The sequence below is a fragment of the Panthera leo genome, chromosome D2 (assembly GCF_018350215.1).
Source record: "Panthera leo isolate Ple1 chromosome D2, P.leo_Ple1_pat1.1, whole genome shotgun sequence".
Taxonomy (NCBI): domain Eukaryota; kingdom Metazoa; phylum Chordata; class Mammalia; order Carnivora; family Felidae; genus Panthera; species Panthera leo.
This window is the reverse complement of record NC_056689.1, coordinates 17,331,344-17,392,291: the sequence shown is the minus strand read 5'-3', so window position 1 is coordinate 17,392,291 and position 60,948 is coordinate 17,331,344. Positions and strand designations below refer to the sequence as shown.

General features: G+C 50.6%; 1 protein-coding gene across 3 annotated transcripts; it reads left to right on the top strand.

Moving 5' to 3' along the window:
* Nucleotides 1-11,670: 11,670 nt before the first annotated feature.
* CAPN9 (calpain 9) lies at nucleotides 11,671-55,784 on the top strand. 3 transcript variants are annotated; one of them, XM_042908336.1, is made up of 20 exons: nucleotides 11,671-11,883; nucleotides 18,388-18,457; nucleotides 22,519-22,637; nucleotides 24,108-24,241; nucleotides 28,179-28,347; nucleotides 29,237-29,320; nucleotides 34,297-34,382; nucleotides 36,712-36,789; nucleotides 38,771-38,931; nucleotides 39,952-40,109; nucleotides 40,266-40,474; nucleotides 43,400-43,436; nucleotides 44,549-44,629; nucleotides 46,352-46,409; nucleotides 47,912-47,976; nucleotides 48,452-48,520; nucleotides 48,841-48,919; nucleotides 50,048-50,164; nucleotides 52,799-52,857; nucleotides 55,424-55,784. In XM_042908336.1, the coding sequence occupies exons 1-20, from the start codon at nucleotides 11,671-11,673 to the stop codon at nucleotides 55,448-55,450; spliced, it is 2,073 nt and encodes a 690-aa protein (XP_042764270.1). In that variant the 3' UTR covers nucleotides 55,451-55,784. The 3 variants fall into 3 exon arrangements, with proteins under 3 accessions (XP_042764270.1, XP_042764271.1, XP_042764272.1); XM_042908337.1 differs by lacking the exon at nucleotides 36,712-36,789; XM_042908338.1 differs by lacking the exons at nucleotides 18,388-18,457; nucleotides 22,519-22,637.
* The last annotated feature ends 5,164 nt before the right edge of the window (nucleotides 55,785-60,948 follow it).

Below are 60,948 nucleotides of genomic sequence, written 5' to 3'. Positions count from 1 at the left end.
CGAGCATGAGGTCTCCGTGAGCACCCCAGAGAAGCACCCTGGCCCCATACGTCCCTCCCCACCTTATCCCACGACACCTCTTTCCCTCCTTTGTACCAATAAGCATCACATGAAACTATCTTGTTTGTGTATTGCTTTACGTATGATGAGCTCGCTGAGCATTGAATTTGTTTGTTGCAATATCTCCAACACCTAGAACAGTGTCTGGCCACAGGGAGGTCTTAAAAATCGGTGTGCTCACCAAGGGGGATCAGCCCTGGCTTTCTCGGTGGACAGAATGAGCACAAGGAATGCAGGGAGGTACCTAAAACCACCCCGGGCGTGGGTGGGCTCAAACAAATAGTTGGCTTATTAAAATTCAGCCCTTTTTTGTGAAAATTCCTTCTGATTGAAATGATAGGATATTTCTGCCAGCTCCTAAACCCAGGTCGTTACTAGTTGTTTCCAAGCACACTTTTACACGTTCACCTAGTTTAGTTTAGTTTTTAAAGTTTATTTATTTATTTTGAGAGAGAGAGTGAGAGCACGCCTGGGGCAGAGAGAGAGGGAGAGAGAGAATCCCAAGCAGGCCCTGCGCTGTCAGCACAGAGCCCGAGGTGGGGCTGGAGCTCGCAAACTGTGAGATCATGCCCTGAACCGAAACCAGGAGTCAGATCCTTAACCTACTGAGCCACCCAGGCGCCCTGTACGTGCTCACCCAGTTTAAAACAGACAAAAGATCTAAAGGCTAAAGCTTGTGAAAGCAAGTACCTGTGAAAAAATACCATCAGGAAACCCCACGAGCCCCTTTGGTCATAAGGCTGTTGTTCTTACCAGGAGATTTGTTTGCACCCGCACCCCCAAAAAGCTGTCTCGTTTGCTACAAGGTAATAAACCCGGTCATGCCAAAATGGCACCTTTACTATTCTGTGAAAATAGGAAGCATTTGAAGGACTGACTTCTCCTCTGGAAAACGTGGCAACAAGGAGAGACCGGGTGAACTCTTCTGATCACGTGGATTTCCACAACGGCGTCACCCCAGGCTCTGCCCGCTTGTGACATCTGGTTTGGTGGGGCCACTGGAGGGCCACTATGATGAAGACTGGAGTCTTCATCTTGGCTGGCCTCCCACTGGGTCACCCCCGTGCCCTGTCTTCTATCTTGTCTATCCGGAGTCCACCTTCTGAAGACTTACTCTACCAGGCATTCAGGGACACCACCCTCCCCCGCGAGGTGAGAGACAGGGCTCAGGCAGCAGCCTGGGATCCACTTCTATGGAGCTGAACTCAAATCCGTCGAAGCTTCTCATCCCGTCTCTTACACACGCGGCACACGATTTTTCTATTTCTCTCATACGGATGATCCTTCGTCGTCGTATGGATGACCCCTGGTGGGGTCACAGGCACACACTGGACTTTGTGTATGAGTGTGTTTGCATTATGTTTGTTTCCTTTATATTCCCTGTGCTTGGTTCACAACAGCCAGCAGGCGAAAGCAATCCAGGTTTCCACCGATGGATGGACGGATAGGCAAAGCGGGATGTATGCGCAATGGAAGATTCCTTGCTTTCAAAAAGGAAGGAAATTCTGACATAGGCTACGCATGGATGGACCTTGAAGACATCGTGCTGAGTGAAATACTGTCATTCACCAAAGGGCAAATACAGTGTGATTCCACTTATACGAGGTCAAGTTCGCAGTAACAGAAAGCGGGATGGTGGTTGTCAGGGCCTGGGGGAGGGGGAATGGGGAGCTGTTGTTTCATGGGCACAGAGTGTCAGTTTGGGACGATGAAAAAGCTCTGGAGGTGGATGGGGTGATGGCCAACACGACATTTTGGATGTACTTTAGTTTGTTTGTTTATTTTTGAGAGAGACAGAGAGAGCAAGCAGGATAGGGGCAGAGAGAGAGAGAGAGAGAGAATCCCAAGCAGGCTCCGCACTGCCGGCATAGCCCAAGCGGGGCTCGAACTCACCAACCACGAGATCACGACCCTCTGAGCTAAAACCAAGAGTCGGATGCTTAACCAGCTGAGCCCCGCAGGCGCCCCCTGGTGAATGTACTTTAAAGCCACCGAACTGTAAGCTCAAAAATGGTTAAGACGGTAACTTTTATGTTACACGTATTTTACCACAAAAAGTCTCCGGTGAAGAATGTAACTCGTACATTCTATAAACAATCGGCTAGGCTGTTTCTCCTTCGTAGAGCAGACCCAAGGCGTCATTGCTTACCTCTAACTAAATGATTTCTAAGCCGTGTTTACTATTTTTTAACTTTTTATTTTAAAATCATTGTCAGAATTCATCGACGGTCCTTTTGAAAACCTCAGTACAGAGGTTACGTGAGGGGAAATTGCCACCCTTGTCCCGCTCGGCCCCCCACCCAGGCCCTGCCCCACTGTCGGAGGCCCGAACCCCTTTGAGCCATTGGGTCTTGGGCTGGCTGATCCGGTTGTCCCTCTAGATGGACTTTCCAGCCTTTGCCACCCTGCTCTGTCCCCCGGGAGGCTGATCTACATGGATGGTATCACAGGGCTCCCTTGGCCAGGCTTCCAGTTGGTCGTTGCCAGCGGGGGAGATGATCATTATTTATCCTGCCCACCACCCCCATCCTGGAACTACCCCCCTACCAACCCCCCCCCAGATATGGAGGTTCCAAAGGTGCCCCCGCTGCTCCAAGGTTGAGCCCCAGCTCAACCTATTGTGTTTTCCCTGCCCACATCTTGGTAAATAGTTCATTGATTAAACTCTTCTCAGTTGCCCCATTGGGTGTATTGCCTATTCCTTCCCAGGACCCTGACTTTACCATTTAAAAGAAAAATGCCACAGGGCGTCTGAGTGGCTCAAGTCAGTTGAGCATCCCACTTCGGCTCAGGTCATGATCTCACGGTTCGTGGGTTCGAGCCCCGCGTCGGGCTCTGTGCTGACAGCTCGGAGCCTGGGGCCTGCTCCGGGTTCTGTGTCTCCCTCTGTCTCTGCCCCTCCCCTGCTCGTGCTCTGTCTCTCTCAAAACTAAATAAACATTAAAAAACATAAAAATAAAAATGAAATAAAAATGCCTCATGTACATGTAGGGGAGTTTGGAAAAGGGTATCAAAACTCAAAGAAAGACGATACCCTAAATCCAAAGGTTTTGCGTATCTTTCATCTATTGATGCAGCTGAGAAAACATGTGTGTTTAGCAATACTCAGCCCCTAAAATAGTTTTCTGCCTCCGAACTCTGAAACACATTCTTTATATGTAAAGTTTAACGCAAAGTTGTTGTTGTTGTTGTTTAACTTGATTGATTTCTCATTGTTTTGGTCTCGATCAGAAAAATTATTTCAAACATTTCTGTTTCCCCAGGATTTTCACCACATCTGGAGCATGAACACTGGTCCAAAATACAAACAGGGGCTGAGCAAGGAGGGAGTATGTTACTCGCATATTCAGGGTTTAATTAAATGTTTTCTCTGCTCCAGATTTATTTTTCCTAACTCAGCCACATGCCTCTACACTATCTAATGGGATTCTGCGAGCAGTACTTTGGGGCCAAATTGCAAACTCTGGAAGCTCTATTTCCTGATGGGGCCGCAAGTTTCACCCTGGACCGAACCAAAAATGTCCCTGGAGACTGCAGTGTGCTCCGGTCTCTTTTCGGCACCCGGACCCCTGTGGTTCTTTGGTAGCATCTGGAAGGGTCTTTAGTTGGAAACTCTGCCCTCCTTAGGCTAACAGGCAGTCATCTGAAGCCTGAATCCAAAGCACAGGGGTGTGAACGGTGGGGACAGCTGGGTCCCATTCACCCTGGCTTCCAACCCTGCTTTTAGAATGTTCCTGTTCCCTGCTCTTGGATCTACCCCACCTCCTGCTCACCTCTGTGTTCCGTTCTTAGTTTTGCCAGCCATTGTCCATTTTCTGGGCTTCCCGAGCTCTTCTGCTAAATGCTTTTCTGCCTGATTTACATGCATTGATCTGCATAACGTGAAGGAGAACGTACAGGACTGTGTGCAGGGGATGGCCAGGAATCCTACGTGCTGGTTATTGCTTGTACCGCTTTTACTGTTGTTAAAACCTAAATCACATTTGCAGCACATAACTTTATAAAACAGTATCAGGGGCAAAATGAAGCACAGAAGTCACACACACCTTTCACAAACGGCTTCATTGAGATACAATTCACACATTACACAATTCACCTACTTCAAGGACACAATTCAACAATGTTTATTAGGTATGTGCAACCATCACCACAGCCGGTTTCAGCACATTCTCATCACAGCAGAGAAACCCCGGATCCTATAGTTATCACCCCCACCCCCTGCTCTCCCCTAGCCCTGGGCACCCGGTAACCTATTTGCTGTCTCTACAGATTTTCCTATTCTGGTCATCCACGGGAACGGAATCCTAGAATATCTTGGTCCACTTGGGCTGGTAACAAAAATGCCGCAGACTGTGTGGCTTGAACAGCAAACGTTTCTTTGTCACAGATCTGGAAACTGAGAAAGTCCCAAGTTCAAAGCACCGCCAGATCGGGTGTCTGATGAGAACCCATTTCTTGGTTCGCAGATGACCGTCTTTTCACTGCGCCCCCAATGGTAAAGGGGACGAAGGAGCTTTCTGGAACCTCTTGCAGAGGGCAGTGATCCCATTCATGAGGGTTCCACCCTCATGACCTAACCATCCCCAAAGGCTCCACCACCAAATACCATCGCATCGGGGGTTAGGTTTCAACACATGAATTTGGCAGTGGGGGGGCGGGGGACACGCAGACGTTCGGTCTATAGTATATAATATGTGGATTTTTGTGACTGGCTTCTTTCAGTTGGCACAACACTTCCACGGTTTCTGCAGTTGAGCATGAAGTGTCCTCACTTCATTCTTTCTTATGACCTGCTCATATTCTACTGTGTGGCTATACCACATTTTGTTTATCCATTCAGCAGTTGATATGGATTGTTTCTACCTTTGGGCTATTGTGAATAATATGGCTATACCCACTCATGAACAAGGTTTCGTGTGGACATATATTTTCATTTTTTTTGGGGGGGGGAAGATGCCTAGGCGTGGGGTGGCTAGGTCCCACGGTAACCGTGTTTAACCGTTTGTGGAACTGCCGGACCATTTTCCGAAGTTTTACGTCCCCAGAAGCTCACGCATTTTTTAATTCCCTAAGTTAAGCAGGAACCTCTATTTATAAATCAGACATCGTAATCGAACTTGTTACCGTGGCAGCTCCTACCACAGTACTCTGATGACAAGAGCCCCATCAAAACGAAGCGATTATTACATTCTTTTCTGTCCTTATAGCTAGGACTGACAGTCAGCGACTTTATAAATTATCTTTCCAGGGGAGCCTGAGCTAATAAATCCCCTTTGCAAGTTGGAGCACAAGGATTGCTCTGAGATTTTATGAAGGCCGTTAGCTCAGAGGAGACAAATAGTCCTTCTCCTGAGCCATTCATCCTGCGCAAACGTGGCATGTGTTTGCTGCCTCATGGTGCCCTTCCCAACGTGGGAGAAGACAACTTACGAGAATCTGAACACGATGTGTCAAAAGACGAAACGAAAAGTGACGAAAGATGAGACGCAGGAAGATAAACCTCTACCACGGAAAGAGACGGGAATTAAATCAAATCCGTGCCAATTACTAAAGATGCAGCTGGGTGTGTGATGTAAGAGAGAGCGCAGATGGGGGTCTTTTCAATTAAATTATTTTAATAAACGCGGCAGCATTGTGGAAAATGTGCAAATGCCTACGATCAGAGGATTTTTCTTTTTTTTATTCCTTCCCTTTCAGCTACAGAAAAGCTACACGAGCTTTGACCTCTGGCAGCAAAGAACCTTGTTTGTCAGCAGTAATTCACAAGAATGATGCTGTGGTCACTATGCTCCTGCTTCTCTCGAGCCATGATTTCATCAGTGTTCCCTGTAAAACAATAAATGCCCAGTCATATGATATCGTTGATAATACTAAGATAGATGTGAGGCGAAAGTATCTTTTTGGTTCTGATTATTGTTTTGTGTTACTGAATCTCAAAAATCACAACAGCAGTAGATGTGGATGCCACATTGGAGATGAGTGGTTTTTAACTCCAGGGAAACAAGCTCATTGGGGAATCCGGTGAAAACTGTGGATTTTCTACCTAGAAAAATGAGCAGGGACCATAGATTATTTCGGGGTTTCCGGTTTGGCGTCCCTGGGCCAGCCTAGCCGGCAGGGTTGCGAATGACAACCAGAGAATCTTAGCTGTAGATTCTCACACAACAGATGTCTTTGGACTCTGCTGACTGGGCAGAAAAAAGTCCCAGGTGGCAGGAACCTGTAGGACAGGCACGAAAATCGCCTCCGGTGGTGGCTACGGGTGACTGTCCTTCCTCCTACACGATGGGAGATGCTTTAGGACATTCCCGACTCCCCATTATTCATGCCCAGAGCCATGTGACTTGTTCTCAAAGTCCCCTGGGGCTTCGGGCCTCCCTAATTCCAATCTCCCTAAAAGTGAGCTCAAAATAAAATCAAGGTTCATGATGTCTGATGTTCCAGTAAATCCAAGGGCTCCTCAAAGCTAAGCTGGATGCATCCCAGGACCCTGGGACAGGCTGTGTAAGTAATGGTGAGGCGTCCTGGATTTGGGACGATCGAGGACAGTTGAGTGTTCTGCCTGGATGTTCTGGGATAATTCCTCTGGTGCATCAGAGGGTGCCTGATGTGGTGCTTGGACTTAGGATAGAAGGATCCTTCAGATCCTTGCAGAGCAAATCCCCCATAGTATCTCTGGAAACGAAGGAAGGAATCTTCCAGACTCACCCCAATCCAGGTTTCCGGGGGGGCGGGGATTAACATCTGAGATAAGGGATTTTATGCAGAGGAATTAGGGTCAGGACAATTTACACCCTCACAGAGCCAAGGGGATCAATGCCACAGGGGAGAGTTTCTCTAGCTCTGGCGGTGACTGCCCTGAGAGACCCCCAGCCCTCCTGGGTCGACCTGTGGAGACCTTGTACAACCCTCAGCAGAGCCCTCCCCAAAACGAACTGAGCTGACCTTTCTCATCAGTTCTGCAGACTGGGAGCTCAGACCAAATTTATTTATTTATATAATGTTTATTAGAGAGAGAGAGAGAGTGAGCAGGGGAGGGGCAGAGAGAGAGGGAGACACAGAATCCGAAGCAGGCTCCAGGCTCCGAGCTGTCAGCACCACAGCCCGCTGCGGGGCTCGAACTCACGTGAGATCATGACCAGAGCTGAAGTCGGACGCTTAACCGGCTGAGCCACCCAGGCTCCCCAGACCAAATTTATCCGATTTAGAAAATGATGCGTAACAGGGATTTTTCAAAATTATTTATTTACTTGTTTTTTTTCTTTAGCTAGAGAAAGCGCATGAGTCAGGGGGCGGGGCAGAGGACGAGAGAGACGCGGGGCTCGATCCCACGCGCCTTGGGATCGTGACCTGAGCCAAAATCAAGAGTCCGATGCTCAATCCACTAAGCCACCCAGGCGCCCCCAGGGATCTTTTTTTCAACGCTAAATCCCAAACCAGTGGGTGTTTACCCACCCCCCCAGTCATGCTGAGCTCCTGGCTACCTCAGGATGACGGCCCCCATATTTATTGTTTACTGGGAGGTGTATCAGTTAGCTTTCGCTGCATAACAACCCACCTCCAGCTGAAGGGCTTTAAACAGCACATGGTCCTTCATGAGTCCGTGGTTGGTGTTTCACATCGGGCTCAGCCGGGCTTCCTGTTCTGGGCGGGCTCTGCTATCTCCACCAGAGCTGGCTCGGAAGGGCACGACGGAGCTGGGATGGCTCTGGACAGCCGAGATGGCTGGACCCTCTCTCCCCGCGGCCCCTCGCGCAGCAGCACACTGGCCAGGGCTTGTGGACACGGTGCCACAAGGGTTCTCAGGACCGGGCAGAAGTCCCAGGGTGTCCAGGGGCCCGGGGACTCACACGTCAGTGCATCTGCAACCGTGTCCCGGTGCAGACTAGCTCGCAGGCCGGGCCCGGACTCAGGCTGGGAACACAGACCCTCCTCTTACCAGAGCGGCTGCAAAACCTCCGTGGCCACACTGACAATCACCTGACAAGGACAGAAGCCAGCCAAGGGCCCAGCCCTGAGCTCCCAGACAGAGATTAAGTCCACAGTGAGGAAACAGTCTGAAGCTAAGCACATTTAGTCAGTTGAGAAAGCCTTTTCTCTAAACTTCCCGAGCTACCTTACATACCCAGAACCAAACCTGGCATATTAAGGTCATCGAACCCCCTCTCTAAGTCAAAAAGTCCAAGAGAAGGAGTGTAAGGGCATTAAGAAAAGTTCCCACAGGGCACGGAGAGGAAGTGGGAAATGTTCCTGGCAATGGGGTGGGGTGGGGGTGGGGGGGGGCGGTGGGGAGAAGTCAAAGGTGAGAATGAGTTCCACCTCTGAAGTCATTGCCTCCACCCACCCAACCCTCCTCTCGGTTCAACCTGCAGACGGAGAGCAGTAGAAAACCCCAAACGTTTGTAGGGGACTCTGCCAACAGTGCTCTCTGCGCCGGGTGCCGTTTGCTTCTGTGGGAGCAGACAGCTTCACAGGGGGCCTGTGTGGGTACCAGGCAAGAAGGGGCACCGAGGCTGTTCAGGCAGAGGGGAGCCTGCGAGCCCACCCAGGTTCCGGGACCCGGATACCACGTGCAGATAAGCCAAGGGTTTCCACCGGCCCCAGGATTCCTAGTTGCAAGCCACAGCGGCAAAAGTGGGGCTCCTGGTGGGCTCGGACGGTTAAGCATCCGACTTCGGCTCAGGTCATGATCTCGCGGTCCGGGAGTTCGAGCCCCGCGTCGGGCGCTGTGCCGACGGCCCGGCGCCTGGAGCCTGCGTGGGACTCTGTGCCTCCCTCTCTCTCTGCCCCTCTCTTGCGGACGCTCTGTCTCTTTCTCTCAAAAATAAACATTTTTTAAAAGTTTTTAAAGGAAAAAAAAAGCAAAAGAACGTTGGTGAAAGGGTACAGGGAAGCCAGAGGCCCAGAACAAAGCCGGATGCGATGGCCAGCGCCATCATGAGGCTTCTTTATAGAAATGTCACTGGCCGGCAGAGACCTGGTGTCGCAGGCCGACACGCTGGAGGCTGACACAGGATACCGAAAGCTTGCCGCACACAGGCCATCAGGCCCAGAATGCCTCCACCAGCGCCTTGCACCGACAACACCCATAAAACAAATTCCTTCTCTCCTGCTTCTCCACCTGTCGCTCGGAACCTGTCTCTCCCTTGGTGGGGGGGGGGGGGGCATCTGAGGTGCATCTGAGCTTGAGTTACGTAGCCTTGGGCAGCGAAGAAGACCTGGGAATCGGGTCCAGGAAATAGGGTTTCTAAGAGGGGAAACTCCCTAGTTGCCAGAAGGGGGTTCCAATGACGCTGGACAGCCCGGCCATGACCGTTTCCACGGCTGAGAAGGAAGGGTCACCTGTGCCACCGAGGCGTTGCCCTGACCAGGGGTGGAGGCGGCAGAGCCGAGAGACCGGCCAGGGTTCGAGCCCCGCAGACGGTTCCGTGCTGACACCGTGGAACCTGCTGGTCTCTAAAGTCAACAGTGTGGCGGTGAAATGAATAAGCGGGCACCGTCTTTCCCTTTGCATGGGTGTGGGTCTATCTGCTGGAGAAGTTGCTAGGAGGAAATGGCTGGCTCAGGGGGTCTGGGCGTTTGTAATTTTTTTTTAAATTTTTTAAATCTTTATTTATTTTCGAGAGAGAGAGAGAGAGAGAGAGAGAGAGCCAGAGCACGAGCCGGGGGGTGGAGGGCAGGGAGAGAGAGGGAGACACAACTGAACAGGGCTCCAGGCTCAGAGCTGTCAGCACAGAGCCCGACGCGGGGCTAGAACTCGGGAACCGGGAGATCATGACGTGAGCGGAAGTCGGCCGCTCAACTGACTGAGCCACCCAGGCGCCCCCTTTGATGGAGTTTAATAAGCCACAGTCCAAAGTGCTTATAACAGTTTACGCCCTGCACTCCCACCAGCAACGAGGAGGGCATTTTCCTCCCATCGTATCCAAAGTTTTGAACATCTAGGTCTACCCCTCATCCGTTCTTGTACTCGGGTCAGGGTCCCAGCACCCCACGAGGAAGGCCTGACACTACTAACCCTCCGAAAAGAACCTGTCCCTTCCCACCAGTCCCTCCCACCGCCCCTGGCTGGCGCAAGCCACGCCCCTCCCACCTGCACACTGGGCATGCGCCCCGGCTCACCTGCCGTCTGGTGTCTTCCTCCACCCTTCCCCACACAGCAGGTGGCCGGCCCTGAACGGCACCCATCGCCTGCTGAGCCAGGCGCGGAAAACAGGACAACCCCCGGTACAGGATCAAATCTGTTTTGTGCACTTGTGACGAGTTTGCCCTGCGGTAATGTCCGAGCCCACTGGAGTCCGAGGACCAAGTGGCTGCACCCGGGTGAGGGTTCAGACCATTGGTTCTTGAGTTTTGCCCAGAGGCGTCACAGACACCCCCCCCCCCCCCCCAGATATGATCCTTGCATCCCTCTGTCCCATGCACGAACACCCGGGCTTGCTCTGGAGAAAGGAGAGCAAAACGTATTCGTTGCAGGCCAAGTGTGCGGAGGGAAGGACTGGAAGGCCCCCCGAGGCCCCGCTAAGGATCAATTAATTTAGAATTCACTTCAGCAGATTGTTCTGCCAAGGGGAAGGAAATACAGCTAAAATGACGAATGGGCCCTGTGAGGCCTACGGGGCTCAGAGCCACCCGTGTCTCTGGGCTGGAGACCAGCAGGCAGAACTTATTACAAGAAACGTACAAAAAAACCAAAACAAAACAAGACAAAAAAAAAACCCAAAAGCAAAAAACTGGTTCTTTCAGTCCACGGGAGAGATCCAGGCGAAAAGACCCCTGTCCAGAGATCCACGTAATGGGAATGGAATAAGGACCCAAATTCCTGGCGCGTGGGGAAGGCCCCACATTAAATGGCGTGGTCGGTGTTGAATTTCACTTCCCCTGGGGCATTTGAAGGGGAAATTCTCAGAAACCTGGGCTGGTGATCATTTCCTTGACGGAGGTGCCACCAGAAATGGATGACCCTCATACTGTCACACCTGTCTGCCTGGCTGTTGTCCTGACTCCGAGGAAATAGGCACGGACTGTCCAAGGTCACCCTAGGCAAAACTGGAAGTTCAAGCCATGCGTCACAACTTTGAGGTCTACACATTCCCGGTACAGCAAGAGGCAGTGTCCACCCGACAGAAAGTGTGTGGAACTAAGCTGAAACTCCTGGGAACTGGGGGGTCCTGTAAAAACCCTCGTCCCAGGCTTTTAACGCAAGACCCTGTGACTCCAACGCCGACCGTGACTATATCGAGAATCGCAGAGAAATCCTTGTAAAGTGTTTAGAAGAAGAGCAGGGGCTTCACGCAGCGGCCCTCTTGCCCTCTTTCCCCATAACGCAATCCTGTCCCATGGGGTCTCCCCGGTGCATGAAGCAGAATCGGCCCAGGCTCACTGCTCCCCCTGGGTCTGCAGGCGCCCTGGGAGGGAGGGCAGAGAGCCCTCTCCACAGTTTGCCATCAGGGTGTGCCTCCTTTCCGTCGTGTCGGGGAGGTTCCCAGGCAAACAGGTGGAGGCCAAGGGCCACTCAGCCCAGGTGTCCCCGAGCTGGCTCCTTCCTGGCTGACACAGTCGCCTTGCTTCTTCCCACCTATCGGGAGCCCACCCGCCAGGGGAGCAGCCATGCCCTACCTCTATCGGGCCCCGGGGCCCCAGAAGAACCCGGTTCCCAAGGACGCCCGCACCACCCACTCCTCGGGCCAGAGCTTCGAGCAGCTGAGGCAGGAGTGTGTGCAGAAGGGCATCCTGTTTGAGGATGCAGACTTCCCAGCCGACAGCTCCTCTCTCTTCTACAGTGAGAGGCCCCAGATCCCCTTCGTGTGGAAACGGCCAGGGGTGAGTACAGCAGGAACGGGGGGTGCAGGCAGGGGTGGGGCTCAGCAGCCCAGGAGAGGGGGTCCTGGGAGGGGGGGCTGCACACACACACACACACACACCTGCCAGGCACATCGGCCGAGTCCACTGCTGAGATGCTGGGCGGTTTGCATGGGAAACGACACACAGGGGGCACATATGGGCAGGTCAGGGATGCTCCCGGGTGTCTGGCTACACCCCACCCCCAGCTCTCTGACTCCCACCCAGGGGAGCCCGGGACTGGGGCCTGGCTCCAGAGAGGGGCCTGTCAGCCGGCCGCAAGTGGGGATCAAAGCGTATCCAAACCAACTCTCCGGTGACACGTTTTCGCCGCATGGGCGCACGTGACGTGCCTGTAGCTTCTGGCCACAGCCGGGGTGCTCGGTGTGGATGGACAGTCGCTCAGCAAGCAAATGCTCAGTAAGGGGATGCACGGGACGCACGGAACACAGGGCTTCTCTCCCCGAACCACGCATCTGCCTTCCCGGAGGGGAGCCAGTGTCCGAGCTGCCCCACCCCCAACAGTCTGGAGGAGATGGTCCCCAGGGGCGCCAGCACGAGGAGTCAATATTTGCTGTGCTGGTTAGTCAGGCCTTGACCTCTGCCCGGGCGCCGCTGGCCGTCATTCCCTCCAGGCGGGGACTGGCCTGGGAGCGGCTCCCGTGGGGACGGGTCGCCACGGGCAGGGCGAGCACAGAAAGGGCTGGGCTGAGACGCTGGGTGGACCCCCGCACAAAGAGTGACCGCAGGACATTTGTCAGTTTATCATGGGTGCCCTTGGGGCCAACACCTGTGGAAAGATGAGCAGGGGTGGGCGGAAGGAGCCCCGGGGGGCTGGGATAGGGCCCCACGAAGGCCTCGGCCAGCCGCACGGGACGCTCTGGAGCTGGGATGGGCTCTCAGAGTCGCCTGGTGTGGGGGTGACCGGCCCACCTGGGTCTGTGCCCTTCACCGATGAGTCACGGGATGCGGTACCCCTGAAAGCCATGACCTTGGAAGAGGCAGCTTTTTCAGCACCCCCAACCGGGGGAACAAGACCCTCCTGGCTGCTGGGGGGTCTTTTGTCTTCCATAGAAGTGGGGGGGAGGGTAATGATGCTGCTTCCCATGCTGGGCTGTTGCAAGGATTCCTGTGCTAACGTGTAGGGCACGCAGAAAGGGGCCTGTAAATAAGTGTCACTGTGATCGCTGCCCTCTGTCACTGTACCCGGACACCATCACCTCCCGAGCCCGGGAGGCGCCCTGCCCCCGCAGTCTGCCCCTCCACCCTCTGGCATAACCTGTCATTCCGCTGCCTACAACTCCCCTTCTCTTGGCCAGAGCTGGACTTTCTCCAGCACGAAAGCTTGATGCGCACAGGCCAGGGCGGGGAGCACCTTTGTTCCCATTCCCGGAGGCGGGCCCCCCGCGGAACAAGGGCCACCGGGACCCCCGAGGGATCCCAGAGTCCCAGAGCTCAGCTCTAGGAGCTAGTCGTCTTCGCTACCGATCTCCCTTGGGATTGCCCCAAATGACGGGTGAGGCCGCCACCCACAGACCAGAGCCCCCGGCACACCCCAGCCCCTCTGCCCTCGGCCGAGGGCCCCAACGACGTCTTTATTTATCTTAACTCAGGTCGACTGGGTTGCTGTCCTTCCTGTGGACTCAATCTCAGAGTCTGTTCTGCCTTTCACTTCGCGTGCACCTGAGACAGACCTTCCCTTCTGTCCTCATTCCCAGAAACACACCTCTCTGCTTCCTCTCCGAGGGGTTTTGCAGACTTCTGTGAAATCGGGAGCAAGGGCCTGGGTGGGGGGTGAGGACTGATATTCCTCTTGCTGGACGGAGGTCCAGGGTCCCTGGCACAGGGCCGGGGGCCGGGGGGCAGCAGGGAAATGGCAGCAGTGTCCCTCCAGAAGGCCTGTGTGGCTGGGGTGCCGTTTGCATTTCCGCCCTGCACTTAGGTGGTGCCTGCTGGGGCTGCAAGTGCGGAGCTGCCCAGGGGGACCGTGGGGCGGGGTGCCCTCCCCAGCACCACCTTCTTGTCAAACACCGCTGTGCTTTGCAGGCCGGGCATGAGCACAGGAGCGGCCGGAATCAGAGAAGCCAGAGGGCGGTCCGCAGCCAGCCTTGCCCTCCAGGGAGCCCAGGGCAAGGGTGCACTGAAGGGGATCACCTGGGGGCCCGCAGTGGGGGGGGGGGGGGTGACACGTTCTGCTTGGGGAGAAGGTGAGATCACCTCCAGGGGGCCGCCTGGAAAGGGCCGTGGGTCTGAGTGGGGAGGGGCGGGTCTCCGGCACGGAGGGCCACGGTGCAGTCAACCAGGGGCCTGTCTTCCCGGGCCCCCGCAGCCCGACTTCCTTAGATGACAAGAGTCTCATCTGGCCTTTTTCTCCTCGATTCCCTGTCTGCCTGCGTCCATCTGCTTTCTTCTATGTGATCCCCTCCCTCACTTCGCAGCCTAAACCCCCGGCCGCACCTCCTTGTAAAGATGCCCACACCCCTCTAGCTTGGGTACACTGTGGCATGGGGCCATGACTGCCCCGCCCAGGTGGCTGGCCCCTACCCCTGTGCCTCCAGAGGCCGAGGGCTGTCCTGAGAACCACCCCCCCACCAACCCCGTGTCCCCACGTACCTCCGCGGCCCTGGGGAGCACACCCCTGTCAATCATAGGGCCCGGCCTCTCCGAATTTGTTAGAACTGTGACTTTGCCCCTTTTTAAATTGATTACTTGGTACAGAAAAGTCTATGCGTGGGGCTGAGCCCCTGATGACGTACCAAGTGAACGAAACAGGCCCCGAGCAAACATGCCTCCGGAACGAACCCCAGGCACACAGGCAGGGCACCCAGAGACACACAGAGCCAGCACGAGCCTGAGACATGCGCACGGGCCATCTGTGCCCCACGCCTACACGGGTCGCACACGTTTCACACGCGTGAAACTCACATCCGTCAACACGTGCGGTCACGTGGCACATGGCATCGAACACTTGGCCGCGCGGCGCCCCTTCTTTGGGCATGCGCATCCTCAGACCCTCCAGGACGGCGCCCGTACCGCCCGACCCCCGCCGCTCACGGGCACCCGGCAGGGACCGCTGCCCCGGCCGCGCATCCGGGGACCCCCGGGCTTGACACCGGCTGGCTGATGGGTGTTCACTTGGTGACAGTTTCTGAGTCTTCTCCCTTTGTATTTTCCTCCATCAAACCACAGTTTGGATGCAATTCGATAAAAGTCTCCTGGACAACAACAAGTGATTGCAAGATGCAGCCCAGAGGCCGCGGCAGCTGCGGGCGTAGTGGGTGCAGTGGGGGGGGGGGGGGGGGGGGGAAATGGGCCGGCGGGAGGCGGGGGAGGGGACGGTCGAGAGAGGGAGCAGGCGGGGCCCGTCGCCCACGTCCCATCTGGCCTCCAGGCGGCCCGGCACCTGCCACAGCCTGCTGGGCAGAATCTGCCAAGCTTCAGTCCATTTTGCATCCACTATGGGAGTGAGCCACCGCGGCAGTGGGGGTCCTGCTTGCTGGGGCCCTATAGCGCCCCCTGAGGGCGGCTGGCTGCGCAGGGAGCGCCGTGGGAGGCCCCCGGGTGCCCCTTCGGGGCAGGGGCTCCAATACACGTTCCGTACCTGGCGCCGAATGTCCAAGGTGGAGGAGGGCGGTCTGTGTGTCGCGCGACAGAGGCTGGAGAGGTTAGGTTAGATGGCCTGCGCCGAGCCCCTCTGCTGATCGGGGAGGGCTACCGCGGGGACCTCACCTTCCCACTGCCCGGCCCTGAGCCGCCTGCAAACCCCCTGGGGAACTGGGCTCACGGAGGGGACACAGCGCATGTGAGAGGGTCCCCACCGGCCTGGTTGAGGAGCTGTCCCCCACCACGTTGTGCTGCCCTTCCTGCCCTTCTGGAGATTAGGGTGATCCAGTGACAGCCCCCCCCCCCCCTTCAGCCCGCCTGGAGCTAAGGACGGGACTGGAGGGGACTGCATTCTGGATGTTGCTCAGACCTCTGCTAGGCCTGGCGAACCCATGGCATGGTGTTCAGAAGTTCTCCTGGCCCGAGTTTCCTGAAATATTGGAAAATGAGGCCAAGCGGCGCTCTCTGGGCAGATGTTCTGGGGGTCGTCACCGTGCCAGGCGGGCGCATCCTGCGGGCTATAGAGAGAGCACCATCATTGTATACTTTGGCTCTTTGCCTTAAGAAGTCCTCCTCCCCACAAAGAAATCGCCGTCCTCTGGTGATTGTTTGGGACACGGGCCAGAGGAGCAGCAGGGTCCCGGGGAGCTTGAGGAAACCCCTTCAGGGCAGAGCTGTCCCCTGAGGCATCCACCCCGGGACTGGTGAGGACCTCTCCTTCCAGTCCTGTTTCTGGAAATAAGCAGGAAAGCCCCTTACTCAGCCTGCACTCAGATCCAGTTAAAATGACCAAGCGTCTGCTGTATGCCAGAACTTTCCTCTCTGTCTCATGATTTGTTGTTTCCTCTCCCTGGACCTTCACCCGACTCCCCACTCAACTGCCTGCTTCTCGGAGATGCCCTCCCTGACTGTTCCAGCTAAAATAGCCTGCACCTCACGCCATCATTTTCCTTCCCGGTGCTTAGCGCTCCTGAACTTGTACATCTGCTCGCTTGTTTCCGGTCTGTCCCCCCTCACTGGGCAGGGGGCAGGGGGTTTCTCTGTCTTGGTCTTTGCCATAGTCCGTGCCAGGAATGGAGACTGGTGCCCCAGAAAACTGGAAAGAATATATGAGTTTTATACAATTGCTTTCAAATGCCTTTTTGTTAATGTTTTATGCGTATCTCTCTGTATATATATGTATAAATAACTATGTATACACAATAATATGATATGTGAACTATATAATAGAATATATATAATGCACTGAGGTAAAGTCACATGAGAGATATATGCACATATCTCCCACTATATAGTGTGTATATGCATGTGTATATGTGTGTGTGTGTGTGTGTATATATATATATATATATATATATATATGGTAAAACCTTGGACTGCAAGTAACTTGTTCTGTGAGTATTCCACAAGGTGAGCAAACATTTCTAATAAATTTTAACTTTATAAACCAGCAATGTCTTGCAATACAAGTAGTACGTGATGCCCAACGTCACATGACTACAACTGAGCCAATGGTTCTCTCTGTCTGTCTCTCTCCCTCTCTCTCTGTCTCTCTGTCTCTCACCGCAGGATTGTGGATGACCGTCTCCCATGCTCAAACGCTCAGTCTCAGGCCATGGTGTTTGGCAGAAATCAGAGATTTTTCAGGATGTTGGAAAGTTCCCGCAACTGGGACTCGTGTATTTTTTGTCGCTTCTAAGCACCTAAGGACAGTCCTTTGCTTTTCCATACAAGAGTGAGCTTAGGAATGCTTTGCTTCATTCTGGGTCATTGGCTAGGTTCCTTGTTAAAGTTGCACGAAAAGAAAAAGATGCCATTGAACCAACAAACAGCCGTGATTCCATCAGTGATAGTGAAAGTCGTCCTACACAATAACCCTCCTCTCTCTTGTCTCCCTCACACCAGCCACGAAGCTTTTCAAAGGGAAGTACAGGTTAATTTATTTTTTTCTTTATATTTTGCATTTTCCTTCTTTTGTTATATAATATCACAGTATTGTAATCATTCTTATATGAATATTTTTGGGTTGCGGAACGAGTCATCTGAGTTTCCGTGATTTCTTATGGGGAAGTCCGGTTTGATATACAAGTGCTTTGGATTACAAGCATGTTTCCAGAACAAATTATGCTCGCAAACCAAGGTTTTACTGCATATATATATACACACACAATACATATTTTAAAAAATAAAGAAGCTGGGTGGGGAGAGTGGAAATTTGTATTTAATCCTAGACACCAGTCTGTGGTGTATTACCCCATTAAAAAAATTTTTTTTTAATGTTTTTATGGATTTTTGAGACAGAGAGACAGAGCATGAACAGGGGAGGGTCAGAGAGAGAGGGAGACACAGAATCTGAAACAGGCTCCAGGCTCTGAGCTATCAGCACAGAGCCCGACGCGGGGCGTGAACTCACGGACCGTGAGATCATGACCTGAGCTGAAGTAGGATGCTTAACCGACTGAGCCACCCAGGTGCCCCTGTATCACCCCATTTTAAGATGAGGCATTTGAAGCCCACAGAAGGTGTAATGCCCGTAAGCCGGGAGTCAGGATTCGAACTCATGCTCCCCCTGACTCCTAGCCCAGGGCCTGAGTGGCAGTGAGAACCTTCAGTTCCTGGTCCTGCTTTGCAGCCTGGCATGGCAGGAGTCGTCTGACCAGAGGACTGCACTGAGGGACCGCGCAGAGGGTAGGACCTCTCCCCAGGGAATGAGGGATGTCTCCCAGAGACAGGCCCAGGTTTGTGGCGTCCCTCCGTAGGAAAAGAATCAAATACAGGAAAGAGCCCTCTGCTCCCAGAACGGAGAGAGACCCTGCAGTTGCTCTAAGCACACCGGCCCAGGACGTGGCGGGCCTCACTTCAGTATCGCCTTTGTTCTTCCAGGAAATAGTGGAAAACCCAGAATTCATCCTTGGAGGGGCCACCAGGACAGATATCTGCCAGGGGGAGCTTGGTAAGTGGGGGAGATGGGGCATGGAGAGAGGGGGGTTGGACAGAGCACCCGTAGGGGCCAGCAGGAGAGGGCCTCTGAGCTGCCTCCGTGACAAGGGCAGCACGGGACCTTGGAAACCCAAGGGGCACAGGGTTTGGGGGAACAGCACTGCTGCCCCCTGCTGCTTCCTTCTCTCCTCCCTCCCAGTCTGCCAGTCTGTGCCCCCAGATGGAGCCCAGAAGACTCTGGGCGACTTGTACTCTTGTTCCCTGGGGGTGGATGTGCCTATGGTGTGGGGCTCGTGACCCAGGAGTTTACAGAGAACAGAGATATCCGGTGACGCCGGTCTGGCTCCCTGCCCCATGACACAGCTAATACTCGCATTAACTCGTCACCATGTCAGCCTCCCAGTGACCCTTCCAATTTTATAAATGAGAACCCGAAGCTGAGGGAGGCTAAGTAACGTGAGTCACAGGAGCGATAGCTGGGCGGTCGGGATCTGAACTTGCTCTTAACCATTATGCCGCCCAGGGGCTCAGACTTTGGGGCACCCCCCTCCCCCACCCCGGAGCTTCACAATCTCCTTCCTACAATTGATCCGAGAGTGCCCCCCAGTCAGTTACATTGGATCTTGCATTTCAGGATTTAGTCCAAAATTGGACTGGGTCTACCTTTATTCTATTCTATTTATTCTATTCTATCTAATAGAATATTCTATTCTATTCTATTCTATTTTACCTTCTAAAAAAAAAAAAATACCAGTGGAGCTGTAAGCTTATGAGGCCCGGATTCACAGCTGACCATGCTCAATGACCCAGCTACCCAAACATTGAACCCAGAGTCACAAACCTAGAGGGATGTTAGTTGGTAGATAGATTGATAGATAGATAGATAGATAGATAGATTGATAGATAGAAGATACATAGACGATAGATAGATAGATTGATAGATAGAAGATACACAGATAGATAATAGATAGATAGATACATAGATACATAGAAGATACATAGATGATAGATAGATAGATACATAGATACATAGAAGATGATAGATAAGATACATAGATGATGATGATGATGAAGATAGATAGAAGATACATAGATGATAGATACATAGATACATATAGATGAAAGATACAAAGAGAGATACAATGATACAACATGAGTCCACTTACCCATGGATTTTTTTTTTTGTATAAATATAGTATTGTACTGCCAATGGATTTTCTCTTCCTCATGATTTTCTTACTAACATTTTCTTTTTTCTACCTTAAAATTTTTTTAAATGTTTACACTTAACATTTCAGAGAGACAGAGCACGAGCTGGGGAGAGGCAGAAAGGGAGAGGGAGACACAGAATCTGAAGCAGGCTCCAGGCTCCGAGCTGTCAGCACAGAGCCCGACGTGGGGCTCGAACCCACGACCCGTGAGATCATGACCTGAGCCGAAGTCGGACGCATAAGCGACCGAGCCACCCAGGCGCCCCTCTGGCTTACTTTATTGTAGGCGTGCAGTACAGGATACATATAACATTCAAAATATGTGTTAATCGACTTATCACTAAGGCCTTCAGTCAACAGTAGGCTACCGGTTGTTAATTTTAGGGGGAGCCAGAAGTTATACATGGATTCCCAGTTGTGCCAGGGATCGGTGCCCCTTACCCCCATGTTGTTCAAAGGTCAACTGTACATAGATGATAGAATTAGACAGCCTAGCTAGAACTTTGACCTTCTGAAACTATTTACATTCAGATTGGTCTTCATTTGTTGAGGGTAAGCCTTCTCCAGGAGACTCTGTCTGTCCCTTCCTCATCTTCTCTCTCATCTCACCCCCGAACTCTTCCTCTATCTCCCTTCACTGCCCCCTCACTTAGAAAGTCATCGTACAGGCTTCTTTGTGTTTCAAAGTTTTGGTTTGTCACAGGAGTGCAAACACCCATTTGGAATTACAACTGCATATTTAACCTTAGCTGGTGTTGATTGTAACTATTATTTTGTTTTCTTTATTTTTTTAGTGTTTATATTTTTGAGAGAGAGAGAATGAGGGGGGAGGGGCAGAGAGAGAGAGAGACACAGAATCCAAAGCAGGCTCCAGGCTCTGAGCCATCAGCACAGACCCCGACACAGCGCTCGAACTCACAGACCGCGAGATCATGACCTGAGCTGAAGTCGGATGCTTAACTGAGCCACCCAGGTGCCCCTGTAACTAGTACTTTATAACAATTTTATTATTTCCAAATACTGTACATATGTGTGCACAACGAGGGCTAACAATAAAATGAACAGCTGTGAGTCTGCCACCCAAAATAAAAGCTAGAACATCACCATCTCCCACCTCTCCCGGTTGGCGGCCCCCTGCCTGCTATTGTCTGTTCATCCGGCTGCCCAACAAACTGACCTTGAGAGGGTACCCTTATTCTGGGCATAGCGCTGGGATAAGCAATACCCTGCATCCGTACGGGCCCAGCAGAGATAAAGCAATATTGCTTTGCTCTTGAGTTTTCCCCTTTGGTTTAAGTTGTGTGAATAGCCCCGGCTTCTGAATCTCCTCCTTCAAACGCTCAGGGCATTCCTGGCTGAAGAGACACGATCTGCCACACTCTCAGGAAAAGAAAGGCATTTTCCTGCACCAGGCAAAGCCATAACTTGGAGAAGAGTGGGGAGGAGGTCAGCCCCACAGCAGGGGCCCCTCCATCAGACCCCAGAACTGAAAGCAGGGACCGCCTCCCAGGAGGCACTCAGTCAACCTTGCTGAACAAATGATCCTGTGTCCTTTCTCATTACCATCTCCCCAAAGCCGGACCCCAGGCTGCCAAAGAGCGGCTGAGGCATTCGAAACTTGTGGCATGTGCCCCCTGGGGGACACCCTAGGGAAAGCCAGAAGCAGAGCGACTCTGGGAGTCGTTTCCCTGATGCTAGGCCTTCTGTGAGTCTCTCCTGCCTGTGCACAACAATCAGAAAGGGGTCATGGGGTATATGGTCTTTTCCAGAAATGTGAGCCCCGGGGAAACCCGGCTGAGGGCGACGGGGTCTTGAATTCCAATGACGGTGGTGGTATCTATGGCAAACAGATAGATCTGGGAGAAAACAGAGGGGTTCCTGTTGGTTAAATGGATACTTCCAAATGTCTGCTCACCCCTAGTTCCCAAGCAGCAATGAAGAGAGGGGCTCATTCCATTCTCAACGCGGGCAAGTGGCTGCGTCCGTCTGGTACAGCGCAGATCAGTACGGTCTGAGATCTGACTGCACCTTGCAGTTGTCCTCTAGATGTGTGTTATCATGAAGACATCGCTGCAGAAATCCGTAGATCAGTCAGCAAACCTTGACAATGAAAAATAATTGGAGGCGCGCCTGGGTGGCTCAGTCGGCTGAGCGTCCGACTTCGGCCCAGGTGGTGATCTCGCGGCTCGTGAGTTCGAGCCCCGCGTCGGGCTCTGGGCTGACAGCTCAGAGTCTGGAGCCTGCTTCGGATCCCGCGTCTCCCTCTCGCTCTGCCCCTAACCCACTCACATTCTGTCTCTGCCTCTCTCATAAATAAACATTTTTTAAAAAGTTAAAAAATAATAATAATTGAAGCTACTGCGATCTCTAACTACACTGAGTCTGGGCTGTGGGGAGGCCTCGGTGCCGTAAATATACTCCCCAGGCACTTGCAAGGGCTATTTCTGAGGGCCCCCTAATTTCCTGGGCTGCGCTTATGAATTGCCTATTTACCCAGCGCACGCTGACACGGACATATGGAGGCTTCGCCCTCTGGAGGGGAAGTCTCTGGAACTGCACAGAGCTGATGCATAATGGAGCATATGTCTGAAACCCAAGTGAGCGTATCCTATAACGCTGGCCAGCCGACAACAGCTGTGCGTGATAAACCGGGCAAGGGAAGAGGCAGGAAGGGAGGCAGAAGGTGGCGGGGGTTGGGGGTGGGATGGGGAGCAGAGGTCTTTGGTGGTATTCTGTCCGTTTCCTTAAACGCGGAAAAGACGCGGCCACATCTGGAACGCCCCCACTTCTGCTTCTGGCGTAGTTTCCCAATTTACTGTGAACTGGGCGATGAACACTGTGATTTATGGCCTTCATTTCGCAGGCGACTGCTGGCTATTAGCTGCCATCGCCTCCCTGACGCTGAATGAAAAAGCTCTGGTTCGAGTCGTCCCCCAGGACCAAAGCTTCGGACCCGGTTATGCCGGGATATTCCACTTCCAGGTAAGAGGGGGCCTTGGCCGGTAGAGCTAGGTCTTTGGGGTCCAATGTGACGCCACCCGCCTCTTCGGCTGCTTGGTAATCCCGGGAGGAATGCGCCCCCATCTGTGGGAAAGCCGCACCCCAAACTGGGCTTTGTCAAGGGCTAACGTCTAAACGCACTCGAAGGACCGCGTTCGGAATATATCCAGAACTTTGGCAAGTCTGCAGGCCCACGCTACAGGTTTTCGTCTTTGGAATATCTTGTGCGTTCAGCGTAAATGGCCTAAAACCTTATACCTCTCAGGGAGTGGATTATTTCTCATATTTTTCTCAAACCGAGAGATTCTCCTTATTGACGAAACACAGATTTGGAAACGTGTGTGAGGGTAAGAAATAGAAACAGAGAGAAGCACTGAGACGTCACCTGCTGGGGTCCTGGCAGGACACGCGTCGCCCCCGTGGGACCCGCGCAGAGCCTCACGTGGGCACGGCCTGCCTGGGAATCCGTTTGCAGTTTTCTTTCCACTCTGTTCCCTGTCCTCTCCCCACCTCTCCCTGTAGTCCCTGTGCAGAGCTGCCCACCCACGGATGCCCGCCCGTCCCTGTGCCTATGTGGGTGACCTCAGGCAGATTTCCTAGGGACCCCGGCATTCACAAGCTGTCTGGAGAAACAAGGACTGATATCGAGCTCGTGGGGTGTTCACAGAACTAAAAGGATCCGATGAAGGGGGCAGCACGGGGCAGGCACGCATTTCTGTCCCGACACGCCTGGGCCAGCCCCGTCCCCTCCGTCCCCAAGGCCGGCAATCTGAGTTCTGACATGGATGCACACACACACGTGTGCATGCATGCACACGAATGCACGCGTACACGTATGTGAACATATGCGCTCACACACGTACCTGGACTCGCTTATAGGTACGTGTGTGAACACACAAGAACGTATGCGCGCGTACATACGGGTGCACGCACGCTCACCTGGTGTCGGCACACGTGGCACGAGTGCGCCCCACCACAGCCTCTCTCTGCGTGTGAATGGCCAAAAGAGATCAGTTATAGAGTTTCCGCCCCCGGGCAAGGAGGCAACTCAAGAGGCAGGGACATCCAAGACAACCTGCGATTGGTGGAGAGAGGGACATGGAGAAGCGAGCTGCGCAGGAGCGGAGCAAACCCCACACGACCCCCTTCCCTCAGGAGAGAGGAGCTAACTCGGCCCACCCTGCAGTGTCCACGTGTGACCCTGGCTTTGATGGGTCGACACTGGGTCTCCAATCCGCTGCCAGCGGTGGGGTGGGATGCTTGGTGGACAAAGTCCAGGGGACCCATCATGGAACCCACGTGTGAGTTTCCTCAAGACCCTAAGGGAGGTTTGGTCGGAGGGAGGAAGTGCCAAGGGAGCCCGGGGTGGGAGAAAGAGCCAAGCCTTTACAGATGGGGCTGGACCTCCCCTGTGCCTCACCCCCATGGTTTCCATCTCCATCTGGCCAACAGTTCTGGCAGCACAGCGAATGGCTGGATGTGGTCATCGATGACCGACTGCCCACCTTCAGGGACCGCCTGATCTTCCTCCACTCGGCCGACCACAGAGAGTTCTGGAGTGCCCTGCTGGAAAAAGCCTACGCCAAGTGAGTGCCCCCTGCAGGGCCAGGCCAAGGGCCAGACAGGTCCAAGAAGTGGTCTCTATCCCCAGAGCCTTTTCAGAGAGCTTCAATGACCAGGGACACAGAGTTCACAGGTGTGGCCCCGTGTGGCCAACCCTCTAGGGGCTTGGTCAGGCTAGGAGGTGGAAAAGGAAAGTGTGGATAGTTTTCCTGTCATGGCTTAGCTGTGCCCATTCTTGGGCAGAGTGGTGACACACGTCCCTCTTCTCTCCCTGTGTCACGAATCTGGCCTTCCGAAGAGCTGGGAGGGGAGGTGGAAGAAACTCTGGATGTGTTGACAGATCTTGGCTCTCCCGACTTCCCACCGAGCGCTGTTACAGCTCAAACATCTGGGCTGTGGTAAAATTTACCATTTTAATCCTTTTTCAGTATACAGTGCCGTGGCATTCAGTGCCTTCACATTATTGTGCAACCGTCACCTCCAGGGGCCACAGCCTGTGCTTTCCAGGGCTGGGTGAGCATAGCTTCCTTCTCGGTGAGCCCAGCACAGGGAAATCCTCCCCCAGCAGCCCTGGAAAAGGCTTTGGGTCAAGAATTCCAGCTGGTAGGAGTCAGTGGAATATGAAGGGTATTCACTCAAAGAGTGAAGAATAAGTTTCCTAAAAAAGAAAATCTGTGTTTAGTTTTTGGTCATTAGAAGAGGCCCAAGATGATTGGGATACACCTCACCAAAAACATGGACAGGGGGCAAATAAACACATGGAAAGATGCTCAACATCATTTGTCACTGGGAAACTGTAAATTACAAACAATCGCGAAATACCACCACACACGTACAGCATCAATTTCTGACAAAGATGTGGGCAACAGGAACTCTCATTCATTGGTGGGAGGAGCCAATGAATGGCCATGGGGGGAGTCATGGTGGCCCAAATGGGTCATCCATTTTGGAAGACAAGTTGGCAGTTTCTTAGTAAATACATAGTATTTACTAAATAAATACATAGTATTTTATAGTATTTAGTATTTTTTTTTTTAATTTTTTTTTCAACGTTTTTTATTTATTTTTGGGACAGAGAGAGACAGAGCATGAACGGGGGAGGGGCAGAGAGAGAGGGAGACACAGAATCGGAAACAGGCTCCAGGCTCCGAGCCATCAGCCCAGAGCCTGACGCGGGGCTCGAACTCACGGACCGCGAGATCGTGACCTGGCTGAAGTCGGACGCTTAACCGACTGCGCCACCCAGGCGCCCCTAGTATTTAGTATTAGTATTAGTATTAGTATTAGTAATTTATAGTATTTAGTAAATACATAGTATTTACTAAATAAATAGTAAATACATGATGCCATTCATTTACCAAACCCATAACCCTTTACGGCACAAACAATGAAGCTTAATACAAGAAGATTTAAAAATCATCGAGAAGGATGAAGAATCCCAGGATGAAATGCGGGCTATGCATTTCATCTAACTATATCACAAATTTATGAGACAAACTCACTGGAGGGTAGGAGAAAAGGGAGATAACCTGAGTAACGGTGGAGATGAGTGGGGTCTGTAAGATTAACGGCAAGAGGAATTGTACACGAGCATTCTACTCGGGCTGATAAAGTTGTTTCTCATGGGGCACAGGACAACATTCTGATACCATTATACATTTATAATTGTGTGTGTGTGTGTGTGTGTGTGTGTGTGTGTATGATATATGTGCTATATATGTGTGTATATATATAATACATATATTATGCATATATACATGTATCATATATATGTTTTGTAATATATATGTTTCATATATAATATATGATACATGTATATAATTGTGAATTGAACAATTAAGGCAGGTGGTCGAGCTAGGTTCTTCACAGTTAGAGAGGAGGTTACAAAGAAGCAAGGGGAGGAGTCTGGAATAATGCATGTTGTCATGGGTTAGGACTGGCGACTCAGGCTGAACTCACATCTTGTTTAAAAGAGATGGTTTCATAAAGATATATGTATATATACAGGGTCAGTGTATATACATTATTTCCCCGCTTTGTCAGCAGAGATGGCCTAGAAACAATGGCAGCCCCACAGCAACAAGCACTCCTACTTCTCGGGTCTTGGTCTCTAAATACCATTTTCCAATGAAAGGAACCAAGGCTCCGTGGAGATAAGGCTGATTGTAGGACAGTGGTGGGAAATTCATAAGACGAGCCTAGAGCATCTTGCAGTAGTAAGGAGTGAGAACATGTTTTAGACACACACGCACACACACACGCACACACACACTGATGGGGTTATGTCAAAGGGACCCAGGAGCCAGCTGGAGAAGCTGAAAATAGCCAAACCTAGAACAGTGTGAGGAACAAAATAAGTAAAGTTGTATTGGATTATAAGCCAGAGTACGAAGCAAATACCCATGAGTCCATTCTGATATAAACAAATGACTGAATACATAAATCAGAGAAAAGAATAAATCTACCCTGTAGAAGAATTGCAAGTCATCTAAGGTTGAGCAAAACTCCCTGCTCCTTAGCTGCACGTAATGACATCCTTCCAAAGGGGACGGCGTGGACAGGGGGAGAGAGAGTAACTATCTAGTGGAGAAACCTAACAGGCATGACCTCACCCAGGTGGTCAAGGCACCATGGGCAGCGATAAGTCATGGTGACATCTGGGCCCTGGATGTGACGTGATGAGAAGGACACCTTACTTCTGTGGTCTCCCTCCCCCAAACCCATAACCCCGGTCTAACCAATAGATAAACAACAGACAGATCCTAATTGAGAGAGATTCTACAAAACACCCGACAGTATTCCTCGTAATTGTCAAGGTCATAGAAAGCAAGGAAAGTCCGAGACACTGTCACAGCCAAGGAGACATGAGGACTAAGTGTGATGTGATATCTTGGATGGGATATCCTGTTCTTGGAACAGAAGAAGGATATTAGGTAAAAACTAAAGACATAAGAAGAAAGTAAGGACCTTAATAATAACAATGTATGAGTTCAGTCACCGGGAACAAGTACACCACACTAACGTAAGATGTTAACACTAGGGGAAATTGCGGGCGGGGGGGGATGGGAACTTTCTGTACTATGTACAATTTTGTCCTTAAATCTGAAACTGTTCTAAATGGGAAAGTTTGTTTTAAAATTCAAGCAGGATGCCTATATGTGTGTGTATGTGTGTGTGTGCACGTATATTAATTATATTATATTATATTATATTAACTTATATGAATATAAGTTATTATATTAATAATATTAATAAATATACAACTAATATTAATAGAAATTAACATAATAATATTAATATAAATTTATATATAATATATAAGCAGGCATAGGGCTTTACCTGATATGAATTTATATTAATAAAACTTATATTAATAAAAAATACAACTATGAGAAAAAAGGTTGGGATTATGCAAGACCAGAAAGGAAGAAAAAGATCTTCAACTTTGTCTCAGGTCTACATATAGCTGACACCTTCATGGTCAAGCCCTGTTCTGTGTAAGATGAGAGAGAAGGAGGGAGGGAGAGAGGGGAGGAGAGAGAGAGAGAGAGAGAGAGAGAGAGACTCATTTAAACCTCACAGCAGTCCCAGGAGGGAGCATACACCACCCATCACTCCCATTCTGCAAATGAGGAAACTGAAGCATTGGGTAAGGGAGGTGTCCCCAGAGCGCTCAGCTTGTACATTGTGGATCCAGCCCTTGAACCTGCAGCCGGTCAGGGACCAGAGTCCACGCCCTTTACCACCACAGCCAACTGCCTGTCTCACAGAGAGCCTGGATCCTTGGAGCTCCAGGGAAAGCCCTATGCCTGCTTCCCATCTTCCTTCCGCACCACCCAGCCAGGGCAAGGCCCTGAACGACGGTCCCTACAAGTTAGAAAATCTTTGGCCGAGGGGCGCCACCTGGTGGTCTTCCTGGTTCCCTGCAACGGTGTCCGTGCTTCCTTGCCGCCCTTGCAGGCTGAGCGGTAGCTATGAGGCTCTGAAGGGAGGCAGCGCCATCGAGGCCATGGAAGACTTCACCGGGGGTGTAGCAGAGACCTTTGCAACTAAAGAGGCTCCAGAGAACTTCTATGAGATTCTGGAGAAGGCCTTGAAGAGGGGCTCTCTCGTGGGCTGCTCCATTGATGTAAGTCGTTCATTGGCTTGTTGACATGCCCGCCCCTGTCCTGGGGCTGGGGATCTGGGCCAGCTGCCCTGGCCTCGTGTGAGGAAGAACATAACTTTCAGGCAGTGGGAGGGTGGTGTCAATGTTTATTTATTTTCATTAAAACAGAGGTTTTAATTTCATGTTTTCCAAATTACAAAGTTGGGGTGTACTTACTGTAGCCAGTGGGACAATCGTGCGATCTATAAAGGCAAATCCCTATCTCCCTCCCCAAGTCCCAGCCCTGTGACACCGGGTGTGTGCCCTTCACGCCTCGCTCTTCTTTGTACACACAGGCATGCGCATACATACACAACCACAGCAGAAGTTTAGTTTGGTTTTACTAAATGGAATCTTACTTTATACTTGCCTGAATTTTTTTTTTTTTTTTTTGCTTCGTATATCATTAAAAAATTCGTATCTGTAGAGAGGACTCTCAATGTCTTCATGCGTGCAAACACACACACATATAATTTTATCCCAGCTGGTTGTTAGAGTCCTGTTCAAGCTTTCTGTCTCCTCTTGGGTCGACCTTGGGAATGTGTTCTTTGCTAGTAAATTATCCATTTCGTCTGTGCTTTCAGGCGTGTGACATAGGGTTGTCTACTGTTAAATGCCGGCTATCCTCTCTTGGGTGTATGGGATCTTACTTCTATCTTGTGCCGTGCTGCATGATGGGGGCGGTCAAGTTGCTCTGTTTGGGGGCAAAAAGTGAACTTGTCACGGGGTTCAGGGTCTCCTCACCCTGGCGCGAGGCTATGCTTCAGGCACGTGGCTCGAAGGGGCCAGCCCCGGCCTGGAGCTCGGTCTGGGCAGGGAGGGAAGGGTTAAGGTCCCCAATGGGTCCAACGGTGCTCTTTTCGTGTTCCAGATCCGAAATGCTACAGAGTCTGAAGCCCGGACACCTTTTGGTCTCATTAAGGGCCATGCCTACAGTGTGACAGGAATTGACCAGGTAGGCGATGTGAACCCCTGTGGACAGGGTATAGGAATAGCCTCGGTCGTGCTAGTCCCTTGTACTTATTTAGTATGTCATATTATATATATATTTTTTTTAATTTTTTTTAACATTTTATTTATTTTTGAGACAGGGAGAGACAGAGCATGAACAGGGGAGGGTCAGAGAGAGGGAGACACAGAATCTGAAACAGGCTCCAGGCTCTGAGCCGTCAGCACAGAGCCCGACGCGGGGCTCGAACTCACGGACCGTGAGATCATGACCTGAGCCGAAGTCGGCCGCTTAACCGACTGAGCCACCCAGGCGCCCCTATATTTTTTCTTTTTAACATGGTTCCTCAGACACTTAGGCAAAACGTTTTGGAGGATGCATGCCCAGAGGTGGGACTGCGGGATCTGAGGCATGTACTTAATTGCCTAAATAGTGCCAGATTACTCTCCAGAATGGTCGCAACACGCTACGATTCCACCAGGATACGTGTCAAATTGTCCCCTCCTCGAATTTCTGCCAACAGCCGGTCTTTGCATTTTGCCAAACAAACGGGTATGAGGTGATCTTGCATCATTGTTTTAATCTGTATGTATCCGACTGCCAATGACTTCAAGGGTTTTACATTTTATTTTATTTTTTCTGTTTTTAATTTAAATTTTAGTTAACATACCGTGCAACATGGGTTTCAGGAGTCGAATGCGGTGATTCCTCACTTACATACAACACCCAGCGCTCATCACAAGTGCCCTCCTTAATATCCCTCACCCATCTGGCCCATCCCCTCCCTCCCTCCCTCCCTCCCTCCCTCCCTCCATCAACCCTCAGCTTGTTCTCTGTCGTTAAGAGTGTGATCTCGTTAAGAGTACCCCTCCCATATTTTCATGTTTTGTTTCTTAAATTCCACATATGAGCGAACTCATATAGTATTTGACTTTCTCCGAGTGACCTATTTCACTTAGTATAATACACTCTAGCTCCACGTCGTTGCACATGACAAGATTTCCTTCTTTTTGATGACTGAATAATATTCCATTATATATATCACATCTTCTTTATCCATTCATCAGCCAATGGGCATTTGGGCTCTCTCCATAGTTTGGCTATTGTTGATAGCGCTGCTGTAAACATTGGGGTGCATGTACACCTTCCAATCTGTATTTTTCTATCCTTTGGTTAAATACCTAATAGTGCAATTGCTGGATCATATGGCAGTTCTATTTTCACTTTTTCGAGGAACCTCCATACTGTTTCCCAGGGTGGCCGCTCTGGTTTGCTTCCCACCAACAGCGCAAGAGGGTTCCCGTTTCTCTGCCTCCTCACCATCACCAGTTGTTTCTTGCGTGGTTAATTTCAGCCGCTCTGACAAGTGTGAGGTGACGTCTCATTGTGGTTTTGATTTGTATTTCCCTGATGATGCCTCCAGGTTTGTTTTTTTTTTTTCTTTTTCAGGATGGTTTTCTTTTTCAGGGGTCTTTGTGGTTCCGTGCAAATTTTAGGATCGTTTATTCTAGCGCTGCAAAAAAATGCTGGTGGTATTTTGATAGGGATCGCATTAAATGTGTAGTATTTATTTTGGGTAGTATTGACATGTTAACAATTTGTTTTTCCAATCCATGAGCATGGAATACTCCCTGTTCTGTTCTACACATTCAAATGTCTACAAAGACATGGAATACTTTTCCATGTCTTTGCGTCCTCTTCAATTTCTTGCATAAGTCTTCTGTAGTTTTCAGAGTAAAGATCTTTTGCCCCTTTCGTTGGGTGGATTCCTAGGTATCTTACTGGTTTTGGTGCAACTGGAATTGGGATTGATTCCTTGATTTCTTTTTCTGCTGCTTCATTAGTGATGTATAGAAATGCGACACATTTCTGTAGTTGATTTTATATCGTGCAACTGCTGAATTCATGTATGAGTTCTAGCGATTTTTTTGGTGGAGTCTTTCAGGCTTTCTACGTAGAGTATCATGTTGTCTGCAAATAATGAAAGTTTGATTTCTTCCATGCCGATTTGGATGCCTTTTATTTCTTTCTGTTGGCTGGTTGCCTGGTTAAGACTGGTTAAGACTTCCAGAACTACGTTAAATAGTAACAGTGAGAGTGGACATCCTTGTCTTGTTCCTGACCGTAGGGGAAAGGCTTTCAACTTTTCCCCATTGAGGATGATATTAGCTGTGGGTCTTTCATATGTGGCCTTTATGATGTTGAGATGTGTTCCATCTATCCCTACTTTGTTGAGGGTTTTTATCAAGAATGGATGCTGTGTTTTGCAAGTGCTTTTTTTGCACCTATTGACAGGATCATATGGTTCTTATTTCTTATACTTTCTTTTATTAATGTGGTGTATCCTACTGATTGATTTGTGAATCTTGAAGCAACCCTCAGGGCATCACAGTCTAAACCACACTTTCAGATATTTTTGAGGATGTCTCATCTAAAGGATGAGAGACAGCTGGAATTCAAGAGCAAAATAGGAGAGAGAGGGGGAGAGAGAGAGAGAGAGAGAGAGAGAGAAACATGTGATTCCACCAGAGTAACAACCTTGTTTAGCTGGTGTGGGAGCCTGGGCTTTGTTTTTTCTTTTTTTTCTACCCTAATTCTACCAGTCTTGTACTGGTCATAGTTCTCTAGAGAAACAGAACCAATAAGATATAGATAGATGAGGGGTGCCTGGGTGGCTGAGTCGGTTAAGTGCCCAACTCTTGATCTTGGCTCAGGTCATGATCTCACAGTCTGTGCTGACAGTACAGAGCCTGCTTGGGATTCTCTCTCTCCCTCTCTCTCTGCCCCTCCCCAGCTCATAGTCTGTCTCTCTCCTTCTCTCTCTCTCTCTTAAAATATACTTTAAAAACAATTTTAAAATATAGATAGATGATAGATAGATAATGAGGAATTGGGTCACATGATTATGGAGTCTGAGAAGTCCTGTGATCTGCCATTTGTAAGCTGGGGATGATGTTCTGGCCCAAGTCCAAAAGACTGAGAACCAGGAGAACCAAGGGTACATGTCCTGGTCTCAGAGAAAAAGAGGACCAAAGTCCAAGCTCAGCAGTTAGACACAGAGTGAATTCTCCCTTTCCTCCACCTTCTGTAGTTCTATTCAGACCTTCAAGTGATCAGATGAGGTCCACCCACACTGGGGAGGGCCATCTGCTTGACTCAGTCTACCTATCCTAATCTCCTCTAGAAACACCCTCACAGACACACCCAAAATGGTGTATAACCAAATATCTGGGCACCAGTGGCCAAGTCAGGGTGACGCATAAAATCAACCTTCAAAAGTCCTATTCTCTGCAGCTATAGTCCAGGGTGGAACTGATTCCCGGGGGCTTCCAGACCCAGCGGCACACCACCCTGACTTCTAGTGAGTGCTTGGTTTGGACAAGCGCTCCTGGGGGGACACACGGGAAAGAGAAGCAAAGGGGATGACCTGGAAGAGGAGGACAAGAAGCCAAGGGCTGTATCCTCTCAGGTTCAAGTTCAACGAAGTCCGAAGGCTTGTCTTTGCCCACTTCATGCTTCTGTTGGACAAGTCTCAAACCCGGTTTCTAGAGGACACCGGCACTTCTGGTCTCCTCCTGTTGCCACCCATGTTTTGAGAAACCCAGTCCAGAGGAGTGGGAAGTAAGGAGTGCAGAAGGAAGCCGGTCCTTCCTCCTCACCAGGGGATACAGTTGCATTCTTTAGAATTAAAACTGTTTGCAAAGTGTTCTTACCTCCTCCTTCCCACCCATAATGCCTGGCCAATCACTCACTTGGATAGGCAGGTGGTTTTTTTCTTTTTGGCAGGTGATTTTTAATGTTACATCTTCCAAATATTATTTTAAGAAATAGAAACCTTTCATCACATCTGTTCAGTTGTTTTTCCTTTCTCTCCACCTATAAGGGATTTACCTTCCGTGAACAATTCTCTTCATGGACATCTTACATGATGAGCTACGGGCTGCATCTTGGACCCTGGAGAGGTTACACTAACTTAATTTTTACACGTCAAAAATATAATTTGTGCCCAGTGCATGAGGGTAAAGAGTTTTGAGCTAAAATTTCTGGTTCACTGGTGAACAAAAGTCATTTACTTCTACTCTCTTTCCTCCGAAATCTTTCTAAATGCACTGGCCCTCTCTCCTGGTCCAGGGCAGAGCATGGAGGCCATGACTGCATCATCCTTCTTTACCGGCCCAAGGGTTCTCCATATGGACAGCAGAAATCTTCACCTGACACCTGAAAGTGGGGGGGAGATTGGGTTCAGAAGGCTTGCAAGTGGTTTTTGTTTATTCATTGTTTACATTTCCAGTGTGTGCTTGCATAATTTTCACTGATCCATGAGTAAGATGTTACGGATGAAGAAAACTCACTCCATGAGTACTTCTGGCCACTCTTTACCGCTCGCTGTGCTAGACGCTGAGGGTACACTGATAAATAAGACTTGGCCTCCGCGTCTAGGGAGAGTCCAGTCCAGACAGAAAACTCGTTCATCTGAAGATTCGTGTGGACTAGTTTCTTGTTATTTATAATTCTACGTTATTTCCCAGCTGCAGTGCAACCATCGTGGGTGATTGATATAACGGTGCTGGTAACGCTAGCCATTATGTTCACTAGGAACTAGAAAATTCCAAGGGCCAGTGAAGAGTTGATGAGTTTCGGGGCGCCTGGGTGGCTCAGTCGCCAGAGCAGCAGACTCGGACTCAGGTCATGATCTCGCGGTTGACGAGTTGGAGCCCTGCACCGGGGTCTGTGCTGACAGCTTTGGATTCTGTCTCCCTCTCTCTCTGCCCCTCCCCCACTCATGCTCTGTCTCTCTCTGTCTCAAAAATAAATATAAACATTTAAAAATTAAAAAAAAAAAAAAAAGAATTGATGAGTTTGGACATGGCTTTAGCGTGTCACAGTCAAGAGGCTTTCGGTAAATCCAGCCCGGGCTGGAGGTGAAGCACTCTGAGGTCCACACGTGAATATATAATCTCCCCGGTGTTTTTCCCCTCCAGGTAAACTACCAAGGCCGGAACGTGGAGCTCATCAGAGTCCGGAACCCTTGGGGCCAGGTTGAGTGGAACGGGTCTTGGAGTGACAGGTCAGTCCCCACCTCCTTGCCTTCTGGGGCACAGAGGGGCCAGCACTGGTTTGTGCAGACGTATGAAGAAGGGGCCCTTGGTCTACAGCTCCCAGTTCCCTCCTGACTCTTGTTCAGGGTCCTGCTTCTGGGTGGCCTTACTTCCTCCCTTTTTAGCCCTCTGGTCCATCATGTAGTCAAAATGGAACACCCTTATAATGGCTTAAAATTTTTTTTTTAATGTTTATTTATTTTTGAGAGAGAGAGGGAGAGTGGGCGAGGGGCAGAGAGAGAGGGAGACACAGAATCTGAAGCAGGCTCCAGGTTCTGAGCCATCAGCACAGAACCCACAAACTGCGAGATCATGATCTGAGCCAAAGTCGGTCGCTTAACCGAATGAGCCACCCAGGTGCCCCTAATGTCTTTTTAAACTTTCCAATAATTGTATTTATGTCAGTGGATGTATTCCCTCCCATGGCAATAGTTCATATCCCCATGGTATTGTGAAAGGCTTGATCTCCAATTATGGTAGCTTTGATATTTGGTATGTATGTGTTTTGGGTGGGGGTGGGGGTGGCAATGAGTATTTTGGGTGTGAGGATCCCTGAAATATCACCAGGCAAGTCATTCCAGGGTTCTCTCTCATTGGTCAGTGACCACTGGCCAGAGGCCCGGTGGCCCAGTGGAGAGACAGAGGAAGCGCGACAGGAAATTCATCCATTACAGAGCAGTCAGCCAGGGTTCTTTATTTGGTCCCCAGTTATAAAGAAAGTTTTGTTTTGCAGGTGTGTGTCCCCTCCTTGTCCCTCGGGAAGCGGCCCAGGTGACGGGGACCAGGGAATGTTTAGATATGCTTGGGCGGGGCCCACCCTGCCCCTGCCCCTGCCGTCTTGGGGGTCCTGCTGTCCCAGCCCCGCCCGCTCATGGCTCATGGGGCCCTGGGGAGACCTCCGGCAAGTCTCGAACCTGAATAGATCTTGAGCTCCTGTTTGTCCTCTGCTCACAACAAAGCCACCGCGGCACAATCGTCAGCGCGTCTGTGTCTCCGTTAACCTGACTCCAGCCCGAGGGCACAGCATGCGCCCCCGCGGAGGCCAGGCCTCCCATTGCTGCTCTTGTCCCCCTACCTGCCGCCCCGGTTCGGCTCCTGCCTCCTCAGAGCCCGGGAGCTGTGGCCGAGATGGATTCACACCCGAGCAGCATCACAGGAGGGAAGAGAGCGGCCTCCCTCTCCTGGCAGAAATGGAAAGCACAGAAATACTGAAACCCAAATGAACGAGATGGCTTCCTATCCTGCGTAGACTCATCCCGCCCTTCAGTTTAGAGAACACGCGGCGTAAAAGAGTGAGGGGCCCCTTTCTCCTTCTCCTGCGAAACACGCAGAGGGCGAAATAAGGAGAGTGCATTTACTGGGGTCAAGGCCGGACGCTCCCGCTCAGCCTTGGGGTGATGGAGGGCAGGTCCCCATCCTGATTCCTGATCCTGACCCCCTGTTACGACAGAAGTGCTGAAAGCGCTCCTTAGCCAGTCTGACCGCTATCAGGGGGGTGAGCCCCGTGGAAGGTAATGGTTCAAAAAGAAAATAATGGCTCTTAGTTCTGCTGTTCCAACCCTGGCGGGCAGGACCTGGAGAGGGGCTCCTTCCTCCTGGAGAGGGGCCCATGCAGGGTGTGGGTGAGGCGGGCAGCCTTGGCTGAGCACCACAGTGGTGGTGACTCGGCCTGAACTCTCTGGGGGTGGCTGCGGGGGTTGTGGAGACACAGCGAACTCCGAGGCGAGGTGGAACTCTTGGGTTTGGAGGCGGGTGGTGACGGCTGCCCACCTGGGTGCCCTGGTCCACGAAATGGGCCCGTGAACCTCACAGAACCCCACCTGGCCTCCTAGCACGGTCACGTAAAGATGGTGTTTGACGTGTGGAATCTCAAGCCCAGGTGAACATAAGGCATTATTACCATCACCTGTCAAAACGTCGCTTACAAACGAAGAGGCGAGGCCAGGAGGTGCTCCCGGGCATGCATTTCAGTCCACTCGTGGCTTCCAGTTGGAAGTTTCTGCTACCCTGCTGGTGTTCAACATCCTATGACGGCCCCATGAGAATCCCCCATGGAGGAGGTTCAAATGACCCCAAGGGCCTTTTCCATCGGCTGCTTTTGGACGCTCACTTTTCAACCAGCCTCCAGCTCCCCTGGGACATTTCTGGGGCCCAGGGAGCAGTCACTGACCGGGACCATTCCCCACATGGCCGCATGCCCTGCCTCCCCAGGAGGGACACTCCTCTCCACCAAGGCCAGTGTTGTTTCGGCCGCTGTGCAAGACCCTCCACCTAAAGCCTGATTTTGCTTATCCCTAGTTCCTCTGAGTGGCTTTCAGTCGGGCCAGCTGAGCAGAAGCGCCTGTGTCACACCTCTCTCGACGACGGGGAATTCTGGTACAGTGCTGGCCTCCGTTTTCCTTTCTGTATTAACGACATAACGGGTATGAGAGCACCCTATGGCCCTTGGCTTACTTGCATGTTTCCCTTGTCTGTCTGTCTTTGTTTGATTTCTCTGGTAAAGCAAATGCATCTGTCTCAACCCCCTCGCATTCACCCAGGTTGGCAGAGCATTTGATTTGTACGTGCGGCCGAGCCTGGGTCTGCAGCCTGGCACCCCTCCCCCAAACTACCCATCAACCGAGTTTGCACCGTGAATTTGAAAGCAGGCAGCCCCACTGCTCCCCGGGCTACTCCTTCACCCCACTTGATGACAAGGACCCCTGAAGGCAGTGACCTTGAGAGCTGAATATAGACTGAAGTGGGCACAAAACATTCCTAATCTGGACTTTCCACAGGGTGGAAACTGAAAGGTTTTTGCGTAACTGAAAGGTTTTTTTTTTTTTTTTTAACGTTTATTTATTTATTTATTTAGAGAGAGAGAGCACGCACGAGTGGGGGAGAGGCAGAGAGAGAGAGGGAGAGAGAATCCCGAGCAGGAGCTACACTATCAACGCAGAGCCCGACGTGGTTTTCAATCCCCTGAAACCGTGAGGTCATGACCTGAGCCCAAATCAAGAGTCGGACGCTTAACCGACTGAGCCACACAGGTGCCCCTAACTGAAAGTTTTTAATGGACCTTCATCTCTAGAAGCTTTTTTTTTAATCGTATTTCTTCCTATGGGGTTCAGAAAACAGTTGGCTCTTCCCCTGTGTAAGACCACAAATTTCGGATTTCTAGCTTTATTCCCTGGTGAGCAAACCAGTCAATTCTTACCTGAGCTCACCTCTTTCTTACATACCTTCTTAAACACCCTAAGCAAAAACCGGTACGTATGAATATTCCAGCTTTTTCCATTCTCTTCCCCTGGAGCACAGCCTCTGTCTTCCATATTTTTACATTTTTTTTTAATTTATTTTTTTAACGTTTATTTATTTTTGAGACAGAGAGAGAGACAGAGCATGAACGGGGGAGGGCCAGAGAGAGGGAGACACAGAATCTGAAACAGGCTCCAGGCTCCGAGCTGTCAGCACAGAGCCTGACGCAGAGCTCGAACTCACGGACCGCGAGATCCTGACCTGAGTCGAAGTCAGTCGCTTAACCGACTGAGCCACCCAGGCGCCCCTATTTTTACAGTTTTAATAAATATATTGCCATTCCTAACATGAATATCTATTTTCTATCTCCAATATGTCCTTGAAACCTGCCCATATGCTAAGCTGATATCACATATTTTAGAATTCGGTCATGGCAGCTCCATGCTTCAAGGCACCAATGACTTAGGGTAACAACACCAGCTGCTGTCATAAATAGACTCAAGATGTATAAAGACTCAAATGCAATACAGTTTATCTCTCACTCATTATAACAGTCCAGGAAGACACCCTTATTCTGTGGGTGGCCCTTTCTGTGCAGTGATTCAGGGACCCAAGCCCCTTCTTCTGTATGGCTCCCCCCTCCCCTGGGGTCACACAGTCACCTGCAGGAAGCCAGCAGAAGAGGAAAAACAGGAAAGGTTGGAGAAGACACCCCCACTCCCAACAGCCTTGACCCACACATCACTGCTTACACCCCACTCTAGATGGAAGGAGTGGGTTGCAGTCCTTGGCCCCGTTTTGATGGGTGAACTTTGGTGGCCTGCTTCAGGAACCATGCGGTCATGAGTCAAAGAAATTTGTGGAAAACACGTAGGATCCACAAGCTTGAGAGATTAACAAGCCATTCAACTGGAAATTAGAGATGCATTTACCTTGAATTTTGAGTACAGAGGCTCTGGGTTTTCCTTACCTTTGTTTGTGCATTTTCTGTCTGCCCACACCTGAGTCTTGAGGACAGATGCAGACACTCACTAGTGGTCGGTTAGATGATTAAGCGATTGAGTGGATCATGGCATCACCATCACCTCCTACGCCTTGGTGTCTCTCCACCTTGTTGTAGGATGGCGTTTAGGGACTTCAAGACCCACTTTGACAAGGTAGAAATCTGCAACCTGACTCCTGACGCCCTGGAGGAGGATGCTGTCCACAAATGGGAGGTGACGGTCCATCAAGGAAGCTGGGTGCGGGGCTCCACCGCTGGGGGCTGCCGCAATTTTCTAGGTTGGTCGTCCACCTGTCACTCTCTGTCATTGCCAAGTGTCCAGTCCAACCTGGGGTACATCAGTGGATCAGGGCCAGGACCCTGGAGAAAGCCTGAAGTGTAGAGTTTAGACAGTAAGATTTCAGAGATGGCTGGTGAGGGCTGCAAAGAAGGAGCAGGAAGTTGGATAAGAATTGCTCAAGGAAACTCTCTTGTTTTCCGACTTAGGTTCTTTTCCATCACAAATAATAGAAAACACAACTCATGCTGGTTTAGCAATAAAAAGGGATTTTTCCCCTACATAACTGAAAAATTCAGAGGAGAAGCGGGGTGGCCTTCAGGCATAGTTCTGTCAACGCATTGGTTTGTAATCCTCTGCTCTGCCCTCTTCCCTCTGTTGACTTTTTCCTCAGTCTGGATTTCTTGAGAGTCACAGGAGGGCTGGCAGCAGCATTCAGGGCTTTCTGAGCCCTCGTTTGCATGAACAGTGAGAGCTCCCAAGGGTCATCCAACAGTAGTCCTCAACTCCCTTCTACTGGGAATTCCTTGAACCCATATTGCCTGGTGAATGCTACATGCTGGTTGGCTTTGTTCCAGTTGTCCGAGGCAACAGGGGCGAACATAAACCACTCAGTGTTCACCCTTGGAGCCAGAGTGGGGTGGCTTCTGCTCAAATTGCATAACTCCAAGGGCACCGCACTCTCCTTTGAAATACCACACGGACAAAATAAGATGGAATGAACTGTAGTTGAGTAGACCCAGAAGAATGTCTTTTAAAAGTTCTGTGGGAAATGGTTCAAGAGAAGGTGGAAATGAAAAGGGAGAGCACTTGGCATTCTCACTGGGATTATGGGAAGTAGGGCACGAGGGCCATCAGAACAGGGAGAGAAGAAATGAATGACTTTCTCAGGTTTGGGAGGTTGTGGTGGGGGTGGATGGTGCGTGTGTGTGTGTGTGTGTGTGTGTGTGTGTGTGTGTAGGGGGGTGTCCTTTGTGTTTTTCTAAAGGAAAGCAAAATAATTCACTTCTTTCAATGGCAGATACCTTCTGGACCAATCCACAGATAAAACTGTCCTTGATTGAGAAAGATGAGGGGCAGGAGGACTGCACTTTCCTTGTGGCCCTGATGCAGAAAGATCGAAGGAAACTCAAGAGGTTTGGTGCCGACATGCTGACCATTGGCTATGCCATTTACCAGGTGGGTAGGAACCAAGCTGAGCTTTAGAGCCCACCGCCTACGTCCTGGATTCTCAGCCACATGCCCGAGACTCAATGGTCAGTCCCCAAACTGTGTCCAAATACCCAAGACCAGTGGCCCTCCTTATAGAACCACCCTCTTACGTTCCCACTGCAGAGCCCCCGCAAAGACGAACACCTGAACAAAGACTTCTTCAGGTACCATGCTTCCCAGGCCAGAAGCAAAACGTTCATCAACCTGAGAGAAGTCTCCGACCGCTTCCAGCTGCCCCCTGGGGAGTATATCCTGATACCCAGCACTTTTGAGCCCCATCAGGAAGCTGATTTCTGCCTGAGGATCTTTACGGAGAAGAAAATTATCACCCAGTGAGTAACAGGTTCAAGAATCCCTCTTCATTTAGTGGTTCAATCCCCGAGAAGTCACCAGGGGACTGTTGGAGCCTTGACCCCTTTCTTCTCTTCTCCACGACGCACCTGAGAAAGCAGGCAGGAAGGTCTCTTAACCCATTTGCAAAGTGGGATACATTTCTATTTTGGTTCTGCTCCTTCCTTCCCTCAAACAGGCCACTGAAAAGCTGCTCTCTCCAACCACTTCCAGAATCATGCTCACCAGACCCCCTCGGGTGGAGCGCTTCATTTTCCAAACTCTATGTCCAAGAAGCTTCTGGAGCGGGACCCACATTTAGAAATGCTAGGACTTATTTCTGAGCAAAGTGAAGGGGGGTGGCTATTACAATGACCAGTTCCTTCTAGAACACGTTTCTAGAAAGTTTCTAGCATGACCTGCTCTTTCAGCGTCAGTTAATAAATATTGCCAAGTTGTTTGGGGTCGTCGGTCTCAGCCTAGGGACAGTGATGCCATCAGCTAGGAACATCTGAGGGCACTCTCCTGGGCCTGTACTCCCTTTGGGGAGCCCCCCCAGATGGTTCCCCAGCTGGAGCCAACGTTGAGGGCAGACGCATCTCAGCAATGACCCAGGGAACCTGGAAAGGACAAGGTTTATTGCTCACAGGTTCTGGAAGATACACAGCACCACTGGAGTCACACAGCAATATCTTGAGGGGAGAGAGAGAGAGAGAGAGAGAGAGAGCGTGCGCACAGGCCTGGGGTTCTGCCTTTATTGGGGTCGACGGTAGGAGCCTAGAGTTTCAAAAGGGTCACTATTGGTGAATTAAAATGCTTGAAGGCAAAGGAAGCAGTGGGTCAAATGGTCTACCGGAGCTTTCTAAAAAAAGGGGCAACCTCATGGGTGGGGTAGCTGGGCTTTTTATCTAGCCATGTCGCTCACGATGTGTTTATTTGAGATGAGGGTCTTTGAAATGGATGCCTCGACAGTCCAGAACGTAATGTCAGGCGCTTACAATCACCAAAGCCAATGGTCAAGTGCTTACCTGACCCAAGGCTGCCCTCCATTTTATACACCCGACTTTCTGCCGCCTCCCCTTTGCAGCGTCTTAGCAAAAAATTAGACCGTATCAGATACTTCTAAGAAAAAATTTCCTGTTGCTGCCCTTTTCGCCATCAGGGCGACGTTCTAGCGGCATTCGAGGGATCGCAGAGAATTCTGTATTTGAGCTAGATGCACCCCCCCACTGAGGACCGACCTGAGAAAACAAGATGGAGTCAGCGGTGACTTCGTGGCCTCCGGTTTTATCTTGTTTCGTGGCATGGAGTTGGACTGGTGGCGGGCGTTGAGAATACTCTCAGTTCTCAAGTCTGGCTGGGTTTCCCGAGCTGATTACAAAAGGCGTGGTTCTTTCCCATCAGCTAAATAGGGGCAATAAGATCTTAAATTTTTTTAAAAAATCCTGCTGGAGAGCTGTCCTCCAGCCTTCTCCCAGATGCCAGTGCAAGCTGAGGGTACATTTCCCCGTGTCTGTTCACGCAAGAGCACCTGTACGAGCCCCGTGTCTGTTCACGCAAGAGCACCTATACGAGAGGCGTGAAGATGGGCGATTTTTGTGGGCAGCCATAACAAGAGAGGGAAACCAGGCTGTGCCCATCCCTCATTTTATGCTCCCTGCCCCAGCAGTGGGGTGAGATCAGAGCCCGGGCATTCATAGAAGCCTCACACATGGCAGAGCTAGGGTCCATACTCACGTTCGCCCTGAACACAGTACTTGAACTTTCTTTTTAAATATTTATTTATTTTTGAGAGACAGAGAGAGACAAAGTGTGAGCAGAGAAGGGGGAGAGAGAGAGAGAGGGAGGCTCAGAATCCAGGCTCTGGGCCGTCAGCACAGAGCCTGACGTGGGGCTCGAACTCATGAACCGTGAGATCACGACCTGAGCCGAAGTCGGACGCTTAACCGACTGAGCCACCCAGGGGCCTCCAAACAAAGTACTTTCGTCTGCTGTGATCTTGAGCATACACACCAGCTCCGTAGCTCAGTAACTGAAGAACCACAGTGACCTCTACTGCCATTGGCCTCGTCCTCTTGAGAGGATCTTAAACAATTTAAAAAGTTCTGGAAGGGTTCTCTTGTGCATGCCCAGGGGATGGCCGGGACCCCAACGGGGTCAGGAGTCTGGCCTCCTTTGTCGCTCTTATCTGCAAAGTCCCACTAATTTAAATTAGTCCTTCCAGACTCTTCCCTGAAGAGCCTTCACAAGGACTCAGTCTGCAGTTCCTAATGCTACAGGCAGCGGCCAGTTCTGCCCCCCCCCCCCCAATCTGGGCTCCATTTTAATGTTTGATTATGCGTCTTCCCTCTGAATTTCTAGCAGTTTTCCTTGGGGAGTGCTTCGAGTTTCCTCTGTAAGATTGGATTCTCCCAAATGTTTTCGTCTCACTAAAAGCTGAAGCCCCCTCCTGCTGCCAATATTATTGCTTTCCAAACACTATCGGTTCCCCTAAATATGTGAACAGCAAAATAAACCTTTCCATTAGTTCTCCTCTTTTCCCCAAATATAGGCACGTACACACACAGCCCAACCCTCACTTCATAAATATCCCTTGCGAAAGCGCATCCAGGAAACAGGCGGTGGTAGCTGGTAGTTTCTTTTACTTCTAGAAGTCCAGGATTTACGAGTTCTCCTTGGCTGATGGCTACACTGCCTCCCTCTCATTTTCGTGCTGGGCAGGGTCTGAGTGATAGGGGAGAGAGAGGGAGGTCAACGCAGGGGGTCTGCAGACCCTGTGACACATAAACATCATGGAAAAAGAAGGGCTTCAATGGGCCAGAGCCTTCCAAGCCCTCTGGGGCCCCGTTAGTGCTGCAGATCCTAGGGAGGAAGTGAATCCACAAGTGAGTCGGTGTGTTTTCTGCCCCCCTCCCCGCCCCACCCAGGGACATGGATGGAGATGTGAACATTGACCTTCCCGAGGTGAGCCTTCTCATGTTACTCTGGAGGGTGGGATTCAGTGTCTGTCCTGAAAGCTTCCTCCAGTCACAGCATCATTCAAAACTTTGGAGTTTGGGGAGTGTCTTATCTGCGATCAGGTAAGTACCTCGATTCTAACCTCCTGGAGAAGAGGCTTTGTACCTTCTAAGTCTTTCGTATGCCTCCAGGACCAGGCACGGGGACGAGGTAGGTGCCCGGAAGGAAGCTCTGTTTGGACCGATCTTTCTCTGTGCTAACCAACTCACTCTGTTCTCTGAGAGGTGGCTGCTGCCTCCGAAGGGGATGAATTATCTTTAAAGCGCGTTCAATTTAAGAAAAATAAGCGATAAGAAGAAAACGAGAGTAGCTGGTGGATTCTTTTACAGCGGACTTAGGGCAACATGTTACTTCTTCCTGACGAGACGTGGGTGGGGAGGGGGAGAGGGAGGGGCGGGTTTTATACTTGTCCAAGGGCTCTAAGACTTTCGAGAGGTGCTGAGGTGTAGCCGGAACAGTCTGACGCTTCCCAAGTCAGCTCGGATCGGCACAGGACAAAACACCCAAAACATTTACTGAGCTCTTTCCACGCACGAGGCCCTGGGCTCCCGGCTAGAGACAGACTCCTGCCCTCAAAGAGTTTACCACCTGTCAACACAGATGGTGAAGCAAGTAAGAGTCAAGCAGTCAAGAGTGGTGAGGGTCAGACGGGGGGCTGTGGCCACCCTGGCCGGGACCCCAACTCGGTCAGGATTCTGGCCTCCTTTGTCGCTCTTACCTGCAAAGTCCCACTAATTAGTCCTTCCAGACTCTCCCTCTCAAGAGCCGTCGCAAGGAATCAGGCTGCCGTTCCTAATGCCACAGACGGTGGCCACTTCTGTCCCCCACCCCGCCCCACACAGCAGCGAGGTCCCAGCGTATCCCACACGGTAGTTTCTTTTACTTCTAGAAGTCCAGGATTTACGAGTTCTCCTTGGCTGATGGCTACACTGCCTCCCTCTCGGGGCCACACCGTCTCCAGGGCGGGCCTCTTTCTCTCTTGCTATCTCTTTGGGAAAGCAAATGCCAAGTTCCTTTCTCGTGGGGCCCAACGTGAGTTCCTCTGGTTGCTTTTTTAGCCTCCGAAGCCGACTCCAGCTGGCCAGGAGACAGATGAGCAACTGCAGTTCCGGGCCCTGTTTGAACAAGTTGCCGGCGAGGTAGGGCTGGCCGCAAGCTGCACTCGGCCTTGACCCTCTGCAGAGCTCAGGGGCCTGCTTTCCTCCGCCCAGGGATGCAGCAGGGTGCTGGTCAGCAACGCCTCCCGGGGGCCTGGCGGGCCTAGTTCCAACGTGAGGCCAGCCCAGGTCACTTGGAAGACCAGCCCCAGTCCCTTGAGAGGCTCTCAGGACCGCCTCCCCCACCGCACTCTCACGCCGGTCTGCCACTGTCCGTGGGGTAATAGCACCCAAAGGAGCTCAGCCCGGCCCAGAGGCGTTCTGTGAAAGGCTAGAGACAGCTTGGAAGACGTGGCCCATTGAACTCTACCCATAGACCACCGCCATTAAAATGTTCTCTCTGCTCCGGGGGAGGGTGGTGCTGCTTGGACGTCACCGTTAAATTACAAACATGATTTCTGTCCAGTGACATCAGCAGCGTGACCGGGTTTGGCAGCTCGGGCCGGGGCCAGCCACTGGGGAAGGAGAGGATCTGTCCCTCACCTCCCGCTCTCTGACCCCGACCCCATCCCTGCCCCCTCAGTACTTAGCTTGTTTGTTGGGGGCCCTGGGTATCTCCTGGCCCGGCCTCCTCCGTTCTCCTAGAAACTGTCCCCACCTGTGTTCCCTGGTAGCCATAAATAGAGTTAACCATTTCATGGCCGGTGCTAATGACCTCATTAGCTTCCTGCTCCAATGGGTCTCCTGAATCGTAAAACCCGTGTGACTCCTGCCCCTGGGGTCGAAGCCCTAACAGTGGGATTTCAAGCAGTGCCATAAACGGGAGGTCAGGGAGACCTGGGGACAACAGTCTGGGTGGAGAAAAGTGGGGGCCCGTGCAGGCAAAGCGGCCATCCGTTCTCCTTCCGGGGCTGATTGGCCCGGTGGGGAAGGGAGTGAATGGTTAACTTCCGGCATCTGATGCCATCCGGAGGACGGGCCTGGGTGAGCAACCCCTCCCAGCGTAGGAGGGACAGAAGTTGCTGGAACTGGAGATCCGGGTTGGAAAGGGAAGTGAGGAATGTTGCAGGAGATTCTTTCAAACTGTATTGACGACCAAAAAACACCTGGGCCTCAGAAGCTCCGGGGTGGAACCTGGGCAGGTGTGTGCGGAAGTAACTTCACAGGTGATTGTTTCACATGCTGGTTCAAAATCCTGGACAGAAGGAGCCCTAAGTCCACGCTGCTCAGTCACGTACAGACACATCGCCTGAGCCTCCTGGGAAAATGCAGATTTCCTCACCAGGAGGTCAGGGGCGGGGCCTGGACCTCCCCATCTCTAACCAGCTTCTCAGTGTCCTCTGATGCCGAGATTTAGCGCACTGAGCACACGGCCTTAGAGAAGCGGTTCTGAAATTCACCCTGGAGGTTTTGAAAACAATCCATGGGAATAATCCATGCCCGCATTTCTAATAATCTCCAGGCGGTTCTGCTGCACAGAGGCTTGGAGAACCAGACATCAATGTGCTCTGACATAAGCACCTGGGAACTTTAGCTCAGTGGGGTAGCTTGCCTTGTGGGGCCCAGCCTTCCCGTCCTTTCTGGGTTGGCCATCGTCCCTGAGAAGTTCAGCAGGCTGCAGTCACTCACCACGTGGGCACACGGGCCCGTGGCAAGGTCCTTGAAGGCCGGACTATTGCTTGAGCCTAATCAAGCTCAGAACTGGAAACAACTCACAAAGAAGGTGCTACGGGCCATCAAAAGCAATTGTCTCCCCTCCCACAGGACATGGAGGTAACTGCAGAGAAACTGGAATATGTTTTAAATGCTGTGCTGCAAAAGAGTAAGTGCTCATACCCACCACCCATCGGGGACCCCAGGGCTCCTATGGAGGGGACACGTGACCTGTGACTGCATACCTCCTGGCTCCCCTCCAGCTCTCCCGGGTTCCCTGCTTTCCAGGGCTGGCCTTAGGTAGACTTTAAAAATAGCTTTTGTTGTTTCTTTCCTGATTACAAAAACAAAGCCAGTTCCGGCAGAAAATTCTAAAATATTCAGAAAAGCCCCACGACAATGACCAAAGCCACCAATAATCAACTGCCCATAAATAAGCACTGTTAAGATACGTGTGTGTATCTTCATGTATGTGTATAGTGTATGTCGTCTGTACCTCTCAGTGTGTGGATATATGTGCACACACATAATTGTCATTAAATTATAGATCCAATTTTCATTTATTTTTTATTTTTTTAATGTTTATTTATTTTTGAAAGAGAGAGAGAGACAGAGCGCGAGTGGGGAAGGGGGCAGAGAGAGAGGGGGGCACAGAATCCGAAGCAGGCTCCGGGCTCTGAGCTGTCAGCGCAGATGCGGGGCTCGAACTCGTGAACCTCGAGATCATGACCTGAGCCGAAGTCGGATGCTCATCCGACTCAGCCACCCAGGCGCCCCTTGACAATTTTATTTTTTAATGTCCCAGCTTTGAGATATAATTCACCTACTATACAATTCACCCCCGACGGGTTTTAGGATGTTCGGAAAATTGTGCGACCACCACCAAGTTTGGAACGTTCCATCACTCCAAGAAGAAACCCTGTACCCAGTAGCTGTCACTCCCCATCGCCCCCATCCCATGGCAACCACCTATCTACTTTCTGTCTCTATTAGGCTGGCCTGTTCTGGACTTTTCATATAAAAAGAATCCTGTGGGGCGTCTGGGTGGCTCAGTCGGTTAAGCATCCGACGACTCTTGATCTCAGCTCAGGTCTTGATCTGAGGGTCGTGAGTTCAAGCCCCGTGTTGGGCTCCACGCTGGGCATGAAGCCTACTTAGGAAAAAAAAAAAAATCATGTAATAGGGAGTCCTTTTTCATGGGCTTCTTTACTTAGCATAACATTCACAAAATCTATCCACGTTGTATTTACCAGGATCACTGCATCCCTTTTTGTGGCCAGATAATGTTTCATTGTAAGAATATACCAGGTGTCGTTTATTCCTCACGGGGAGACATTTGCATTGTTGCCCCTTTCCGTTCTAAATGTTTGCCATTATTAATGACCAAATGATAAAAAAAAAAAAATCTTAATTTGTAATTCTTTGCTTGGGAGTCTTAAAACTAGGATAAGGAATGGAAAGATATTCCCATTTTTAAGGCATCTTTTTTATATTTAGCAAATTTTCCTCACAAAGGGCCCTGTCAGTTTCCACTGTCACCAGCATCCTGGGAGTGACCACGTGTCCCCCTCACCAGCCCCAGATCTGACCACACCGTAGGACTTCCAGCAGCTGGAAATAGGTTTATCTTATCACATGTCCCATGAATTCTGCTTTCGTGTGTGATTTCAGAAAAGGACGTCAAATTCAAGAAGCTCAGCCTGATTTCCTGTAAAAACATCATTTCTCTAATGGACGTATCCTTCCAAATTCGTGGGCAGAAATAGCTGTGCTTTCCTGCGGTGCGGACCTTTCTAGAATGTGGCCTCCTTCACGGGTAGGATAGGCGTCTCCTCGGGGAACAACCCAAGATGGCCGCCCCTAGAATTGGAACCGAATCAAGAGGCCCAAACTGGCCAGTGGGGGGAAGGTTTTGAAGGGACTTGGGGATCTTGTTACCACTTTGGGGTCCCCTCTAAGAGAATAAAGGGAGTTTTTTTTATAATGTGCTTTTTCGAGCCTTCTGGTGCCCTCCCCATCTCACCCCTGCAGTTTTCATTCTTCAGAGATGCATGGTTTGTAATTAAGCCGCCTCCCTAAGAGCCCTGGATCTGTGTCCCCAGTCCCCCGGGCCAGCCCCTTGCCCCTTCGTCTCTGGAGTCCTACGAGGCACCGGGTTGAAACCCGGCTCACCTGCCTTCTTCCCTTCCTTCCTTAATGCTCTCGGCACAGACCAGCGGCAACGGGAAGCTTGAGTTCGCGGAGTTCAAAGTGTTCTGGGACAAGCTGCAGAAGTGGACGGTAAGTAACCCGGCCGGGGCCTGGCCTCTGGGGATTGCGCGAGCCTAGAGCAGGAGGGGGTTCTAAACGGTCAAGGTGCTGCCTGCCAGGAGAGGGCAGAAGGGAAGTAATTATGGTGGAATTTCCATTCCCAAGATCACGTCTCAGGCTTAGCAAAGTACCACAGCGCTGGCGCCCAAATTGAAAAGGGAAATCACAGGGACCCGCCTGTGTTGAAGGCCTCGCCTGACCCTGTGAGGAGTCCGTCCTCCCGCTCGGGCTGTTGCTGGCTGGCGCCCCTGGGTGCCCTCTGGTTCTCAATGCCTCTGTCCTCCCTGTAGAACCTGTTCCTTCAGTTCGATGCTGACAAGTCTGGCACCATGTCCTCCTATGAGCTGCGGACCGCCCTGAAAGCCACAGGTAAAGAAAAGCCTAGAAGAGACTAGAAGCCACTTGCTTCTGGTGCCCTAGAGGGTGGCCGGTCTTTAACCTGAGTTCATGCTTCTTTTTTTTTTTTTTTTTTTTTTAATTTTTTTTTAATGTTTATTTATTTTTGAGACAGAGACAGACAGAGCATGAACAGGGGAGGGTCAGAGAGAGAGGGAGACACAGAACCCGAAGCAGGCTCCGGGCTCCGAGCTGTCGGCACAGAGCCCCACGTGGGGCTCGAACTCGCGAACCGTGAGATCGTGACCTGAGCCGAAGTCGGAGGCTCACCCGACTGAGCCACCCAGGCGCCCCTGAGTTCATGCTTCTTAAGAGCACAGCCCTGTCAGTGCCGGAGGCAGGCCTCGGGCTCAGGACTCACTCCCGCACACCGGGACCTGTGTTTTAAACTGCTGTTCAATATTGGAGTCTTTGAAATGTACCCACTAGGGCTGAACTTAGCCTCACCCCCTCTCTCAGCCTCTGGCTGAGCTTCCTGGCCAAGCGGGGGTACGTGTGGCCCTTTGGTGGCAGGCCGTGGTGCTTCCAAGCCTCTAATTACACTTTAGGACGGTGATTATCATGGACGAGGCAGGGCACGCCGATCCCACGGTTGGGGGTCACAGATTTCCTCCGCCATCTGCCACCCTGTCCCTGGCTTTGTCACCAGCAGACTGAATCCAAACCAGATGATTCAGTCCTAACATCTACGAGCTCCCTACGCAAAGGACGGGATCCAGGGGGCGTCTCTCATCCCCCCGCAGTCCCCACCATGGCGGTCTGAGTGTCTGGGGTTGGCCGTCCTTTGCACGTAGCCGTGGCCTTGAGGCCACTGCAGCCCACAGCCCCTGCCAAGCTGCGTGGTGCTTCTCACAGAGCATGCCTCACAGACAGGCCCCCCCCGGGCCCTGCCAGAGTTTTTAATGTGGTTCCCTCCCAGGTAAACCAAACATCCAGAAACATCGTCAGCTAGTGGAGACATGCAGTGTTTGAGGACGGCGGCCCCCCGCTGGGCCTGAGAACCCCCACTTTGCGGACAGAGCGCCGGGCGCTTCCCGAAGGTGCGCCCGCCCGCGGGGCCCGGCCTTTGACGGGCTGGGGTCTCCTCGCTCTTGCCCGCAGGCTTCCAGCTGAGCGGTCACCTCCTGCAGCTGATTGTCCTCAGGTACACAGACGAGAACCTCCAGCTGGGCTTTGATGACTTCCTCAACTGCCTGGTCCGGCTGGAGAACGCAAGCCGTGAGTGTCGTCGGGGCTGCGCCCCCTGGGCCCCCAGGAGGGGGGCCACGGCCCCTGGGCTCCCTTCCAAGAGCTGGTGAGAGATTACCTGCCAGAAATCCTGGCGAGGACAGGCCACAGACGGCTGTCATCGTGTGATCTCTGCGCTGCGTGTGGTTAACTGAGGGGTGGGGGTGGGGGCGTCTTCGTGCACGACCCGTGGGTTATGGGCCCAGCACATTTCCGCTTGCTAAGAGCCATTCTCCTCGCGTGCATTCACAGTGTCCTCGTGGGAGGACAGGGCCACGGGTGGGGGTGGGGGGGGGCTCCTGCCTCTTATCTGAGGAAGGCCCCATCTGAGGTCAAATCTATCACAGCACACAGAACCAGGGGAGTCCCTCCCCTTCTCCCTCTCCCTCCGTCCCCCTCCCTCCACCCTACCTTTGTGTCTTGTACTCAACACTGTCTTGTCCAAACACTTGTCTGAACGCTGACCCAGTTATCCCAGACAAGAGTCGTTACCTCAACAGATTATGTGCAGGGGGTCCTTAGGGCTTACGGTTTCTCGTCACGCTGTCACAAAGTTGAAGCTGAAAGAAACGCATCCGGGGGCTTGTAACCCAGGACCGGGGTGGCGAAATGCGCTGGCGCACAGGGCCCCGCACCCCTGAGGAGGCCCGCGCTTGGTTTAATGCTTTGACATCGCCATCTTGAATTTTAATCATTTTTGTACAGGGGGCCCCACGTTTCCGTTTTGCGCTGGGCCCCACAGATCAGGGCCCCGTTCTGCTTGGCATTTTCTAAAGGGTGCTCGCTTAGGTGACTTCAAGGCACTCGTTAAACCAAGGCAGGGTCCGTGCTCCTCGGTTCTAGGTTGCTGGGGCTCCCCCCTCGGCTTCTTTTGTGCCACTTAGGTCACAGGTGATTCCCTGCTGAGGCCTGTCTCCACCAGGCTGTCATCCCTGGGAGGGCTGGGCTTAGTAGACAAGCAAGACACTTCTGCTGGCTGATCGTGGTGCTTTGAGAGAGGCAAGCAGGTCCTTGGCCTTGTACGCCAAGCCGGGAGGTTGCGCCTTCTGTAGGCGGTCACCAGCAGCTGGTAAGAGGTGCATTTTAGGAAGGCGTCTCCCGAAAGATCGTCACTTAGTACAATTACGCAGTGGCCAAAACCGACCTAAAAATGATGAGACTTGGTAGCTTCTCTTCTCTCAACTGCCCCTGTCCTGAGTCCCCTTGGGCCGATCCTTCCCAGCAAGGGGTGCTCAACGTGTTCTTACAACGGAGGACTATTAGGGAGAAGGTACGGTTGCCCCAACACCCTCGACTCTGGGATCCTCGTTAGATTCGCCATCTGGAGACCGTTTTTAAAATATCAAGGCTAGGGTTTTACCCCAGGATCATTTAAACTTTTTACTCTAGAAATTTTTACCCATACATAGGTAGAAAGAATGACAATCGGTCCCCATGTGCCCTGCACCAGTGTTTCCAAACTTTGCCACCCACTACAAAGCCCCTCCCCGCCCCCGGGGAAGGGCTAGCATTTTTTGATGACCTGGGAGTGTGGGGGCGGGGGGGGGGGGGGGACGGGCACAATAGGAGAAGGGGATTAAAAGAAAAAATAATGTTTTGTGATGACCAGGCTGCCCGGGAGGCCAACTGAATAGAATCCGGGGGGTGACACACAGTGTCAGTATTTATAAAAACTCCCCCAGGGAGTTCTAGGGCCTTATACCAGCTTCAGCAACGATCGTTCTGCTGATCTTTCAGACGTCCTTCTAACGCATCCTTTTTTCCTGAATTATTTAATAACAGACCTCAGAAATTGAGTCCCTTCCCCGGTCGATATCTCTGACAGGCAGGCTCTCAGCGAGCCCTCAACCTCATCTAAGACCTGGCCCCTGCTCAACTTCCGCAGGCCGTCTTTCCACGTTGGCTTGCCGGTCTCGGGATGTACCCAACTGCATTGGGCTGTCGGGCCCTGTCTGTTTTGTTCTAGGACAGCCACCCTTCCCCCCTTTTGCTGTATTTCTCAAGTTCCCGGGTGACTCTCAGGGGAAGCCGGGGTTGAGTGGCTTGGCCACTTTGACTAAGATGGGGAGACTGAGGCCCAGAGAGGAAAGTAACCCCCAGGCTATTCAGTGCGTTAGCCTTGGCGTCCAGCTTAGAGGACTCTCTGTCCTACCTTTGCTCCTATGTGTGGGAGCAGCTGGGGGCTCATGTTCTTGTAAGGGGCTCATGGAGGCTGAACGGCTCTCAAGACTCAGGCAAAACTTTACATATGTGTGTTCTTTCTCTGGGAAGGAGGTCCATAGATTGCAGGGGATCGGTAGCTCCCCAAAAAGTTAGCATAGGGGAGATGTTTGGGGCCCGGGAGCTGGCCGGCTGACTGGCACATTGTAGATGACAACAGGTGCCACCCAATGGTAAGGCCACCAGCTCCGCCATCCCAGGAATTCAAGAGCCTCCCCCAGGCGCGAGAGATCCCCGCGGAGTCAGCCTGAGTCTGGCCTGCTGTTCTAGAAGACCCGTGCTCACCACCAGATGGAGCAGTTCCTCCACCAGCAGCCCGGCAGGCCCCACGGTCACAGGAAATCCTTGAACCTGTTGAAGGAACCGTCCCCACAATGATGCCTTTCTCATGTCTCTCCCCGTTAGGGGTGTTCCAGGCGCTCAGTACAAAGAACAAGGAGTTCATTCATCTCAACATAAACGAGGTAGGAACCGGCCAGCGCGAGGCAGAGCCCATGCTGTGTAAACGTTTGCTGAATGCGCGACTGAATGTGAAGTTTACACTGAGCCACGGGGGCAGTGACAACAGTAAACTTGCTAATATGTTTAGGGACCCGTCGGTTAGCAGTCCATGCGATCATTGCCATAGCCCTGGGAGCTAAGGATTCATAGCATCCCCGTTTTGCAGAAGTGGAAACTGAGGCATAAAGAGCTTAATCACCTGAACAGAGCGAGCCAGCAAACCTTGACTTCTTCTCTGCCTTCTGCCATACGGGTTCCTCAGCCTGTCTGCCTTCCAGCCTCCAATTTGTTCACTCCCCTTGCTCACGCTGTCCTGCGGGTCTCATGATTCTATGCACACGCGCGCACACACCTCAGAAACCCTGAGAAGGACACAGCTTGTGCCAGTGACAGGGGCTGACCACAGCCAAAGCGATGGAGGGCAGAACACGGATCAGAGTTTCAGAGGCTCGGAAGGGGCGCCCCAGGTGTAGACAGTCCTCTCCCCGCTGCCCAGAGCGTGGTCTGCCGACCCGCAGCGTGGGCATTACCGAGAAATGCAGAGGACCAAGCCCCACCCCCGACCTGCCGAGTCAGATCTTGTTTTAGGAGGATCCCCAGGGATTCCTACACGTACTAAGGTTTGCGAGTGCTGGCTGGTCATCCTCCTGCCCCAAGGCAGGGAGGGAGAAAATTATGGAGCGCTTTCCTCCAATGGTTCCCACGATTTTTATTTCCCGTTATTTTCCTTTCTCTCCCCGTGTCTTCCGCTCCAGCTCTGCCTTCCCTTGAACTTAACAGTAGCAGAGGAGGCAGCCTGTGTCTCCTTCCCATCCTTGGGCCCTTTCCCTCCCCTCCCTCTTTCACATTCACACTGGAGACACCCGGCTCCTTTCCAAATTCAACGGCAACTTTGGGTTTGGGTTGCATTTTACTGACTATCAAGATGGAGAGGTTGATGGCCGTGTGGGCGGTGCTTTGACGCATTCACCTGCCCTGTGCCTCAGTGTCACCGTTTGCAGAGAGATCAAGGCCTCAGCCTGAGGATTCCAAAGAAAGATGTGCGTACTCACCCTGTGCGTATCACACAAGAGGGACTCCTAGACAGATTTCTCAGTTTCGTCACGGTTTGGCCTCTGTTAAGCCAGGGACACTTTCCGCCTGTCCCCAGTGCGGGGGGGAGAGTGGGTAGGTGTGGTACTCAATACCCTCTTAGCCAAAGGCCTCGAAGCCAAAGGCCACCTTCTGCATGATAGAAGCATCCCACTGCCTCAGCGTCAAGGCGTCATTTCCAAACCGAGCGTCCACAGGTGTGGGGGCTGGAACGAGCTCTCTCTCCTGTCTGCCCTCCCCTCGGCAGACCCAAGCCATCTCGTGTAAGTTCCTGCCCCCGGCCCCTGTTGTTCACCTCCAAGACAACAGGGAGATGTCGAAGATCTTTGAGTCTTCTCCCTCTCTCTCCCTGCAAGCCCATCATCCTCAACTCCGGCGGCACATTAGCATCACCTGGGGGAGATTTCAAAACCCCAGTGGCCTGGCCATGACCCAGACCAAATAAGTCCAAATCTCTCGGGGTGGGGCACAAGCATTGATACATTTTCTTAGAGGGTGGGGGGGGGAGAGAGAGAGAGAGGATGGGAGAGGGGCAGAGGGAGAGGGAGACAGAATCTCAAGTAGGCTCTACACTCAGCACGGAGACTGAGGTGGGGCTCGATCCCAGAGCCCTAGGACCATGACCTGAGCTAAAGTCAAGAGTCAGATGCTTAACCGACCGAGCCACCCAGGCATGCCCAAGCATTGATATTTTTTAAATTCCCCGATGAGTCCAATATATGGCCAAGTTCAAGAGCCACAATTGGGACCCCCCCCCCCATCCACCTAGGTAACAATGGATCCTTGCCCTGCCTGGGTTGGCCCCACCCACAGTTACTCTGCTAAAAGAGCCTGTGCGTCATCCTTCACCCAGCTGCCTTCCCTGACCCTGGCCTCGGCACGTGCTGTGCCCAGGAAGAGGGGCAGAGAGGAGAGAAAACAACGTCCCACACAAGCACGGTCCCCCACGTCACCATGCTGTGATAGGAAAGCTGGGGTGGGGGGCGGGGAGGCAGAGGTAGGATGGAGGAAATGAGAATTGCATGCAACTTCTCCACCAGCTCACCTGTAAAGAGCCCGGATGCTGAGCCCGCAGCCTCCACATGATGGAGGACCACCTGTGTCCTCACCGTGAGGGGGGCCCTCGTCAAAGAGGAAACGGCTGAGGAGCCTCAGGAAGGCTGTCTGCTTTGCCAGGAGAAAGCACACTTCCCTCTCTCTCTCACCGTCTGCACTTGACTTGAGCCAATTCAGAACTCAGGACCTCTGGGAAAACAAAGTGCTGAGGATTCTTTTCTTTTTTTTTTTTTTTTTTTAATATTTCATGTCGAAGCAGAAGTCCATACTCGCAGGCAAGGCAATCGCATAGCAGAGTTGCCATGGACTCAACAAGCCAGTGCTGGCGGGGACCTAGAGGGATAACCAGCCCTTCTCTTTCTTTCTCCTTTTTGTTCCCAGTTCATCAAGCTGACAATGAACATCTGAGGCTTCCCTGGCAAGGACGCACTCTGTCCGGCTGAGTCTTGACTTCTGGACCACGAACTTCAGAACGTTTCTTGGTGCAGAGCTCTCCTCTCATGACCCAACCTTCTCCTCCCCCTGCCCCACCATCTTGATCTTGGAAGAATGAAATGGACACAGCTCTGACCTCGGATTTTATGCTATTTCTCTGTACAATCACTTCCCGAAGATGGCTGGTGCCTTACCTTCAGGTTCAGGCATTCGCCCTTCCTTCTCCGAACCTCTTCCCACTACTAATTATCCAAAGTGTAACTTGGTGCATAGAACCCTGGCTTCAACGGAGCATCCATCATTATACTCAAACATCCGACACAGGACAACGTTTTGGTTTTTGTTTTGTTTTGTTTTCTTTTTAAGCTTATTTATTTTGAGAGCGAGAATGTGTGCGCATGCACGAGTGGGGAAGGGGCCGAGAGAAAAGGGAGAGCAGGCTCCACCCTGTCAGTGCAGAGCCTGATGCGGGGCTTGAACTCACAAACCCTGAGATCATGACCTGAGCCGAAATCGAGAGTCAGACACTTAACCAACTGAGCCACCCAGGCGCCACAGGACAATGTTTTTGTAAGTACGTTGGGGCCTGAGATGAGAAGGGAAAGGTGTGATGTCATAATTAAGCATTTTCTTCATCCTAGGTGTGTTTGCTTACTGGGGGCAAACATCAGGGAATTCCGGATGCTTACTTGTAGGAGCGAACAACACGAAAATCTCTATTTCCTCCTCCAAGAGGTGGTAACTAATTCTCCATCCAGTCCAGACACTCTTTGTGTCTAAATCTTTTGGGTCAGAAACGCCAAAGGCAATGTTATTTCTTCTCGGGAGTCCAGATTCAGGTCAGACTGGATTGCACTCATTTCCACCATGATGGGGGAAGAACAGAGTGGAGAAGCCTTGTTTTAGCTCCCTGACCCTGCATACGAAAATCCCACCAAACTGGATCATGGAAAATAACATAAGATGTTGCCTCGGTAAATGCTAGGTCTCGCTTTCTTATTTATATACCTGTGGCAGGTGAGGTGGCATGGAAAGGTGTTCAGAGAGGGAAGGAGGAAGCATGGTTGGGATGAACATGAAGGTAGAAACAAAACCTCATCGAGAGCCCTGCCCCCTGGCTGAAGGTGTCAGGGCAACACGGTCTTCTCTCTCGCTTCCCAACCCTTCCCTGAGCTCACCCAGCAATGGATGCAGGACAGGAGCGACGTGCAACAGCCATATTTTCTAGTTTCTGCACTTGATCGTTGACACATTGAGGCCTTGCTGACCCTGGGGGGACTGCCCCTCTCGGGGCTAGTCAATTCCCAGAGAGAGCAAACAACTTGCATTGACAAGCCACCCAATCCAGAGCCCACACCCCAACCATCTCCTCTATGGGGCTTTCACACTCTAGGCCTCTACCCACCCCCACCCCCAATCACCACGGGGCCAGGTGCCATACAACTAGGGGCACCCCTATGCCCCAGAGCCTGCTGAAATTACTCTGCCTCACTCATTCTTCCCATGGAAACCACAGTTGAGACTCTTGCCCATGTTTTCCTCTTGCTCCCTCCACTTCCTGAGCAACCCCGGGGGGTCTCTGTATGGTCCTACATGGCAGGGCCCCTCCTCTTGGGATCTGTGAGTATAACAAGTTACCTTTTCAACAGCAACTGTCTCCTGATCTGTTGGCCTCACACCACATGATGACTCGACTGTGTCAGGAGAAATGAACAGCACTACAAATGGTATCTGTGGGCAAAGATAGAAGACTATACATATATGTTTTCTCTTTTCTCTTAATTTTGTTAAAAGACGTAAGATTATATAAAACGATAATTGTAACACTATATCCTTGGGTTTATAGCATTCTTGGAGATATAATAATTACACAAAAGAAAGGGAGGAAATTGAGATATATTGAAACAATATTGCTATATTTTACTGAAATTAAGCAAGTATTAACCCGAGGTAGATGGTATAAGTTATATGCATATCTTAATCTGTAAAGCAACCTCTAAGAAAATAACAAAAATGAAGTAAAGCAACAGAGGAATTGAAATGGCATACCTAGAAAAAAGTTGTTTAGCACAAAAGCAGTAAGGGGGAACACATTTTAAAAATGAGGAATAGAAAACAAAATGGCAGACCGAAATCCAACCACATCAATAATCATATTAAATGTAAATGGATAAACACTATAATCAAAAGGCAGTGATTATCAGAATGGATTAAAAAAAAATAAGATTCAATGGCTACTGTCTACATGAGACATACTTCACACAAAAAGACACAAATAGAAGTAAAATGATGAGGAAGGTATACCAGGCCAATGGTAGCCATAAGAGACCCAGAGTGATTATATTACTATCAAACAAAATTAACTTCCAGAAAAAAGTATTTCTAAAGACAAGGAAGGATATTGCATGATCATAAAGTGTGAATACATTAGGAATATATAACAATTATAAACGTAACACTACCTAACAGTAGAGCCTCAAAATTTATGAAGCAAAAATGCATAGAATTGAAAAAATAGACAGTCTAACAATTAGATATTTCAATATCCCACTTCAGTGGGATTGATAGAACAGCTAGACAGAAAATCAGCAAAGATGCAGACACTTTAATAACACTACCAAGCAACTTGACTAATAGACATTTTAGAGCACTCTATCTAAAATAAATACACATTTTTTCAGAAGCAGATGGAACATTCTCCAGGTTACATCATATACTAGGCAATCAAACAAGTTTCAATGCATGTAGGTAATACTCCATACTAAGAGAATAAAGGACAAAAGCTTCATGATCATCTTAACATTTGCAGAAAAATCTCCAACAAAAGCCAACATCATTCATGATCAAAACTCTTGAAAGACTGAGAGAAAAAGGAAACGTTCTCAACTTTATAAAAGGCAGTTAAAAGAAACCCACAACTGTCATACTTACTGGTAAGAGCCATGGTAAAAGACTGAATCCTTTCCCCCAAAGATCAGGAATAAGGCAAAGATATCAGTGCTCACCATTTCTGTTCAACACTACACTAGAGGCTCTACCCAGTGTAACAGAGGCAAGAAAAAGCCATTAAATGCAAACAGACTGTAAAGGAAGGAGTAAACCTATTGACAGATTCATAGATGACCTGAATCTGTGCACAACAAAAACTCCTGAATATTGTGCATAAAATCTACCTAAAGAACAAAGTAAGAATACTTACTCTGCTTGATTTCAAAACTTAGTATGAGCTATAGTAATCAATAGAGTATGGTTTTGGCTTAAAGACAAACATGCAGATAAATTGAGCAGAAGTCAGGAAATAAATGCCTCCATTTATAGTCGACTGATTTTTTACAAAGGTGCCAAATCAATTCGATGGAGGAAAGGATAGTCTTTTCAACAAATGGGACTGGGATGATTGAATATCCATATAGCTATATACAAAAACAAAACCAGTTAGACTGTCATGTCATACCATATACAGAAATCGACTCAAAATGTGTCATACCTAAATGTAAGAACTAAAATGATCAATCTTTTAAAACAAAACATAGGAGGGGGCGCCTGGGTGGTGCAGTCGGTTAAGCGTCCGACTTCAGCCAGGTCACGATCTCGTGGTCCGTGAGTTCGAGCCCCGCGTCAGGCTCTGGGCTGATGGCTCGGAGCCTGGAACCTGTTTCCGATTCTGTGTCTCCCTCTCTCTCTGCCCCTCCCCCGTTCATGCTCTGTCTCTCTCTGTCCCAAAAATAAATAAAAAACGTTGAAAAATAAATAAATAAAACAAAACATAGGAGTCATTCTTTGTGATCTTAAATTAGGCAAAGATTTCTTAGATATGGCACCAAAAGCACAATTCATAAAAGAAAACTTTGGTAAATTAGACTTCATCGGAATTAAAATGTTTGCTTTTCAAAAGACACCATTATAATAATAAAAAGAAAAGCCACAAACTGGAAGAAAACATTTGCAAATCAGACGTCTGACAAATGATTCGTTTCCAGAATATGTAAGGAACTACAACTCAATAGGGAAACAAACAACCTGACTTTCTAATTTTTTTAAATATTTCTTTCTTTTTGAGAGAGGGTGGGGGAGGGGCAGAGAAGGGGGCACAGAAACCGAAGCAGGCTCCAGGCTCCGAGCTGTCAGCACAGAGCCCGATAAGAGGCTCAAACTCATGAACAGTGAGATCGTGACCTGAGCTGACATTGGATGCTTAACCAACTGGGCCACTCAGGTGCCCTCCCCTTTTTAAAAAAAATTTTTTTAATGTAAACAACCCAATTTTCTAAATGGGCTAAGATTTCACTAGACCTTTCTCTGAAGAAGATATGCCAATGGAAATAAGCACATGAAAAGATGCTGAATGTCACCAGTCATTAATGAAATGCACACATTGTCATATTAAAGCCATAGTGGGATACCACACAGACCCACTGGAATGGTTATCATGAAAAAGACTGACAACACCCAGGGCTGGTGAAGATGTATAGAAACTGCAACCCTCATCCATTGCTGGGGGGAAAGTAATGTACCATTACTTGAAAAACGGTTGGGTTTCCTTTAAAAGTTAAACACATACTTACCATGTCCATCAGCAAATCCACTCTCAATGACCTACCTAAGAAAAATGAAAATACATGATACACACACAAGACTTGTATATGATGCTCGGTAGAAGATTTATTTATAAAGCCGGAAAGAAAAATGAACCCAACACATCACTGGGGAATAGCTTAACAAAATTCATCACAATGAAATGTAAATATTGTAAAATAAACTGTTGATATATGCTTTTTCAATTTCGCATGTGCATAAAACTCTTTTGAAAGGCAAACCCCTAGAGACAAAAAACAGATCTGCAGTCGCCGGGGGGCTAGAAACGGAAGTGAGGATTCACCTAGAAACGGAAGTGAGGATTCACGGAATAGCATGAGAACAATGTGGGGTGATGGAAATATTCTAAAATTGGATCGTGGCGATGGTTGTGAAACTCTATACATTTACTAAGGAGCATTTGTTTGTACTCTTACAGTGGGTGTGTTTTGTGATGTTTAAATTATACCTCAAGAGGGGCGCCTGGGTGGCCCAGGTCATTCAGCGTCTGACTCTTGATTTCAGATCAGATCATGATACCAGAGACGTGGGATCGAGCCCCGAGTCAGGCTCCACACTGATGGTGGACCCTGCTTAAGATTCTCTCTCTCTCTCTGCCTCTACCCCTCCCCTGCTTGCATGCGCACGCACGGTCTCTCACTCTCTCTCTATATATAAATAATAAATAATAAAATAATAAATAAATAAATAAATAAATAAATAAATACCTCGATAAAGCCTTTAGTAAAAAGTACATGATCTGTGAGACCAGAGAGAGACCTGAGAGAGAGCATAAGCAGATAAATAATAGTGAATTAATTACCATCGACCTTAGTGACTGGTTTCTGTTAATTCAGTCAAAATGATAATGCGTGTTCGTGTTTTTTTCTTAGTTT

What these genes read in the sequence shown, in the direction of transcription:
- CAPN9 (XM_042908336.1), top strand. Translation starts at nt 11,671, where the DNA reads ATGCCCTACCTCTATCGGGCCCCGGGGCCCCAGAAGAACCCGGTTCCC. An exon ending in CTCGACGACGGGGAATTCTG is followed by an intron (nt 36,790 to 38,770) that starts GTACAGTGCTGG and finishes ACCTTGTTGTAG; the next exon opens with GATGGCGTTTAGGGACTTCA. An exon ending in TTGAACAAGTTGCCGGCGAG is followed by an intron (nt 44,630 to 46,351) that starts GTAGGGCTGGCC and finishes CCCCTCCCACAG; the next exon opens with GACATGGAGGTAACTGCAGA.